This window comes from Urocitellus parryii, chromosome 1, assembly GCF_045843805.1.
Source record: "Urocitellus parryii isolate mUroPar1 chromosome 1, mUroPar1.hap1, whole genome shotgun sequence".
NCBI classification, from domain to species: domain Eukaryota; kingdom Metazoa; phylum Chordata; class Mammalia; order Rodentia; family Sciuridae; genus Urocitellus; species Urocitellus parryii.
This window is the reverse complement of record NC_135531.1, coordinates 70598967-70671055: the sequence shown is the minus strand read 5'-3', so window position 1 is coordinate 70671055 and position 72089 is coordinate 70598967. Positions and strand designations below refer to the sequence as shown.

Genomic DNA, 72089 nt, shown 5'->3' with positions numbered 1-72089 from the left:
AAAAAGTACTTAATGTCATCATATTGATCTTGCAGGCAAGAAATATAAACCAATTTTCGGTTTGTCTGAATCAGGAGCTTTTTCTCTAAGATCGTTGCATATGTGTTACATGTTGTATAGCTGTAGACTATATCATATCCCAAACTGTTTATAGCTGAAGTTTCTGGATTTTCTCTACTCCATCAATTCTAAATTCATTGCACCTGTGATGTCACAAACCTAATTGAAGAAGCATTACCAACTCTCTCCTCAAATTAAGGGTGATTTTTTTTTCATTTCTCCTCTTATGACATAGCCTCCCAGGGCAGGGACAGCATTGTATGAGTACAAAGAGGGTAAAAGAAAGTTCAGTCAGGTCTCTGAACTCTGGGAAGGCACTGTTTCAGGTCTTAGAAGTATCTCTGGGGATTCTTCATCCTCAGATTGCATTAAGTCAAAGATTTCCATTTAAATTTTATATCTCAATGGATAAACTCCATTTTAATCACCTCTGTGGGTCATGTTCTTCATGGCATTTCTCTTATTCTCAGTCATTTGACATTTCTTCCTCAGGGTAGCATGACATACATGAACCATCTCAGAATTTCTTGAATAAATATTCACTATAATCATTTCAAGGAAGGCGATGGTAAGTCATTGGCACAAAGGGTAATCTGTATTTTCTTGAGTTTAAGGAAATTTTTTTCATCATGGCTCAGCAGCTAACTGGGAGCTAGACATTTATTTCCTTCCTGCTCTATTTTGCCACTGGGGAAATATGCATTGTTTTACCTCAATGATTTCATATGCAAAATGGGAATAATTATACTTTTTCCTTGGCTCACTGGAGGCTTAGGAAGATTAATGCATTTTTGAAAATTTAGACAATATACATACTTCATGAATGAAATATGTTTTAGGTAGGAATTATTATTAGGATTATTATCATCAATAAGGATTTAAATATGTTCCTTGTCAAATAGAATCCTAAAAGTTAGAATTCAAGCTAATAAATTAAAACAGGCTTGAGGGGATATGAACTTGAATGTCTGTCAATGACAATTGGATGCAGTGAGTAATCCAATTTACTTCAGGAAATATGTAGCTGTGGCAGGGGTGAGGAGTAGGTATAAGGATGGAAGACTAACAAAGGGAGTATATAGATATTCATTAATTCCTTCAGGAAATAGTGGAAGGAAAGGAGGGGTTGGAAGGCATATTTACCAAGAGAGGAGAGAAAGGAATTGTAAAAGGATAAAATAAGGAGAATGCCTTGAAAGTAAGAATGACTCTGAGGAATTAGCAAATTTCACAGGTCCTACACTTGGATGTTCAGGAAATGTCAAATGACAGACACAAACGAGATTCAAGGGAAAATCAAGGAGTTGGGGAGAAAATAAGAGTTACTGAAATTACTTCACAATTAGGACCAAAGATTTACTTAGGAGGAAAAAGAATGGTGAAAGAAGCATAGAGCTTGACAAAAACTGCTCAAATTGTCTCTGCATTCTATACCCTCAATTAGGTGTCCAGAGATGAGAACTAAGGTGCTCAAAAGACCACCATGTTGTATTTTGAGTGTAGGCTGAAAATCTTGGACTCTTCCTTCTGGCAAGAAGAGGCAGATCAGGGATGTACTGAAGTTGCTAATGTCATTGATGGTTCCTATTGAGAAAGTACAAACTATTCTGTGAATTCCATAGTTCTAGTGGAAGGGAACTTCCCTTGAAACTTGGAAGAGGAGGGAAGAATACATTTAGAGGCACAATAATACAACTGGTGACAATAACTGACATGTAAATACATTTTAAAATGTAAGTCAAATTCAGATGTGGATTATTGATTTTGATATTAGAGATTTCCCTTTATCAATATTTCTCCTAGGGCTTCTACCATAATCTGGAATATCACTTGTTGTAGATATCCAAATGTTTTTATGTCTCAGGTAGGAAATAAGCAAGTTTCTGTCTTACCACCTTTCCACATGAGGGAATGGAAAGGTTAATATTTCCCTTGCTAGTCAAACAACTTCCATTCACACATAACTCAGATCAGGAAAGGTAGGAGACACACCAGTCTGCTTTCCCCTGGGATTGCTGAAGTGTTGGTTAGAGGATTCTAGGTGATATTCTGACACTGCTGTCCACTGCAGAATGGCAGTTTAAACCTAAAGAGGAAAACTTGAACTAATGTCATACTTTCATCAACTTCTGTCTCATTAGAAATAACACTCCCCCAATTGTCCAGGCCAATTGTCCAAGGTTGACTTCAAATATGGAAGAATTCTGATATTCCTGTGTAGACTTTGTTTAATAAAGCTGTGTGTTGCACATGACAAGAGTGATATTCATTTATTTGCATGAGTTTTTGAGTACTATTGTTTTCCAGGCATTTTTATACAGAAATAGTCCTGTTCATGAATCTAATGGTGGTTTTTATGTTCAACTGCTCAGTAAAATGGCATGAAATTTAAAAACAAAACAAACAAACAAAAAATACAACAACACAATAATATGATCCCCCTACCCCTTATCCCAACATTCATGCTAACACATGGAGATTCAGTGTTACTGGCTTGGATATCAGAGGGGTTATTTTTTTTGTTTTGGTACTAGGGATTGAACCCAGGGGCACTTAACCTCCGAGCTCACCCTCACTGAGCCTCAGCCCTTTTTAAAATTTCTTATTTTAAGACAGGGTCTCAATAAGTTTTTTAGGGCCTTGCTAAGTTGCTGAGGCTGGCTTTTAACTTGTGATCATCTTGCCTTAGTCTCCCTTGGATTACAGGCATGTGCTACTGTGTCTGGCTGGACATTAGTGTTTTTAAAAAGCATTCAGAGGGGCTGGGGTAGTGGCTCAGTGGTAGAGTGTTTGCCTAGCACGTTCGAGACCCTGGGTTCAATTCTCAGCACCACATAAGAATAATAAATAAATAAAATAAAGGTATTGTGTCCAATTACAACTAATATATATATATATATATATATATATATATATATATATATACACACACACACATATATATATATATATATATATATATGGCATTCAGAGATTTTTGATGTTTATCCACAGTTGAGAACCACTGAATAGAGAAAAGACTAATGCTGATTACACATAATTATAAGATGATGACTGTTAAGATAAAGAAGTACACAAAGTACAAGGGAAGTTTGAAATATCAACGACAAACATATATCAAGCGTAGATTAAAATATTGTAGGGTTTGTAGCAGGTCTGAAGGTTATTTATTGGGTATTTTGCTTTAGGGTTACATTTATTTATAAAACTCACCTTATAATACCCTTGTCTAAAAAGAGCATTATTAAGACAATCAGTAGGTGATAATGTACAGTTTTTCTTTGACAATTATCTGGGTCAGGACATATATGCACTTGATTTACTCAGATATATTATGGCAGAGAAAAATTTAATAGGATATTCTCTACCAGAGTAAGGGAAGAAAGTTTCTCTCCATATGCTTTAGTTTGAAAACAAAATCACAAGATTGGTGCACAGAAAATTAGGCTAACTTGAATCCTGTGATGTTGCTATAGAAATAGATAATAATCAGTCATCAAAGTAATTGTATGTCAAGAATGCAACACCTGGATTGAGGCTTAGCATCAGATTTAACATATTCTGGTCTGTTGTAGGTTGTATGAGAGGTCCAGGTTTTAGATAATGTCATTATGAAGCAATGCCTAAAGTGTAACCTTGGTGGAGTTACTTCTAATAACAAAAGTACTGTAATTTCTCTGTAATCGTGCTAGTGGGGGCCATGGAACTACTCCTTAAATCACATAGACCCTTATTTCTACTGAATTTGTGGCCTGGATACTATATGAATGACAACTCAATTTGAGATCACAGATCATCAACAGCTTCCTAATTGTACACACATTCAATTTTCTCCCTAAAAATCACTTCTCTCTTTTGATGGCACATTTTAGAGTTGTTTTCAGCCGCAGAATTCTTTACTCATTAATAAATAATTGATTTTATCTCTAGCATCTAAAAACATAACCAGTGTACTACAGGAAACATGGGAGTTAGCAGTACTTTTAGAGCAGAAAGACCTATTTGTTGTTGTTTTTTTTTTTTAATTCAAATCAATGTAAAGCAACAACCCAAAACAAAATTTTAAAACAGGGATTCTTGGGACTCTGGTTCATTTTTCACAATTATTTTCTGATGCAAAAACATCAAAATGAAAAAACAAAGTTACAATTTAACTTCCTCTGACTAGATCATCAGTGTGAATGAGGTGCCTGTGTGTTTTATTCATTAAAAACAACCAGAAGCTGGGTGCATTAGTGCACACCTGTAATCCCAGTGACCAGGTAGGCTGAGGCAGAAGGATTACAAGTTTGAGACCAATGTTGGCAACTTATCAAGACCTTATCTCAAAATTAAAAGAGGGCTGGGGATATAGTTCAGTGTACAGCACCTCTAAGTTCCATCTCTCTTACTGGGGGAAAACCTGCAAAAAGCAAAACCCAAACCAAAACCATTCAGAGCTCTTCACTGGGGTGGGAGGGAGCTCTAGAAATGGATATGATTTGTATTGGAAGAAAAAAACCTACGATGGAAAACATTGCAAAATTAACCCAGAAGCAACCATTAGCAAGCACGTGTTCTATGGTTCTGTGCCCCTTTGTGTATAAAAGGAGACCCACACTGATGCCAACTGTGAGGGCAGAGCACTCAGCACCTAAGTCTTCTAGAAGGTACAACAGACCCAAGGTTCCTTAGGGAGGAAACCAGGGATCACTTCCTTCCTTCCTTATGCCTAAACTACTTCTTCTGATCTTCTGAAACTCAAGGGGACCCAAATGATGCCAACATAGAGATGTCCAATATTTTGGCTTTGTTAAAAAAAAAAATCCCTTGTTGGTAACTCAGTGAAGTGTTCTAAGCAAGCACTAAGCACTTGTGTCTGTTGCCACTAGATACACACAGCCTCATGCCTGTATTTTAATCAGAGATTTACATACAACTAAAGATTGCAGATGGTCTTAGGTTCTTATCACAGTCTCTCAAGAAATGCTAGGAGGCTTTAAACATCTGGGATTTGTATTCTTTTCCAAATCAGAGATAAATGTTTTTCCTTTTGGTTAACTATGTATAGTTTTATCTCAGGGAGGCGCTCTTCCTTTGTGACATCTCAGCAAGAAGCTGACAGTGTCTACTTTTCTTATGAGTAGAATGCTTTGCATTGTTACAAGGTTTATAATTACATGTTTGTGACTTCATCCCCAACAGCCTCACACCATGAATACAGATAACATCTTACAAAAGGGGAGGTTGGGAAAGACTCAGACAGACAGGGTGGGCGGAGAGGGAGGCTGATGTGCTCAGTGACCATCTCCTAGGGAGGCTCTGGGACAACCAGTGGGGGGAACTCGGCTCTCCAGGATCCCGGAGTGGCCTATGGTCTAAAACACTGGCCTTCTGTTTCATGGGCTGTGAAGCACCCTTGGGAAGAAGAAGAAATACTCAACCTATAGGTTGACATTTTATTTATATCACATCTCTTGTTGAATCATTCTGAAGAACCCGAGGTGGCCGTGGCATTCCTTCTCTTTATTCACTTGGTTACAGTTTAAAATTTGAATAGCTGTTTATGCTGGAAGGCTGAACACCCAATCAGCAGTCTTTGAATTGAAGCTGTATTGTTCACTCATGGAAATGCCCGTTTCATCTGTCAGCGCTCTTGTATAGTGAGCCTAATAATTTATGCTTGCTAAAGATGTTTTCTGACCTGTGATTCCATTGCCAGTTAGGAAAGGGCTTTGGCAGCATTCATACTTCCTTTCGTAATAGGGGCCCAGTAAGGTACAATTTAGTGAAATTACTGCTCCAGTGCACTAATGGTACCCAGACCCAGACTGGGGGAGGGCACGAGGCTAGGGGTGAGGGACCCTATCCTTTAGAGAGGGCCACTAGACTCCAAAGAAAGATATCTTGGAAAAGAGGCCTCTTTGGGAGCTGCCTCCTTCCCAGGAGGTCTGCGTGATCCTGTGGTGCCCTGATGGCTGAGTTAACGCACCTGCTGAAATGTTACAGAGCAATATGGGGACTTCACACAGTGTCCACTAACACAAAGAGAACTAGATCATTCACACAGAAATTTTGTATCATTTTGTCAAATTTACATCATTCTACTTTTTTAAAAAAAATATTATGATTCTATTAGAGTGACCAATTTAACACACACCCCAATGGAAAGAATCCTTTGTGCCCTTCAAAAGAGAGAATCCATATACACTTGCAGTATATATTCTTTACCTTATTGCTATTGAAATCACATTATATTAAGTGGGTCTTATTTAAATGGGCCATGCCGCATTATAATTATAATCTTTTCAGGTCTTTAATTTGCAAGGTATTGCAGAACTGTCCTGAAGAAAACTTTTCTAATTGCAAATGGAATTATTCTCCAGGCAAAGTGTATTTTTTTTCCTTTTTGATTCTTTCATAAAACTTTGCTTTTATTTCTCACACAGCATCAATCTTATCTTCTGTAAAAGAAATTTGTTTACCTGTTTTATACCTTACCACTTCTGTCCATTTCTCGAGGTTGCTTGCTTAATTATACACATTTTGTATACATTACAGCTTCATCTCAATGCTTTTCTTTTGGAAGGGGCTTCATGATTATTGGTGAATTGATTTCAAGAATATTTTGAACAAAACACCTCACATTGAAATAGAATCTCTCCCTAAATGTTCTTGAGAAACATATCTGAATATGAAATATTGATGAGTACTCTCAGAAAGCAGACTGACCTGTCATAAAGTTTATAAAATGAATAAATAAAAATCATAGATGAACTCTTCAAAAAAGAAATTTCAAGAGATTTTGGGTGGATTTTTAAATTGAAGTATGTCTTTTGAATACAGTCTTTAAAAAAGTTGATTATTGACTTTCAGCTTTAATTATCCTAGAAACAAAACACTGGAAAACCTCAGTCAAATCTGAAAAGCTGTGGATATGATATTGAAGTACAAATAAAGGTTCCAAAGTATTCTATGAGGTTGATAATTGATGATGTTAGAACACTTTGACATTCACAAGGGCTTTCATATTGAGGTAAGCATTAATGATCACTGACTTGCTTGGGATCCTTAAATAATCAAGGAACAGTGCTGGAGCTGAGCATGCAGATTATAAGAACCTCCTCCCTCCTGTTACCCTTGATACCTGGCTTTTATCTTTCAAGCTGTGTGTCTTTTTATAAACAAATAAGCAAAATATGGTGCTTACCATCTTATGTAATTATATACTTCATCTTTATAGAAACATAGGATTTCAAAGGTAAAAGAAACTATAGAACACAAAACTTTTTATTTGCCATTGTGGAAAGGGGAAACTTCATTTTATTATTTTTGTTGTTAATAATAGCAGGTTATATTCTGGTTTCTGAAATAAGAACTCTGTGACATGGATATTATTTCTGTTGTATCAATGAGGAAACAGGATGCAGAAAGGATTGTTGATTTTCTAAACACCACACTTAGAAAACGACAAAAACTTATCTACTGTACTCCAAACCTGGTCTCTTAAGATTTATGCTATGACATGTTTTAACTACAATTACACAAGAGTTAACAGGAAAAGTAGGCATCATGATGGATCACAGCCCACTGCCCTGTTGCTTTTGCTAAGTAGTTGATAAGAACTGTGTGGAGCGTCTTGTCCCATCCTCAAATTCTTTTCCCTAATTTCAACCTTTCTTGAGCTGTTCTATAGGAGCAATGGACATTCAGAATTGATTTATGTGTAACTATAATACACTAATGAAAACATTAAAAAGTTTAAATTATGTATTTATTTTTAATTTCAAAGTTTTGGTCTACATTGCTCACTTGAGACTTGAACCTGACTTTTCTATCCTGTTTTTACATACCAAATTCAAAAGTCCATTTATACTTAAGAATGCTTTGTGGAAAGTGAGAAGCTAGGCATGAAATGGAGAATGTTCAAAGAAGAGTCACTAAAGGTAAAAAGGGTTAAAAGGGTTCTTTCTGAAGACAGATGAGCTAAAAGACAAGATTCATCTTCAGTTTAGAAAAATGAAGGCTCTCAGATTGGGTCACATCTTATAAGAGTTCAAAAATTATTATTATTATGAAATATTTCTAGAGCAAAAATTGATTTATTCCCCAAATTCCAGCACTCTCCCTAGTGGATAGACTTTCATATTTAACTAATACATTGTTTTTCACAACATAGCTCTTGTTCTCTGCTCACTGCAGATAGTTCTATGGGCTATTTGTCCAATTTTTGTGTTCCTAGTAGTTCTTGCATATTTCCATCCATTAGGAAAATTCTTAGTAAATATTTCTTCAACTGAACTGAACTTCAATTTTCTGATAAATATGAAGCATGGCTTTGTGAAGTGGCTAATGTGTTTATGAATCTTGTAACTCCAATAAGTGATGATAGGCTTAAATTCTCAGCAAATTCAAGAAATCCTTAGATTAAATTCTGGTACACCAATAGTTGATTAAGGAACTTAGGCATATTTGCAGGAATAAATTACTTTTGGAGGTGTGAACTTGAATGACAATATGTCCTTTCACAGAACACCTCTGGCATATTGGACTAGATGATCCTTGGTCTGACTTAATATGACATTGTCTTTACTGATATTTTTACAAGTAATACTAAATGTGTGTGGAAACTTCATCTATCAATTTCTTTCAAACGTCCTGCCAGGTTGTACTCATTATGAAATACTATCATGATTGTCATTCTATCTGCTATTACTTTGATTAACCTCAGTGGTCGGTTCGTTTTTCTTGGTCAGATGAGGACTTTGAGAAAACTAATGTGTTGACACAATTTTAACTCAGCGTTAACAATGGGAACTTGGTACTCTGAATTTTCTTCTTAACTACTATCACACTGTTCCTCAACTAAATTCCTTGGCTATGATGTAAGACCTTCTAAGGGAACCCTTCCTAGGCTGCTGACATACATAGATCAGAAATAGTTTTTAAAGAACAGCTTGTAGACAGCTTCAGATTATGACTTGTGATGGCTAAAAGCTCCTGTTTCCTTTCTACACCTCCCCGCCCCCCTTTCCTCTCACCTTCTCAGTCTCCTATAGAGATGTAAGCACCACAGCTACTAATAAAACAATTTAGCTTTTTGTAGCAGATGGGGACCTCCATCTGGTGTAAACATGTAGAGAGATGCCCTTGGTGCTAGTTAATGGGAAATGTGGGATGCAGAGATGAACTCCTCTTCATAAACAATGTGCCCTCTGATGAATTTCTCATTCTTTATAGCTTATGGCAACTATGTGGACCTCAAACTCAAGCATGACCTTGGAATAGATTGTGGCTGCTTGGGTACTAAAACTCTTCTATTGAAAAGTAACTACTGGTGCAAACATGCATTGTGGCAACAATTACACTAACTTTAAAGAAATAACATACTCCTAGTTCAACTATTTGCATACAAGAAAGCTACAGCTCAGTATCAAGCACATTCTAGGCTCTCGTTGATGATGAGTACAAGAAATATGACGGGCACATAACTCAATTGTATCTCAGTGAGCTGGTGAATGGTAGAGGATACCAAGTTATGCTTTTCCTCCACATCTAAAAGATGAAGGTGGAGGTTGGGGATGGAGGTGAGGAGGCATAACTGATCTTCAAGGATGAGAAGCTCATCAACTTTTCCCACTCTTACCCACAACTATGTTAGTTAAGTCAGAAGAAGTTAAATTTGGGATAACTTTTATGAAGCTTCTATAATCTGGGAGGCTCTGAAGAGAGTATGTGGGGCTGTCCTAGTTAAAAAGGTATTTTGCAAATTCTAATCATTAATTTTTATTACCAGACTACTTCTATTCTTGTTTCTGCAGGCTAGGCAGCATGCCATGCTTTTCTGTGGAACAGATATCACTTCTCCATAAACAGGGTCCTTTGGCTATCCCTCTTTGGTTAGCTATTTGATGAAAAGATTAAAGAATAAAGCTGGATCTGAGACCTATTCTGTAGTCTACATATATTTACATAAATTCCTTGAAAGTAAATAAAAAGACCTACATGAATAAGATGGCGAAGACAAGTGAAATCCAAAGCAGCTACTTACTTGAAGGGTGGAAAAAGACAGTCTTGTGTCGTTTCAATTAAACTGAGCACGCTGGTTCATTTACTATTTTTAGTGAATTTTAATTGAGTGGTGTCTCATTTTTATAAATGTTGTCAATCTTCATTTTCTCTGTCTCCCATGTACCAACTTAAACATACACGTATTCTGATCCACATACCAACATGTGTTGGGAGAGTCCTATCTGTAGATAGACCCTGAACACCAACTTCTACACAGTGACATGTACTGCTGTAAATATTAAAGCATCGAACCCTGATAGAACACCCATAAGGCTGAAAAAAAAATTCTTTTAACGCATTTATTTTATAGACACAAAAGCTCAGCTAGTCATCAGTTTTGATAACTTTAGATGTCTGTTTCCCTGATGTAATGACTAGACTGAGGCAATAACAATACTTCATTATGCTATTCAAAGTGTATGGCAGGATTCAGTCAGAGCTAGACTCAAAACCTGGCCCACAGCTGAAAGCAGAGATGATGCATTAATCCACAGCAACACCCTCTCCCCCACTGCTCCCCTCAGCATTCAGCCACTAATAATGGATATCATTTTTCTTCATAAAACTGGTGGTACTTGAATCAAGCACATGACAGTTAAGGTTTGTTTAGTCTTTCAAGCAGGTGATTACAGAATTGAACTTCCCAAGTGAGAAGCCAATGGAATACAAATAGTTAAGAACACGTTTGAAGGGGGAAAAAATTGTCCAGCCCCATCTGTCAAACTGTGCGTATGACATCATCAGATATTCTGCACTTGTTTGCAGCTATTCAGGCCGGCCCGCCCTGCAGTCTATGCTTTGTGTTCCAGTTTCCTTTACAGGGCCAGCGGGCTGGAAAATTACCACATGCTGTCACAGTTAGCTCAGCCAGGTCTTGTTATCATTGTTTCCAAGGAATCCATTCATTCTGTTATTTTACATATTGGGCAGACGTCCTGCCACTGAGGCTTGGGCTGCAGTAACTTGAAGGGCCAAACGTTAATGGGCCTCTATTGTTGGTAGAATGGCAGTGCAATACGTGGGAAAAAATACCCAGACAGCTCCCTGACACTGGTTTAGGACCTCTAGACTTAGGGGGTAGCCTGTGAAGATCTTTTATGTAAACAAGCCTTCAATAAACAATGAATATCTCCTGTGTCAATATTCATAACCCATCAATAAAAAAATATATAAATCTTCAACTAGAAAGAAGCCCAAATGTATTATGGATGACGGAGCCTTTCCTCAAAATAATCTATAGAATTTGGGCAAGTCTCCTTCTAAACACAGCTAATTTATGGGGGGGGAGGGCAGCATTGTTGAGGCTTTGAGAAAAGAAAGGCATTTGATTTGGGGCTGGCTGTATTCTCAGTGTAGTAGGTAATACAGTGGGCAAGTTTTGTGGCTTCCACTACTTACAGGCTGAAATAATGACAAGGGCCCTGGTGACACATTACATCTTCACCATTCTGGCAATTTAAAGAAAGTTCATGAAAACATTAGAAAAGTTGCCCAGGATAAAGCTTAACTTTATAAAGGTTTATGTTATCTTGATTAATTAAAACAGATAAAAATAAAGTTCACAGAATTAAAGAATAATCTTGAGCAATACAGAAATAGGAACATCTATCTATTCCTTATATAAGATATACAGTGGGACTGCAGTTATTGCCTCTTTCTCTTTTTTTTTTTTTTTTAAATTGGGAGATATTTAGTTTCCTGTTTCAAGGTAAATCTGATCTTTTGACTGGTATTGGAAATGGATTGCAAGGTGGTATAGATGTTATAGTTCTTCTTACCAGCCCCAGGAGTTTCTTCCATCAGATTTCCTTTCTTGGACAAGACAAGATTTGGTAACTAGACCTGGCTGCTCAAAGGGGGAAACCATATGGTAATTAGTTAAGTCCATGGGCACTTACAACAACTTTAATTCAAATCACATCATTTCAAACATTCTCATGATTAGCTCAGCTGTTACTTCTGCCAATTTGTTTTATTGATTCTGCACAGAGCTCCAAATGACCATGTAGTTCACATTAGAATGGTTCTTACCTTAGAACAGGAGGACTGAATGATAAAGAGGAGATAGGGATAGTCTGATTCTGACAAGCACAATCTCTACCATATTTAAGAAAAAATTTACTGTACTTAAAAAGTTTTCTAAAGCTAACCTCAGCAAAAGTGAAGTGATAAACAACTCAGTGAGACCCTGTCTCTAAATGAAATACAAAATAGGGCTGGGGCTGTGACTCAGTGTCCTAGTGCCCCTGAGTTCAATCCCCAGTACCAGAAAAAAAAATCATTCTATACCAAATTCAGGTTTGTCACTTCGTCTTCTTTACAAAACATAATTATAACAATTTCATTTTTGTGTCTGGAAGCTAATAAAATTTTAAATGGTTTCCCTTTACAGCTGACATTAAGAGACAATTAAGATGAGTTTATTTTTTCCATAAAAGTAATATATGTCAGGACTAGATTTCCTAAGCTAAGTTCTTCAAGCAATAATAATAATTTTGTAAACCATTTGTAACATTATCTTTGAGAAAAAGGTTTCTTCTTCAGTGTTTAAAATGCTACATTAATGTAAATATTAAAATATGACAGTCTTCATTCAAATATCATAGTTTAGGGGATCTTACAGAATTCTTGAAGTCAATATTTTTCAAAAGAGAAAAAACATCCTTCACAATCATATTATTTGTCCAACAATTCTTTCAGCTTTCAAATTGATTCTTATGCAAGGTTTCTGTAAGATAAGATACAAGTTTGACATAGACATACACCTTGACTTTAAATTACATTAGGCACTCTACATCTGACAGCCCAAAGTAACATCCTTATCCACAGATTGAAAGTGACCTTTTGGTCTAACCCCAAACTATTTAATAAATAAAATTACTGGATGATACATTATCACATTTAAAAATACATTTAATTGAAAAAGTTTTTCACTAAGCAATAAATAACTGTTCCCTTAACTTAAGCAACATCCAATATTTATCACCATAAAGTATATATCAAACTGTATTGTTTAGCAACAAATTCAAAGCAAAACCAAGTTATGCTTTCAAGTTCTTTAGAGCCTCTTATTAAAAGTAACTTTCACATGAAAGCAACTTAAGAAGAGAAATACTACTAATAGTGGCTCTTAAAAAAATACGCAAAACAAATAAACAAAAATAATTCTAAGCCGTAAACAACTACAACTACCTCCTTGATTAACAACAATAACAACAAAACTCAACTCTACTAATCAAAACTCATAATTATTTAGCATGGACAAAAACTTCTTGCAGTGTTTATCACCTACCTGTTAGAAATATTCTCCATTTATGCAGCCAGTGTAGCAGCTCTGTTCTCAAGCCCAATTCCTCCTTCTTTGTCACCACCTGGTTCCTATAAAGAAAATGTTTCCAAGAAATCACACCAAAATAACTTAAACTTTTCTTCACAGATGGGCCTTCACATCACATTAGAAACTTTTTATAATATTAACAATATTCTTTCATTTTATATTAGAATTGTATAATGTAAGAATTTGAGTTGCCTAACAAGATATGACCATGCAATCATTTCAGCAATTTTCATATCATATTAGTGAAAACAAATACTAATACAATAGGATGCTAACATGAAAACCCTTAATAGAACATGACAAAACTTTTCATATTTTATTTATGCATTCTGACTATTCTTCTTCAATTCAACATTTTCCACTTCAGTTTATGGGAAAGTAGCATGGGTTTGCATGTTTTTGAATATCAATTAAGTGATACTGTGATACAACAATAATGCAAAAGTTAACTGATATCATTTTGCTATAGGACCAATGCACTTCTCTGGGTCATCAAATCTTTATTTGAATGATAATTCTCTCATTAGTTTTGGTATTTATTTCAATTTAGTTTAGAAACTGAACTATTTACAAAGAGAAAATAAGAAATTCTTTGCAGTTGAAGATGGAGATGCAGTGAGTTAAAGAAATAATGCAATTATCTTAGTAATCTACTGCATCTTTCCTACTCCAACTATCCAAATAATTGACATAAAGGTAGCTTTTGCCTTGAATTATGCAGACAATTGCTTTCATTTTATACTCAGATTCTTTCATTATATATAGGGCACATTCATTCAAGACTCTTTCCTTTAACCCAGTTCATTTGAGCAGAGTTGCTAACAAAATTCAGTGAGAAAACAAACTGGAAGGAAATTATCAAAATGTCTCGTCTTGAGAGTCTATCAATAGACATGAACAAGAAAGACACTGACAAAAGGTCCTCTTGGATCCTTCTCACTTGTATCAAGGCTTTCACCATGATTAAATACAAAATTCTCTCAGGCAAGAAAATATCTTGTCTTAATGGCAAAATACCTTGATCTTTTCAAAATTACCGGTACACTAAAGATGTCAACCATACTCAACAAGCATAGCTAAAAGAAAAAAGATTACTCTATAGTGTTTGAAAGAAAACACCATTCTCCCACACTCCCATTTCTGTATATGATAATCTGTGAAATTAAAGAAGAAAAATTTTGGCCTAAGTGCCTAGAACATTTCTTTCCTTACTTATATCACACTATCATGCAGTGGAGACAGAGCTTATACATTTCAGTAAACAAGACTTGCACATGGTCAAAATTACTCCTGAAAAGCACTATTAGGAAGTTGCCATATTCTGGGATAGTTTGTTTATCCTGTCTTAAATAAATCCAACACAACCTGTTTGTCTTCCAGACTGCTATTAATTCAGCTGAAGATAAGATGAAGACAGTGGTTTGTATTTAGTTGTCATACCTTTAAAACACTCAATCATTCAGTGGTGAGATGTTCACATTATGAGTGGCAGGTCGTAACTGAGATTTCATATTTCCTGGATTGTGTTTTCCTCAGGATGTGTTATCAATGAAAAGAATGGCAGGAAGAATTTAAATTTTTTTATGCTTTTTTTTTCTATTCCCTTCCACCAACTTGCTTTTTTTTCTCTAGTCTGAATGAATATAGATGACAATAGATGAGTATGTCTAGAATCGGCTCCATTTAAATTGCTTGGCTAACTTTTTGCCTCCCTGGATAATATAGGTTCCCTGAGCACCAGGAGACGATTTATCTTTCTCAGAGTTGTATTCTCGGCATCTGGTTTGGTACCAGGCATATAGCAAGCACTCAGGAAACAGTTCTCTAATAACCGAATGAACCACTTGTTCAATTTCATGCTAGCAGATTCATGTGCACTTGACTGAAATAAGATGTTTTACACCTGAGATGCAAGCAACATGGCATACCCTTTGAACCACTGATAAGGGAGGTACATTGGGTATAGGGCAGCCATATTTCAATCCTGGCATTGAAAGTTGTTAGGATAAGACACAAATTAGCCAGACTCTTCACTGGAGTGAGTTTTAGAACCTGTAGGAATTACTGGAGTTATGATGAGAGACAGGAACCTAACTTGTGGCAAAGAGTACCCTTACCAGACTTCCTGCTATGTTCATGTACTCTAAGGTTCTACTTTATTAGAGTCACCTCTCTCTATATAACTACATAGTTGCAGTGTGGCGGTAAGAGAATTACAGGACCTAGATTTTTAACGGATTGTTAGAGTTTATGCCAAATTTCTTCTTATCAGTTTTCACAGGAATATGTTTGGATACAGTACTCTATAGGATAATAAAGCATCACTGATAGGTTCCTATCATTTTAACACACTTGGGCTAGCAGACTCATCCCCAGGTGTATGCTGTCTATCACAGGATATGGCCTGGCATAGGAGACATGCCTTGTCCATGTTTCGAGTTGCTGGAGAAATTGCCAAATGATCTTTTTTTGTGATGGGCTTCAAGCCATGGCCAGAAAAAACAATGGAGAGATAGAAGGGAAATGAGAAATCTTAGGCTCATCAATATGCAAATCTTTTAAATGGCATATAAATGATTTACATGTAATGTACTCATTTTCCTAGTGAGAATAGATTTCTTTTCTTTCAGTGATGGCAATACATCTCAGGGAACCAGCAACACAGTGGCAGGCTTAATGTTTCCCCTTTTGCATTCAGAGAGCCATTACTATGACTCTGTCTCCCACCTGCCCTTGCCCTCACTTTGTCCCCAGGTGTGGAGTCCTGAAGCAATCATTCTACCCACATGTTGACAATGGCAGCTCTGGGAAACTCCACTTGATGCACAAGTGCTCTGTGCTTCCTGAGATTATTGTGGTGAATTGAATTGGGGTAAGAGGTTGGAGATACGTGAAGCCAGAGAGACTTGTGTCAGAATATCTTCATTTGCCTGGAAGATTATGAAAAACAAAATACCTAATGTGAGTGACCATAGGCAGAGAATTGTAGAAATTCTGTACATGTGAGGAGGACATGAAGTAAAAGGAAGACAGAAATATGAAATTAGAAAAGTATATGTGGATTAAAGTGTATTATAGCTTAGCTATCTCATTTTGTACTTGTTTGACTTTGGGCAAGGGGCTTACCTCCCTAATTTTTAGTTTCCTTATCTGTAAAATAGGGATAAAAGTGGTACTTGTCTTTTAGGGTTGTTCAGAAGATGAAACAAGACGGTTCATCATCTAAAGGACTGAGATAATAAATATTGGTCTTTAAGATGCAGGAGGACAGCTGGGTATGATGGCCCACGCCTGTAATCCCAGCAGCTTGGGAGGCTGAGGTAGGAGGATTGCAAATTAAAAGCCAGTTTCAGCTACATAGTGAGTCCCTAAGCAACTTAGTAAGACTGTATGACAAAATAAAAAAAATTAAAAAAGGGGCTGAGGCTCAGGATGTGGCTCAGTTGTTAAGTGCCCCTGGATTCAATCTCTGATACCAAAAAAAAAAAAAAAAAAAAAAAAATGCAGGAGGGCAGGGCTAGGGATATGGCTCAGTGGTAGAGTATTTATCTAGAATGTGCGAGGCCCTGGATTCAATCCCTAGCAATAAAAAAAGAAGAAGGGGGGAAAAAAAGGCAAGAAGCCTTACATCTGTCATTATTTTTGAGTTGGAGAAAAAACAGCTTTATATGTGATACTGCACATATGAAACACAAAATTTCTTAATTAGTTCTAGGGAATATATTTGGGTATTTAGCTATCTTAAGAATTGGAAATTTTATATTTTTTTCTGTACTATCTTTTAAGATAATTTCTTTTTTTAAAGATAATTTCTCAAAAATTTTGCACATTTCATATTTTCTTAACTTTTTGTCATTTATTGTTCAATTGTCTTTCAAGCTATATTTTAAAATATATATAACCAATCACTTAGCTAATTCAAATAATTTCTAGAATAAAGTAGGGTATAAATGAATACATAAATTATTTAAAATAAAATCAGCTTACTGCATCTTTACCAATATTTTATTTTATAATTTGAGGAAAATTAATGTGTGTTACTTACATTTTATATCCTTAGCAATGCATTTTGGTCATTCATTTATTTGTTAAACCCTGTCCCCATAATATTACTCAGTTTTTAAATATATTTTAAACACTTTAAAGGTCTTTCATACTTTCGAAAAAAATCATCTTCCATTTTAATTTTCCTGTATATTTTTCCTTAAAGATTTTAATGTGATTGATGCAGGCTTCCTACTCAGATCGTTGAGGGTTAAAGAAATCAAGCAAATTACATTATGCTCTGAGTTGTTCTATGTATGTTTTCATATTATCGGTATCTCAATGAATTCATTGATATGTGAAAAGGAACCTAGTTTGTGCCTGGCAGAGTAGGAGTCAAAAGTAGGACTCAGGTGCCCACCTTTTCCCCTATAGATTATAGTATTCACCATTCCCCCATAAGAGTCAGAATTCCTGTAAGACCTACCACACATGACACAGTCAATGCAAGCCATTTCAGATATTTTTGAAGCCACCTGTGTCCAGTAGGCTGTATGAGTTGACCTGAAAATTGGCACCATCTCTTCAGCTTACAACAGAGCTCTTGTCCTTTCTTTTTATAAGCCAATTTTTCCTGCTGGGGATCAAACCCAGGGCCTTGTACATGTCAGTAAACACTTTATTATACTACTGATCCTATAGCAAAGTCCTTAATAGCTCAAGAAAGTTAGATTCTATAAAGCTCAGAATTTATTTGAAATGTTTGTATTCTAATATAAATTTTACTTTAAATGTTATATTTCAATTTTTTAATATTATATTCATTACAATATACATGGGAAAATTACTCGAGTATCACAGAAGCTCCTGATTTTGTTCATTTGGAAAATTCCAAAGAACTCACACTATATTTGAAATTCTTAACTAGGAGGCAAAGTGATTGCTTTTTATTTGGGTATTTGTTCATCTGTTTAGTTAGGTGCTATTATGATTTTGTATTTGTAGTTCATTAAGTGTAGGACTTTGGTGATAGGGAAACATGATGACATTATAAAGCCTCGTATGATTTGCTGCTTTAATTTTGAGGTTAGAAAATTTTGAAATAGTTTTAATTTGAAGAGAACTGGAAAGTCATGTGAGCATTCATTCCATTTTTCAGCAGCAGCTCACCACTGGAGCATGCCTTCAGACAAAACTATTTGAAAAGTTTAGGGATCTGGATCTGGGACAATTTCAGGATATTGTTATAGTTGCCCATTTGGGATTAACCATTTGGGATTCAAATGTCACTTCTGGATAAGCAGGGTTTTTGTTTTTGTTGTTTTGTTTTAACTTCAGAATCCCCAAAGTATTTGTTAAAAATGCACTTGCCTGTGATGCCCATTGCAATGTTAATGGTAAATCTAAATTGGATCCTGGGGGTATATACCTTAAACAAATCCTCTATGTGATTTTAGCAAATGCAGACTCCAGTGGATTACCATAATCCAGCATTGGCCTTGTGGCTGGTCCACAGATTAGATCAAATCAAAGATAAATTTCACATAATTTGCCACTCTGGATACAAAATAGAAGGCTTCTCTTCTCTGGAGGGATTCTGTGTTTCCTTTTGGGGTGGAGATGGGAGGTACTGAGGAAGAGACGGGCAATGCCTTGTAAGTGGAGTGGAAATCCATCAAACCTCAGTTTGGTTCAACTTCAGATGGAACTATTTGCTTCTTTTTTGGACTGTGACCAGTAATTGAACTTCCCTAGCTGAATCTAAAGCTCATCTCTAGAATAGTATGGTGTCTTTGTTTACGACAGTAGAGATGTCAAATAGGTAGTGAGCATTTATTTTCAGTTTTTGCTTTCTATTGGAAATGTAATACTGTAATACTAATATTCTTCTGTCCAAGAGAGACCAAAAGTAGTGAAATAGCCCCTGACTTCATGACTTTCTAATGCCCAGGAAGTGCTAATGCTCCAGCACAACTGCATCAGTATCTGATCATTTTCTTCATCTATATTCCATGGTGTGACCATAACTACTCCTTATATGTAAGAAAACTGCTATAATAAATTAGGAGCTACTTCTTTTTAACCTTCCTATAAAACGTTGTCTTTTCTGTAGGTAAACATTGCAATGTCTCATGGTGTGAAACTCATTGCAATGTGGATTTTATTATGGTGAAGATAGTAGCCAGACTAATCTTTTGGCAGGGTAATCTGTTGTCTGGGTACTTCTCTGTCTTGTTCACAATGATATGTGCTTCAAAAATAAAACTTAGCAGAAATACTAAGAAAAAATATTTACTTACTTGAATCTCTTTTGTTGGCAAATATTTGATTTCATGACATTATGAGAAATGATATATTTTTCATTTTTGCTGCTTAAACTCTTAATTTGGATATCTATAGAGGTATTACGTGTTTGAACAATGATGTTCAAGCCCTAATACCACATATATACATTGTGGATTTTTTTTTGTATATTCAATTATCTCAGATGACTTTTTATGCTGTCTGACTACACTGTAATTATGCAATTCTGTTGCTTGTGGAGAAGTTGTCTCTGGTAATACTGGCTCCCCACAGGAAAATAATTTCCAATTCATTTTTCAAAGATCTACTTTGATGATTCAGTGCAGAATATGTAGAACATACTCAATGCATGTGGTTGCATTTCACTTAAATGAAGCAAAAGATGTCATTTCTATATATCATACCTGTTAGCTTTGTTGTGATACTTTCTCATATTGACAGTGCAGTTTCTGTCTGTATTATCAGCAGGGTAGAAAACAGCATATATGTTCTTCTCACATTGAGATAAATATTGTAGACAACTGTCAATCTGATGGGGTACGGTATGGTGTTAACTCAGAGTAACAAACACAACTCTGTGTTTTTCCTTAAAATCATTCTAAAGTGTCAATTTTATTATAGATTTGGGTACTTATTACTTTTATTTTAAAACAAATGTGTAAAGTTTTATATATAGAAAACTCTAAAGCTGTCACTAAAAACTAAAGCTAGTGAAGTTTTATGATACAAAATCAACATGAAAAATCAATAGCATTTCTGTATGATGATAGTAAACTATCTGAAAAAGAAATCAATTCCATTTACATTAGCTACAAAAAGCTTCCTAGTAAGAAATTTAACTAAGGAGGTAAAAGATCTCTACTGAAAATAATAAAATATTGGTAAAAGTAATTAAGAGGGCAAAAATAAATGGAAAGATATATTCTATATTTACAGATTGGAAAGATTAATATTGTTTAAAATGTCCATATTACTCAATGAAATCTCTATTAAAATACAGATGACATTCTTTGCAGAAATAGGGGGAAAAATCCTTAAAAGTAAGACTTCAAATAGCCAAAGCAACTTTAGAAAAAAAAAAAAAAGAACAAAGCTGAAGATATCACACTACTGGACTTCAAAATATACTACAAAGCTATAGTAACCAAGTCTGCATGGTACCTAGATAAAAACATATTCACAGGCCAATGTAACAGAATGGAAAGCACAGAAATTAGTCTGTGCATTTATAGCCAACTGATATTTGACAGAATTGTCAAGAATGTGCAATGGAGAAATGACAATCTTTTTAATAACTGGTGCTGGGAAAATTGGATATCCACTTGAGGAAGAATGAAGTTGGATCCCTATGTCTCACTAGTAACAAAAATCAACTGTAAGTAGATTAACATTTAAATTTAAAACCTATGAAAATATTAAATTTTCATATGAAAATATTAAAAGAAGAAACAAGAGAAATACTATATGACTCTGGACTGATAAATGACTTTATGAATATGACTTCAAGAGCACCGGCAACAGAAGCAAAAATAGATAAATGGTATTACACCGAACTAAAAACCTCCTGCATAATGAAGGAAACAGTCAATAAGGAGATAACCTACAGAATGGGGGAAAATATTTGCAAATTATACATCTGACAAGGAGTTAATACCCAGATTATTTGAGGAACTCCAAAAACACAACAATAAAAAATAAAAATTCTGATTAAAAAAAAATGGGCAACAGACCTTAATAGACATTTGTCGAAAGAAGGCACACAAATGGCTAAAGGATAGATCAAAAAAAAAAAAAAAAGTTTAATGTTACTAATTATCAGGGAAATGCAAATAAAAACTACAGTTCAAAATCACCTCACTCTAGTCAGAATGGCTATTATCAAAAAGACAAAAGATAACAAGTGCTGGGGAGGATGTGTAGAAAAGGGACCCCTTGTGCACTGTTGGTGGGAATGTAAATTAGTACAGCCATTGTGGAACACAGCATGACAATTCCTCAAAAACTAAAAACAGTCCTAACATGATCTAGCAATCCCACTATTGGGTATTTATCCAAGGAAATTAAATCAGTATCAAAGAGACACCTGCACTCCCATGTTTACTGCAGCACTATTCACAATAGTCAAGATATGGAATCAACCTAAGTGTCCATCAGCTAATGAATGGATAAAGAAAGTGTGTTACATACAGAAAATGAGTACTGTTCAGCTATAAAAAGAATGAGATCATCATTTGTGACAACATGGATGGAACTAGAGGACATTACGTTAATTGAAATAAGTCAAGCACAGGAAAATAAATACTCATGTATAATTTTATTCCTATGTGGAATCTGAAAAAAAGCTGTGCTCATTGAAGTAGAGAGAACAGAAGTTACTGTAGCTGGGAAGAGAAAGGAGCGAGGGAGATGAGAAGTAAATCAATGGGTGCAAGTGACAATTAGGAGGAGTAAGTGTCTGATGTTAATTTTACAGTGGGGTGACTATAATTTACAATAATGTAATACATACTTTAAATTAACCAAAAAGAGGGATATTGAGTGGTCTCACTACAAAGAAATGATGAGTATTTGAGGTAATGTGTAAGCTCATTGCCCTAACTCACCTGATATATACATGTATTGAAGTAGCATAATATAACCCCCAAATATGTGTGATTATCATGTCAATTTTTTAAAAAATGTGTTGTATAGAGTGGGATCCTAAATTCATATGAGAATTTGTGACAAAGACTGATACATTAAGAAAATGTTAAATCAATGGTGGATCACTTTGGGATAAGTTCAAAGGCCAGCAGGAGTTTGGTTCATTTTCCCTCAGAGGGGCAAATGCAAGACACATATGTTCATGAATGAATTCAAGGATTCTTGGGTAGCCCATTCTCTTCTGCCCCACATCTTCTCTCACCCACTAGATTTGCATAACATTTTGATTGCTCTTAAAATACCAATACCTCTGGGAAAGGTAATTATTCAATCTATCAGTTATCACTTTTTGTGATTGAAAGATATGAAGGCGGGAGAAACTGGCTGTTTTCCTTTCACAATTTTTACCAAAATTAACCCTAGAAACCATTTTTTTCCCCCAAAACCTAAAAAAGAACATTAAAGTTATTTTTTTAACCTCATGTTGTGGCATGTAATTTACTTTTTGGTATATTTAGCTATATTAAGATGTTGCTTTGTTTTGAAATTCTATTAATCATAGTGTGCTACAGTAAAAGATGCTACTAATTCTGTTACTCAGGTCCTTATTGTGTGGAATTTGTAGACAATTATCCAAACCTCAGAGCTCCAAACACTTAACAGTCTATAAAATATGTATCTTTTTATTTCTTACTTTTTATAGATTTAAATTTTATAGTTTAATTATGAAGTCTTTTATATTATGGTTTCTTATTTCTTTTCTGATAAATTCCACCATCATATATCTTATTTAATACTAGGAAATTAAAATTATTTTTGTCTTTTCCTTAGTTTCCTACATACTTATTAATTAAATTAATTAATTCAAAAATGAAACTATTTCTACCTGTATATATAATTCAGATAGTTGAAATCATACATGTTCTGGCGTAATGTAGTCATTTTACATTTTAGTTTAATATCTTTCATCTATTTTCATTCCTTTACTGCCTGCTATTCTACATGTACCATAGAAACGTACTACCCATGGCTGCAGTGAAGGCAGTGTTGTTCTTTGGGAGGTAAATTACCAATAGTCTGTCATCTAGTGGCTGGAGAGACATCTCATCATTCATCTTTAAAATTGAGATAGAAATTGAGACTGGTTTCTCAAGCTAAAGTAACTAAAGAATGAAGATGAACACACATGTAAAGTTCATAGGATTGCAAAATTTTAAGATATATTATTAATTATGATTGTTTGATTATCTGCAAAGTTTCACTTTCTGATTTGGAGAATGAAGATCTTTGTTCTCACTTTAAAATAAGTGGAAGCTGTTTCTTCTGTAGCAGCCTGTAGTATTTTGTTGTTTGTTTGGTTTTTCACACTGTCTTGTGGAATGTTGAGGATTCTGGCTCATTTCCTTGAAGGGTAGCCCTAATATTAGAAGTTGAATTTAATTTTCTCAGCCTTTCTCTCTTTAACCTCTCTCTTTTTTTTTTTTTTTGGTCTCCTCTTCTTAATGCCTCTTATATCTCACTGAAGTACTAAAAATTAATTTAATATCATTGAAAATGTCATCAATATGCAACTTTCCTATATCCTCCCATAGACCCTTCACCATAGTAAGACAACACAGATTCCCCAAATTACTACACTGGGCACTTGATCCTGTTATTTGTTCTTCAGAAAATTTCTATAACTTGCATAAATGCTAACTAACTTTGCTACTTCGAATCACTTTTTTGGGAACACTAAACACATGTGACTAAAAAACTTAGTTTTAGTTGACTTGGTTGTCTGCACTAAGGTGATCTCTTTCTATAAACTGAAATATCTTTCTACTCATTGATTTTTTATTATCTTTTCTCCAGGCAATAAAAATAATGCAAGTGAAGATATTAGAATAAGGGTTTTCAAAATATCTTCATATATGTTATTTAATTTTTTACCACAAAAATGTACAAGATATACTAGATTGAAGTCATATTTCCATTTCACAGATTCATTTATTCAAGTATTTATGGATCTCCTTTTATGGATAAGCACCAAGACAGACATCACATGATTTTTGGTTATGGAATTGCTAGCTGTTGTGATGAACATACTTCAAAACTGAGTTAATTAGCAAAGAAAAGTTTATTTTCTTTTTACACATATAATTCTACAATATAGGTGCTCCTGGCATAGTAGGCTGGGAAGATGTGAAGGAATTCCCACTACTACTCAGAAACCCAGACAGTTAGAGGCTCTGACTTCTCAACATGTACCTTTAATATGGTTAAAGAGAGATTAGAAAACAACTATTTCTTTACCATTTAAGTCAGAAAATAAAATACATTACTTGTGCTCAGATTGGTAAGATAGGCACCTACATTTGAGGGATGCTGTAGAATGTGGTTTATGGCTGGGGAGCCTCTCCCAGTAACAACCCTCCCTCCTCTGTGGAAGAGGATCATGCCCTAGGTGAACAGTCAGTCACTTCTGTCCTAGGTTACATATCCAGTTAGTGCATATCAAGGACTACCTAGCTTAGAGGGCTCTTCTATCACAAACCAGTTTCCTGGGTAAGACTCTTTCCTCTTTTGTTTTCAGAGATTAGAGCTCCAGTTTCAGATACTTTGGTATCTAACATTTTTTTTTTCTGTTCTCAATCCTTAATATTAAAGAATTCTTATATTTACTTTCCTTTTTACATATGATTAAATAAATAGGGATTTGTTTAAAGAATGGGAGAACATAATCCTGCTATTTTTTTTTACACCTCTTTGATGAAAAATGCATCTTCTGGATTTGGGGGTCATCTCATGGTCCCTTGCAATGTTGTGAATTCTTACTGCTAATGGCTGCCCTTGGACATGTCCCATGTGGGTTTATGAAGATCTGATTTTTGTTCTATTTTCTGATTATTCAATAATTCTATGGTTTGGGGGAATCAGAGAATATTTTAAACTTTTATATTAGTGGGGTTCTCCAGAGAGACACTACCAATAGGATGAATGGATGGACAGATGAACAAATGAATGGATGGATGGATAGACAGATAAATAGGCATTTCCTGCTTGACTTATGATGGAACTACCTTCTGATAAGGCCATTATAAGTAAAAAAAATAGCAATAAATAAAAATATATTTAAAACCTGATAAAAACTCATTATAAAGAAAAACAAAAATCATAAGTTGAATAATCACAGGTTGGGAAATATACACATACACAGATTCATAGATGATAGATAGATAGATAGATAGATAGATAGATAGATAGATAGATAGAGATACATGACAGATTTATTAGGGGAATTGGCTCAATTATAGAGGCTGAGAGGACCCACAATGGATCATCTACAAGCTGAAAACCCTGGGATGCCAAAGGTATGGCTATTGCTATATAATATAATTCTCAGTCTGAGGCTGAAGGCCTGAAAGCCCCAAGAGGCTGCTGGTATGAGTTCCTGAGCCTTCAAAGCCAATGAACCCGTGTTCAAGGGCAGAGAAAAAGGGTGCCCTACTCTCTGCAAGGCATGGGATGGAGGTAGGATTTCCCTGTCTTCCACTTGTTTATTCTTTCTGTGCCTCCAGCTGCTTGAATGGTACTTGCTTTCACTTAGATTGGATCTTCCTCAGTCAGTCCATCAATTCACATGCCAGTCTCCTCTGGAAACACCCTCATAGACACACCCAGAAATGATGCTTCATTATCCCTCCAGGCCTCCCTCAATTCATTCAGCATGACACCTAATATTAAATATTATAAAACTAAAAGCCATTGCTGTCATCTTTCTACAAGTTGTTGATATCATTCCTTTATGGAAGTTATTGTTATGTTCACAAACATGTACATATTATAGGATCACTTTTAAGGGTTTTCTTTAAAATTACACAAAATTTGACTAATAAAAAGCTTATTTTTCTAGATCTCCACACTCTCCTTAAAGCTTTCAAATCCCTTAGATTTTAGCTCTTTTATGTCATATGTTGAAAGAGATTGTTTTATTACCAGCCTTAGTAGGTACCCTAGACATGGAAGACAACTGGTTTCATTATTTTATATATATCTAGAAGTAGGATTGCTGGATCATACTATAGTTCTATTTTTAATTTCTTTTGGAGGAAATTTCATACTGTTTTCCATAATGGCTGTTCAAATGTTCTCTTTTCTTCACATCCTTGACAACTCTTGCTTTTTGATAAAAATAGTAATTCTAACAGATGAGAGATGATATCTCAGTATAATTTTAATTTGCATTTCCCTAATGGTTAACAATGCTGAGTATTTTTTAACATACTCATTGGCTATTTAAATTTTTTTTCTTCTAAGAAATCTCTATTCAGAGCCTTCATTGATTTTTAAAATCTGGTTATTTGTTTTCCTGGTATTGAGTTTTTTGAATTCCTTGTGTATTGTGGGTGTTAACCCCTTATCAGATGGATGGTTGACTCATATTTTTTCCCCTATGCTATAGGTTGTCTTTGCATTATTATTTCCTTTCCTATTTCTTTGGTAAAGTGTTTAGAATTTTCTCTATATAAGATTATGTCATATGCAAATAAAGAATTTTACCTTCCTTTCTGATTTGCATGTCTTTTATTTCTTTGTCTTGCCTAATTGCTCTAGCTAGGATTTCCAGTACCATATTGAATAGAGATGGAAAGATGAGACATCCCTGTTATATTCCTGATCTTAAAGGAAAAGGTTTTAGCTTTTCACTGTTGAGTATAATGTTGACTGTAGATTTGGCATATATGGCCTTAATTAGATATATTGGTGCCTTATAATTATACATAATCATGGGGTTCACCATATTCTTATATGAGCATAACATAGCTTGATCAATCTCATTCTCCAGTAACTTTCCTTTCCCTCCCTTCTTTCCTCCCTCTGATTCCCTTGTTTTACTTTACTGCTATCACTATTATTATTATTATTTTTAAATTAGTAAATTATAATTATATATAAAAGCAGGATGCATTACGGTGAATCTGTACATGGACATAATATTTGGTAATAAAACCAAAATTTGGTAGATTTGGTCCCTAGTACGTCTTTGTACCTTCCCTTCCTCCCTCTCTTTATCCCCTTCCTCTACTGTGTTGATCCCCCTTCTATTTCTGTGAGGTCCCTTTTTTATTCCTTTTCTTTTATCTCTAGCTTCCATATCTGAGAGAAAATATTCAACTGTTGGTTTTCTCTGTCTGGCTTATTTCACTTAGTATATACTATGTTCTCAAGTTCTGTTCATTTACCAGCAAATAACATAATTTCATTTTTTTTTATGGCTGAGTAAAACTCCATTGTGTATATATACCACATTTTTTAAAATCAGTTCATCTGTGGAAGGGCATCTGGGCTGGTTTCACAACTTGATTATTGTGAATTTCATTGTTATAATCATTGATGTGCCTTTATCACTCTGGTATACTGATTTTAGTTCTTTTGGATGAATTTCAAGGAGTGGGATAGATGATTCACATGGTGGTTTCATTCCTAGTCTTTTGAAGAAACCTTCATACTGTTTTCGTAAGTGGTTGCACTAATTTTCAGTCCCACTAATAATATATTAGTGTACTTCCTCCCACATTTTCACCAGAAATTATATTTGTATTCTTATTTAAAATATTTTTTTTAGTTGTAGATGGACACAATGCCTTTATTTTATTTTTATGTGCTGCTGAGGATTGAAACCAGTGCTGTCCACATGTGAGATGAGTACTCTACCACTGAGCTACAACTCCAGCCCCTATCTTTGTATTCTTGATGATTGCTATTCTAAACCAAGTGAGATGAAATCTCAGTGTGGTTTTGATTGTGTTTCCCTGCTTGCTAATGATGTTAGCCTTTTTTTTTTTTTTCATATACTTTTTGGTCATTTGTATTTCTTTTTTTGAGAAATATCTGTTCAGATCATTTGACCATTTAGGGAAATAACACAAAAATAGGTTAGGGAGTGGGTTATTCATTTTTCTGATGTTGGTTGGTCTTCATTACATTAATGAAGAGGGTTTGTAAAGAGGGTTTTGTTGTGTGTGTGTGTGGTGGGGAGGTACCAGGGATTGAACTCGGGGGGCACATCCTCAGCCCTATTTTGTATTTATTTAAAATTTAGAGAGAGGATATCACTAGTGGCGTAGGGCCTTTCTTTTGCTGAGGCTGGTTTTGAACTCACAATCCTCCTGTCTCAGCCTTCACATCCATTGTTGAGAGATTTTATCATGAAAAAGTATTTTGTCAAATGCTTTTCTACATCTATTGAGATTATCGTAATTTTATTCTTCATTCAGTTGATGTGATGTATCCCATTTGTTAATTTTCAAATATTGAATAATTATTGTATCCCAGGGATAAATACTGTTTTAATCATACTTTATCAAGGTGTGTGACATTTTTTTTGGAGGGGGGTGAGGGAAGGTAACTTGGGTTTAAACCCAGGTGTGCCCTATCCCTGAGATATATCCCTAGCCCTTTTAATTTTTATTTCAAGACAGAATCTCGATAGGTTTCTCAGGCTGGCCTTGAACTTACAATCCTCTTGGCTCACCCTCCCAAGTAGCTGGAATTAAGGAGTATGTCACTGCACCTCGGTAAGTTGTATGAGCCTTATAATGTGTTGCTGGATTTGATTTGCTGCTATTTTGCTGAGAATTTTTAAATCTAAGTTCATTGAAGATACAATTTTTATTTTTGTGTTCTCTATCTTTGGTATCAGAGTACTAATGTAAGACTTTCAAAACAAATTTGGAAGTTCCATCCTCTCCAAGTTTTTGGAAGAGTTTGACAAAGATTGGCATTAATTTAAACTTTGGTGGAATTTAAGAGTGAAGCTATCAGGTCCTAGTTTTTTCTTTATTGGAAGTTTTATCATCATTATTATTACCAATTCAATTTCCTTAGTCTTTACTGGCATATTAAAGTTTCTATTTCTTTATGATTTTATTTCTTTAGGAACTTATTCATTTCTTTAAGGTGATCTAATTAATTAGAATATAGTTGTTTAGAGTAGTCTCTTATAAACTTTTATACTTCTGTGATATCAGTTATAATGCTTTCTTTCATTTATAATTTTATTGATTAAAGTCTTTGCTCTTTGTGTGTGTGTGTAGTTAATGGTTTGCCAATTTTGATTCTCTTCTTAAAAAGCCAATTCTGGCTTCATTGATCTTTTCTATTGTTGTATAGACTTAATTTCAGTTATTTCTGATTTCTGACCTTTTACTCACTAATTTGTTGTTTCTTGAGATGTAAAATTGTTTGAGACTCTTGCTCTTACTGTAGGAGTTTTTCATTATAAACTTCTCTCTTAGAATCACTTTTGCTGTATCCTATAAGCTTTGGCAATGTTGTATTTTAATTTTAATTTATCTCAAGATTTTTTTCAATCTCTTTTGACTTTGTCTTACTGGTGGTTCAAGAATGAGTTGTTTATTTTTACATATTAGTGAATTTTCCAATTTTCCTCCTTATATTGATTTCAAGTTTCATACCATTATGATGGAAAACAATGCTTGATATAATTTTAATCATCTTAAATTCAATCAGACTTATTTTATGGCCCAATGTATGATCTATAATGGAGAATGTTTCATTAGAGCTTAAGAAAAATGTGCATTTTCCTGCTGTTGATGGAATTTTCTCTATATGTCTGTTGGGTCCATTTGGTCTGTGTTTTTGTTCATGTCCTCTGTTTCTTACTGGTTTTCTGCCTAGATAATCTTGTTGAAGACGGTATATTGAAGTCTCCTACTGTTATAGGATTGAAGTACATTTCTCCCTTCTCTCTTGTTAATATTTCCTTTATTTATTTTGGTGCTCCAATGTTGGATGCATATCTATAACTGTTATAAATAAATATTCTTTAAAAAAATTTTTTTTAGTTGTAGATAGGCACAATATCTTTATTTATTTATTTTTGTGTGTGCTGAGGATTGAACCCAGTGCCTCACACATGTGAGGCAGAGGCTGTACCACCGAGCTACAGTCCCAGCCCCTAAATAAATATTCTTGATGAATGAACATTTTATCACTATATAATAATTTGGGAGGTTGAGATAGGAGGATCACAAAAAAACATATAAAAAACATATCTTATCTCAGTTTTTTACTTGAAGTCTGAAAGAAGTGTGACACTTCTGCTGTCTTTGGTTCTCATTTGCATGGAGCAACATTTTCTACTCTTTGACTTTAAGATATGTTTGTCTTTAAAGCTTAAGGAAGTCTTTTGTAGGCAGTAGGTATTTGGATATTGTTTTTAATTTTTAAAAATCTATGTGACCACTCTATGTCTTTTGATTAGAGTTTTTAATACATTTACAATTAAAGTAATTTTGATAAGTAAGGTTTTATTATAGACTTTTTAAAATTAAAAAATCATTTCTATTGTTCCTTTCTTCTTTTGTCTTTATTTTGTTTTCATTTTATCTGACTATATTTTTGTTGTGATATGATTTGATTCTTTTTTCTTTATGTATCTACTACAGGTTTTTTCTCTGAGGTTACTATGAGACATACATAAACCATCTTTTATAACAGCCTATTTCAAGTTCATATCAACTTAACTTTGACTGCATACAAAAGCTCTATACTTTATCTTTTTTCATTCCACATTTTATTATTGATTTCACACTTTGCATCTCTTAATTTTGTTTATTCATTAACAAATTATCATAGCTGTAGTTATTTCTATTACTTTTGTCTTTTAAGCTAAAGTTTTATATGTGTTAGTTATTAGCTTTTTTTCCTCATTATTTCTCCTTTTGTTCTGTTGGGTAATTTTAAATGTCTCATCTGCAAGCTCAGTAGTTCTGTATTCTGCTTAATCAAGTCTGCCACTGAAGCTCTCTGTAGAATTTTCAGTTTAGTCATTGAGTTCTTCATCTCTGAAATTTCCATTTAGTTCTTTTATGTTGTTGTTGAACTTCTAATTTTGTTCATTTGTTGTTTTTCTGATATCATGTAATTGTTTATCTGTGGTCCCCTGTAGCTCTCTGAACTTCTTTAAGATGGTTACTTTTATTGTTTAGTTTCTGTTAATTCATGGGATTTCTATTTCTTTAGGCTTACTGGTGGTTACTTTTTTTCTTCTTCTATGGTATTGTTTCCCTTATTATTTCTGATTCTTGTGGCCTTGTATTTGTGTCTGTGCATTTGCAGAATAACTTTGGCAGTGAAAGCCCTTTCAGAGTTACTGTGCAGGCCTTATTGCTGTTGTCTACAGGCTGGCTGGCCTAGTGCCTGAGTCAGTGAAAAAGTAAGCCTGACTCTTGGGTCCACAGGGGACATCCCAGTGCTTGAGTCCATGGGGCAGCCCTGGAACCTGGGTCCACAGTGGTGAGTATAGAGCATGGGTCTTTGAGGGTGGGTTTTACTCTTGAGTCCATGGTGACAGGCTTGGTTCTTGGATCCAGATATAAGCATAAATTTTGGGTTCATACTTGGCATTAGGGTTCATTGGTACAAGCTTGGAATGTGGATCTTCAGGGGCCGACCTGGTAGGTAGGCAGGTTGAACTTGAGTCTGTTAGGTCTGACTTAGCACTGGGGTGGATGTGGATCCTGACTGAGTGCATGAAGATCAACCTAGGTCCTGGAGCTGCAGGGCTCTGGATGCTGAGGCAGGGGAATCACAAGTTCAAAGTCAGCCTGTTGCTTTTTAGCAAGGTCCTATCTCAAAGAAAAGAAGGGGTTGAGAGCTGGGTGTGGTGGCACATGCCTGTAATTCCAGTAATTTGGGAGGTTGAGATAGGAGGATCATCACAAATTCAAAGTCAGTCTCAGCAATTTAGGGAGACACTGTCTCAAAATAAAAAAAATAAAATAAAAAGGGCTGGGGATTTGACTTAGTGACTAAGCATCCCTGGTTCAATTCTCAATACAAAAAAAATAAAGTTCTAAAAATTGTTTGATGAGACCTGTCAAAGACAAAGCTATGAATTGGACAATTTTTTATTTGGCAACGTTCTATGACTCCTGAAATATTTATTTTTTTTCTTGGCAATATGTTTCTTTTCCATTTACCTTTCAGGCAAATTTATGCCAAAGTTTTCCTTTCTAATCTACCATCTTCCTTTCAAAGTTTACCTTTGAAATATTTTTTTTCTTTCCAGGCAGTTAAAATATATGATAAAATTTACTAACAGATAATAATTTAATATGCATTATTATTGATTAAGTGTACACTTTTATGAGGACTTTTGGAGCTAAAAATTTTTAAATTTATTTCAGATAAATTAAAAGTAGGTAGAAGAATCACAGGTATCAATAAAGTACACTTTTGTACAGACAGAATTTTTGTAAGCATTCCTCAAATAGCAACTTTTTAAAATAACTATTCTGTGAGTATTAAACACATTGAATTCATATAATAGAAATGCTTCACTTGTTGTTTGAAAATGGAATTCATTAATTATTATGGTGGTTTATATTTCTAAAGTTAACTTCATATGCATTTTCTCATGTTATTATCTCAATAACCATGTGAGGAAGAGTACACAGTTTCACCTTTTTACAAATGGAAGAACTGAGCCTCAGCGAGGTTAACAGATTTGTTCAGGGTGGCCAATCAGTGTGTGGTAAAAATAGAAAAAGAAACAATATCTCTGGATTTCTGGTCAGGTAATTGTTCCATCATTGTTAGTTAAAATATATAAATGACTTAAATTCAATCCAATAGTATTTGCTTTATTTGTTTATTCAGAGCTAGGGATTGAACCTAGGACCTTGTGCATGATAGGCAAGTTCTCCACCACTGATCCATACCCTCCCATTCTCTCTATATATTGAATACCTACAGTATATTTTGATTCATTGGGAATACAGAGAATCACAAATGAGACTGCTCAGAAGTAGATACCAGATGGGAAGTCTAAGACATCTTAACAGATTCCTGTAGTAGAAGGTAGTAAGTGAAATGTGCCACCATTGACGAAGAGATAAAGTACTGAGGGAATCCAGGGCAGGTGGGGGGCATGATTCTCTTGCTGGGAAGAGGACATGGTAGCCTTCATATTAGACCATGCACCTGGGCATGGTTTGTAGGATGTCTAGGGTGTGGACATAGAGAGATGAAAGAAGGTATGTACAAAAGCAGAGGCAAGATTAAGCAAAAGGGCAAAAGCATAGATTACATTGAACATATTCTCATTTTGTTGCTCCACCTCAAATACCTTCTTCTCTACTAACAATATCCAAATATTTCTTTGAGTAGTCACTTCTGTCCAAATGTAAATTTATATATTTTAGAGGCGAATGAGCTGAACGCTGTGTTCCAAACAATACCATAGTACCCAACCTTGATAAATCAAATTTTCAGTGTTTCAGAGTTATCCAAGACTTATGAAAGAAAGCACATTTTTTCTGTGTTGAAATTACTCAAAAGGTAGGATGTAGCTAATGGTCTTCATTGCTATCTCATGAAGAAAGTCTTCAACTGGGAGATAATTCTTGATGGGTCTCTCACATTTCTGCACATCTCATAAAGCATTGTTTGCCCTTTGTTCCAGACTATATTTTCCAATGGCAAACAATAAACAGTCTTAAGAGGAGAAAGAGAGATCCAGAACAAAGGGAAAGAATGCCAATTATAAAAGATTCAGGTTCCATTAGATCAGAGTTCCTGTACTGCCTAGGTAGGCATAAATCTGAGCTTGTCTGTGTCACCCCCCTGGGATTTATGGATAAGGGAGATTCACAGAATTATAATGATGTTCATGCTAGTGACTGTGCCATGAATAATAAAGTATCTAGTTCAGCAGTTTCATGTCTTCTGTCAACATCCATGTAACTGAGGCAGGTTCACTTGTTAGCTTATAAGGAGGGTAAAATCTCAGACCCTTCACATTTTCTGACACTTTCTAGATAAATAAATCAGCATAGATTTCTCTATGATAAAGTATATATAGAGAGGTTTATGACAATAATTTTTTTAACATTCACATCAAGTTGTATCTGAATCCTAATATCTCTGTCTTAATTACATAAGCCATTACCTTCTCTTTTTTTTATATATAACCAAAATCACGTTTATTTTTTAGTCTTAAAAGAAACTAATTTGAGGCTGGGGTTGTGGCTCAGTGGCAGAGCACTTGCCTCGCACATGTGAGGCACTGGGTTCATAAAAATGTATAAACGAAATAAAGATATTGCATCCATCTATAACTAAAAAATGTTTCAAAAAATAATTTCTTCTTTTTCCAAAACAATCATGATTAACTTAGAAAAATGGTCGTATAACACATCTTCAAAGAATTTCCCTTTAATAGGAAAATTAGCTTTAGAGAATCTAAACATTAGAAGATTTTTTAAAAATCTATTTTGTTGCCATTATAAAACAAAATGAATCTAGCATAAATCAAGGAAATTCGGTCATACTTCAGGTCCTTTTCCTCTAGAAACCAGCATTGTTATTTTATTTCCACTTAGCAAAATATGATTTAATTTAGTAATCCTTCTACCTTCTGGTGTGATTTTAAACTCAGTGACATCTTCCAGCACCATATTGACAAAGTCATCAAATCCTAGATGTGTTCCAACAATTTCCTTATCACTCTTCATCACAATGTGAATTTTTGATCCTATGCACTGTCCACAAGTTCTAGCAGCAGCATCTTTGATGGGCTGGTTATAGAGTTAGCTGTCATGGCTAAACCGGAAGTAGCCAGCCTGCCTTTCCTTTCTCAAATTAAGTAAAGTTTCTCTTACCTTGCAACCAGAAAATCTAGATTAAACGCAATATGGGATTAATCTAAGTATTTATTTTAATTGGTAGTGTAAAATTCAAGAATAGTACTACTTAAAGATTAAATTATATATCTGTAGAATAACTGTGGGTTTGACTTCAATGAACTAAAAGAGTGGATCCTCCCATTAGCAATCTTTTACACACATTTAATTCTTGAATACAAATATGAAATATAATGCATTCTATGCCCATAGTAAAGTAGTGAAAAATATTAGTAGGTCTTTAAATATAATAGGTTTGAGAAGAAAAAACCCAGATATGATTTACCATAAATAAATTAAAATCAAGGGACCTACTTGAAACTCCACCATGATCTGAAATTGAACCATAGTGTATGTGATCATCTTTAGGGCCTCTCTGTTTTCTTTTCTGAAATATTTTACTTCAAAATATCTCATCAGAATAAAAATATAAAAAAAATGCACAACTAATTATATAAAATGCAATTTTTGCTACATTCATTGTAAATAAAATAATATTCTATAAATGGAAATGTTTCATTTTTTAAGTAAGGTATATGGTATTATAAAAGGAGCATTAAACCTGGAATTATTTCATTTATACTTTTACTAGAATCCTGTGTGACACAACAACTTCTTCAAATCTTAGTTTTCTTTTGTAAATTAAGATAATTAATCCTGTCATCATAGGCAGACTAACGGTCAAGGGAGCTATGTTGTATGTGAAGGTATTTAGCAAAAACACAAAAAATGCAGGAGATTCTTTATAATATTTATTATTCTTCCCATTCTCGCAGGTTTAAATATAAGAAATGCTTTCTGATAATGCTCAAAAGTAGCAAAAGTTTATTTTTTTAAAAGTGGTTATCTCTTTGGAATAAATTTTGATTTTCTTCAGATAAGTTCATCAGAAATGTTAAATCATAACAAATCATATAACATAAAAGAAATAGGCCTGTATGCCTTCTCAGATACTGGAGCAGGAAAGAATAATCATGATTCAAGGAGTGCATGTGTATGCAATAATCATCAGGCACAATGATTATGTAATAATCATTGGAACAGAAGATGATCTTGAAGTAAATGCTAAAATGTAAACTAATTTAGTATAATATGAAACAAATAAGAAAGAGGTATAATTTAACAAAAGCTAGAAAATTGTCTCAGGACAAAAACCAAGTCATATCACTTATGAACATATTTTCATGTGGATCTAGAAGTTAAAAGTAAATATCTTAAAATGTTGAGGAAGATTTTAAACATAAAATACTGGGAAAAATTTCACAAAGATAAATATTTAGTAAGTAAGTCAAGTCAAACAAAGGTAGATATACAAACATAATACAAACATAATACTTCTGCATACCAAAATATGGATAAAATGCAAATGATGAATTGGGAAAATATTTGAAACAAATACAACAAAAGCAAACAGTTCTCCCAAGTGATTAAAAAATAACAACTTAGTAGGAAAAAAAAAAGGCCATGTAGGCAATCTAATTAAGAAAGAAATAAAAGGACCTAGGAATATTAAAAAAAAACTTCATTAACAGCCAGAGAAATATTAATGAGATTGTTTTAATTAATGTTAAAATTTAGAGTAATATTGGTTGCAGATGTATGTACAAACTGAATATTGTAAAAATATTAGACAAATATTTTGTGAAAAAATTGTTAATATGAATTAAAAAACTTAAAAGTTCATGTTTATTATTTCCCTAATCCTTATCCTAAATCTAATTCTAATTCTATCCATAACCATACCACAGTTTTCTAATCTACTTCTAGCAATCTATTTGAATAAAATAATCAGTAATTCTCATTACAACTTAATATAAATGTTAATTATAGCATGATTTATGTGTAAAAGTGGTCAGTGGGAGGAGTATAAAAAATGAAATAGTTAAATATTACTTACATACGTAAAAATCTTAAGCCAACATAAAAATTCAGTTTTTAAGAATTATCCGGGGAAATGTTTATGATATATTAAATGAAATACAAAAGCAAACATGATACAGTCATGAATAGCCCAATATCTGTTATAACAATAAAATACTGTAAAAAAAAAAGAAGGAAAGAAATTGTACCAAAAATGAGATTGTACTCATTTTAAATTTGTAATGTTATAGGTAGTTTTTATATATTTTATAGTCTTTCCTTTTGTGTATTTTCCAAATCATTTTGTATAATATGATATATTTCAGTAATGAGAAAAATGAATGTTTTAAAAGTTTTCAAATAATATATATGCATTCTTTTCTTTGGATGAAACCAGCTCATCTGTAAAATTATGTACTAATCAAATATCAGAATACCCAATAAGGTAAGAAAAATTAATTTGATTTTATGGTACAAAGATTCAAAAATGAAACACATACTTTGTACTTGTGACATGAATATTTCTAATATTGGCACCACCAACAGAAAGTACACCATTTTGCATATTTTATCTCTTTTTCTTAGCATTACATGACCTTATGCTGGATTTGCATAATTTAAATGATTCTTTTGAGTGGCATGTAGTTGCATAATTATTCTTTTAATTACTGTTATTAACCTGTTTGTGTAATAGCAGATAATTTGAATGGATCATTTTCACCTTTCAAATTTTGTAGTTTCATATGCAGTACAGATAGCCTATATCAAATGGTAAAATTATGCTAGCAGATATAAAGAGAACTGTTGAAAGATCTTTAGAATCATAGGCTTGGCTTTCTTCTAAATAAGCACAAAAAATCCATATTATTTAAGTCTTAAAAATCAAAAGTTAAGTAGTTAACTGTTAGGCTTTGTGTAATTGTGGAAAATCACAACAACAAAAAAATGGAACATGTTGAATTGTTTGACTTTGGTGAATAATGTATATCTTCTTATATTTTTAAAGAACTCTTATATAATGAAGTTGAAAACAAATTCATGTATCAGTAAAGCATGTATGCTCAAATCTAGGTAAATATATAAAAATGATAATCCAAGTCAGATGGATGCTGATGCTATTTTCCCTTCTACAGTTCTCTATAAACAGATACTTCTCTACTTGTAAGAATTCTTAAAATTCACAGTCAATATTTATTAACAAAAGTAATAATTCTTTTAAAATTTTAGGGTGTACCAGACTAATTTTCCTTCTCCAAATAGACTAGGTACAAGGACTATTGAGGTGAGACAGACATCTGGTACTCCATGAGGCACAGAGCATGGTTCTGTTACTTGGCATCAGTAGAGACTGGACAGCCAAGGATGGGATGTTACAGCTGTCACCTCTCCCTATAATTAGCTAATTTTTTTAAGTCTGCAATTTTCCATGAGGAAACATTTGATCTGTAGCCATAATTGAAGTCAATTTTACTTTTTTTACATCAATGTCAGGTATTATAAGGACAATCGAGAAGTAGAAAGCAGGGTCCTGTCCTGTTTATAAAAAACTTGCACTTCCACTGGGGGAGGTTGGCTTTGGGTGTTCCCTTTGCCTCCAAATAAATACATGACAAAGTCAGGTGTTTTTGAGGAATAAAAAGTGTGGTATAGAATTGAATCCTGTAGGATAAGTCAATGAGAGAATGCACTAGTGTATTCAGAGGATAAATGCAGATGGAGGGATTTAGTTCAGGTACAAGTGTTGGGGCTTGCCAAGAACAATGAGTCTTCTCAGTTAAAATACAGAAGTGAGAGCAAATAAGCAATTATATGGGATAACATAACTAACTACCTGAGCAAAAAAATCTTTCTAGAGGTATTTCTTTCTCTATCATATTCAAATTTTAATAAGTTATTAAGCCTGTTAAATCTGCATCTTTCACAGCTCTCCTACTTATACCTGTATACCATGTCATCCTTGTTTCTCTTGCCTTAATTAGGAATCCCATTAGCTCTCAACTCAACTATTGAAATATTTTCCAATTAATTTTCTTTCTGACCATCTTAGATGCCCTCCCTCACCAATCCCTCCTGAACTCTGTGGTCAATATGATCATTCTAACATGAAAATATGGCCATGTTAATTCCTTGCTTAAAGCCCTGGTCTCTCCACATTAACTCTTATATTGGAGCACAATCTTTGAGGGCATGAACATGTTTGATCCATCACCATATTTGCAGAGCACTGCACAGTGCCAAGCACATAGTGTTCACTAAATATTGTGGATTAAGACAATAGAGAAATGGCTAGATGGATGAACAAATACTTGACTACCCAAGATGAGGTCAGATCTTATTCCATAATTGTAAGGTGCGATACAAATGTCCTCGTTCCTTTTCCACACTGTGGGTTGTAGATTGGAGATTTTCAGCACAACATAGTTCTTTCTAAGATCACTCCCAATGAATAAGTAATACTTGAATTTGTTGCCAAAACAGCTACCTTCTTTGTTTTCAGGTCTGAAAGGGCAAGTAAAAATTAATACTGACATCATGATGTAATTGGGTTACTTTCCATTCAGAGGCCATCAATGCAAATTTGTAACCCTCAAAAAACATATTACCACGAGTCTGTAGTTTTCTTGTTCTAAAGTCTCCTTATCTGGTTTTGACAGGGTGACACAGGCTTTATAATTGAGTTTGAAAGTGTATATTTCCTTTTAATTCCATGGAATAATTTGAGGAGTATTGGAATTAGATCTTCTTTTAGACAGTTGGTAGAATTCAGGTATGAATCTGTCAACTGTTAAAAAAAAAAAAAACCAAAACATATTACCTTGCTCCTATCCCATGTAAGTCCTGTAATCATGCATATTTATACGTATTCCATTAAATAATTCTGTTTAAAATGAACTTGGAATTTTTGATGCTAAGGTTTAGGGAAACATTACTAGTACTAGAATATTGCTAGCTAATATTCTCTGCAAGTTTTGTTAATAAAAAAGTCAAAATAAGCTTATCCCCAAACTTGCAAATATTGTATGTTAGGTGATTGACTATCACTACATCTCAAATTTTGTATTGAAAGTATTATGTACTATATGATAGAGTAAAAAATGATGAACTGGATTCTGAGAGCATAGATTATCAAATGAAATAATCTTATAGACTATCATTTTATATAGTGCATCGGCTTTCCATAAACTGCTTACCAGTATATACCAATTGATCTGTTGCTCCTTCAGGTTAATGGAATAACATTTTTGTCAAAATCCAGGTTCTTTGTAGAGTTCTAAGCATTATTTTAAAAAATCTATACATTACCAAGAGGTTTTGCTGAAGTTCTCATAGTTTGTACTCAAAAGAAACCCCAAATGAGGTCAGATTTTATTCCATAGTTTGTACTCAAGAGAAAATTTATTATATGCAATTCTGAATAGAATTGATTCCTAAACTAGATCACCATTTTAACATTCAGAGAAGTACAATGGAGTCAGAGGTGTCTGGCCTTACTTATCTATTCCCTCTCTCCAACTCCTTCTTCAAACTTCATACATTTTTTCCCAGTTGAGAATCTTGCAGAGGTGAATACTGAAAATAATATAACCACTTTTCTGTTATATAAATGAATACACAGTTAGAGATTTTATGTGGGCTACAAAAAAAAAAAAAACCCCAGTAAATCTCAGAGTGCAGAAAGTTAGCACTAAGATGAACAGTATATTCCAAGGTGACATTATAAAAAGGAAGGTTGTCTGTGTGCATGTGTGTACACGTGCTCTCAGAAGCAAAGGCACCCACTTGCAGCTTCACTAGAAAAGATAGTCTAACAATTAAGAAATCAATTTCCATTTATTACTGATGATTTTATTTCAGAAACTTTAGGCAGATTCAAAACCGTGTAATGTATGGCAAACTGGAAGAACTGCTCTGTTGTTGGGGGAAGTTACTACTGCTGAGGTGATTCAGTAACTCAAGATTCACAACTATTTACTTGTATTATACAAATTAGCAATTCCAAAAATAAGCTTATTGCCAAGAATCTCTGAACACTCTTTCCCATACTATTGAGATCAGAAATCAGAAGAAACAAGGTTAAGCCAGAACAAGGAAGGACTAGATTCAGAATCTGTCCTGAATTCAGTCATGAGGAGATGGGGATGACAGGGCAGTCAGGTGAAGGACACAGGGGTATGTCATGCATCTTACGATATATGAGCATAGAAGGTAGCAAATGGTCATGAGAGGCATCCAGGAGCAAATATGAAGTCTATACAGGTATAGAAGGGCTGACTATAGGCAGCAGCAGCAGGTAATAAAACTCTTCCATGGAGAGCCTAAAAGTTAAGGTCGGAATCAATTGGTTGCAGCATGTTGCTAATGGGGAGTGATCTTGACAGCTAGGCTTCCTTTTTTTCTAATATCTTGCCAAATTTAGTTCCAGTGAGTCCTCCTGTTGAGCCTACAGTTAGGTGAATCAGAGGAATGCAGAGTATGTCTATATATATATATATATATATATATATATATATATATATATATATACTGTAAAGTACTGAGGCACTGTGAGTGCACTGACTGCCAGGTGGCAACATCACCTCACCTCCAGCTTTCCATACCTGCCCATCAGAATCTGGTTGCTGAACTCCTTCACAACCTCCCTTACACACTCTTTCTCCCTGCAACTCTATGAAAGTGCTCCTAGAATTTTCATGAGGGGATTAGCATTCCTTTCTCTCTTGAACAAGGGCATGTTAACATTATTCCTCAAACAGCAGCCTGTCTATCTACATCTCACTTCCAAATGACTCTTAACCTTATTTTTGCAGCTGTATACCATAAGATTGTTGAGCCCACGAATAAGTCCATTGTGCTATTCGACTCCCACACCTCTTGCTTTCCAGGTAGTCTTTATTTATATTCTTCTTCTTCTACTTTTTTTTTTTCCTCAACCAGGGATTGAATCCAGGGGCCTTTACCACTGAGTCACATTCATAGCCTTTTTCATTTTAGAGACAGGGTCTCACTGTTTTGCTTAGGGACTTGCCAAGTTGCTGAGGCTGGCTTTGAACTTGTGATCCTCCTGATTCAGCCTCCCAAGCTGCTGGGATTACAGGCATGTGCCACCGTGCCTGGATCTCCATATGTTCTTAATGTGAGGTCTGTGAATACATAAGATTCAAATGGTCTACTAATCTCTTGGAGTTAAAAATGTAAGCATTTCCTAACTGTGAACTTTTTTGAAGTTAGAGTTTATGGCTTTCTTTGGATTTCAGTGAGGGTGTTGACATAAAATGGGCAACCATTAATATGACAACTGTGTTATTCATTGGCTTCCTGACATTATTTTTCTACTGTAAGAATAGTATCACTACCATAATCACTAATGGAATTTGTACAGCATTTTACAACTTATGGTATTCTTTAAAATACTCTTTTGTGTTATAGTCCCATTTGATGTTCATGGCTTTCCTGAGGGAGGGCAGATTTTATTACAACTTTTACAGTTGAGGAAAGTCAGACTGGTGAGGTGGAGAACCATCTAGCCAAGTATATGGTGGAGCTGGGACCAGAAGCCACATATCTTGGCCCTCAGTCTTAAAGTAAAGAGATGGCTGTTCACATGGCCAAGACATTTAATACCTAAATGGGACTTTTCCTTCTTTGAGATGCTTTTTTTCCTCTTTAGTACTGTCTTCCCCTACTTCAGTACTGTCTTTGATATCGTGGAAAAGGTCAGTGTGCTTTTTATCCCGATTTCTCCTATTTCCAAATGGGCAACTATTACACAATGTGATTTTTCTTTAGGGCCTTGAGTTTCCTCTAGTATATTTTGAAACAAAATGATTCACTGATTCAAAACATACAGGAAATCAGTAATTCAGGGAACAAAATGTGTCACTGGTTTAGATGTGCTGAATGACCTTAGACAAAATAGTTAACCTTTCATTCTCAACTAATCTGTGAAATGGAGTTAAAATATTATCTTATACCAGTAAAGTAACAATTAATAATTCATAGAATACTTAGAAATTTACACATGCTATGTGCATAAGAATGTTTCTGGTGCTAGTTTGAGCAGGTCAATATTTCCTGGGTTAAATTAATAATAATAAAAAAAATCTTGTGGATACTAGATTGAATGTGTAATTCATTTCCTGATTAGACTTTGTAAAAACAGAAGTCCACATTTTTCCCCCCACATTTCTGGTTGATTATTTCTACCACTAAATTTACTGTCTCATCAAAGCAGTGTTTGTTCATTTGTAGAATCATTTAGCATCTATTGGACTATGGGGACCTGAGATGGAACTTTTCCCATTTAAGAAAATAGCCACTCTGTATTTAGATTCCTGTAGGGGACACTTTAGGAGAGTGATGTTGCTATATCATGCCTACAAATACCTCATCTGGGTCTGGAATCTCTGATATATCTGCTCATTCAAGATAGCAGCACTTAGCAATTCAACAAGATGTAAGTTGGCTAATAAACAAAGCCAGTTTTCTCTGGGGGTTTGAGCAACACTTCCTGTGTTTGACTCCAGTTGCCCTGAAGTTGTTTTAAGTCCAGCACTGCGGGTAAAGTTTTCCCTTGTGCACTGAACAGCTCATGCCATGTCAAAGGGCGTTGACCTTTTCACTCATAGAACAAAGAAACGGGAAACAAATTATGCTCAGAGAACTGGTCAAAGGATAACAACAACAACAACAAAAAAAGTGCCTGACATTCTCCCACCCCAACCCCACACAAGTGAGGAACACAAATTCTAAACTTCAGAGCATTATCTTTAGAGTATTGTCTCTTTAACCAACTTTTATTGAAAGTATAATATTAGCATTTGCTTCAATATACTCTGAACACCCCCCCACCCCCTACTGTGCGTTGGCTCCCTTTGCAGAACACAATGAGCTAACTATTGATGTCTCTACTCCCTCTATCCAACTGGATCTGTTCCAATTTATGAGCTGTCCACCACCAGAGAGAATGACTCATCTGCAAGTTTTGCTCATGGTTTCTGAGAGTATATTTAGTGTGAAGAACTGGAAGAATGCAGCATATCCAAACACATGCTAGGGTACAGAATTTGAGTGGGAAGAAGAGGACATGGCTAAAATAGAACTGTAATAAGCCACAGAATTGGAGGCCTAGCTTAGCTTTTTCAACTATGTAGCTGCAGCAACACCTACAGTTCCCCGCCAAGAATGGCACGCCACATCAATGTAATTGAAAAGGAGGCCTTTCTGGTGACTTCCTTTGGAAGGAACAAAAGTATATTCATTGTAAAAATATATGTAATGTGAAAAGTAAAAAAATAAAGTGAATCTGTGTTTCACTATTTTTCCCAGCTGAGGGGGAAAAATTTCTCCTTGTATTAGTGAAATTCAGCAACAACACTTGCCCAGGAGCTACTTGTATAGAGAACTATGTTAGGTAGACTGATCCTGTTTTTCAGAATTGTCTAGGTTGCATCTTTATTAGGAAGCCCAAACTGGATTTGATACAATTGCAGGGACCCGTCTCTCATCTCTCAGTCACTCCCCTGGACAGAAAGCTTTTGCTTTAGTGAATCAGGATGTTCTTTAAATGTTCTCTTCCAACACAGTTATGGAAACCTAGCTGAGCTCTCCTGTGTACATTGTCCAGCAGTGCGTTGTCAGTGTTCTGACGCTGAGTCGGCTTTAGAAAACAGTGATCACAAAAGCTAGCAGTTAAGGGTCCAAGCCCAGCACTCTCCACAGTGTGACCAAAGCAGATTTCTGTGACTTCAGATTCTTTAACCATACTCTCTCTTCCTTTTTGGCTCTGTTTTTGTGTTTCCTTTCTGTGATTAACACTGTGTTCTTCTCATCTGCTTGTTCCTTGTTTCATTTCTACCTTCATTGTCTTTCCTCTCTCCTGAGCCTCCTCCCTCTTTCATCTATTTTCCTTAACTGACCATGTTGTTGAACTTAAGATTATATGTCAAACACTGGTGTAAATCTGTAGAAAAGTTCATTTGTTCTTTTCTCTAATAACCTCATGACACCAAAATTTTATATTGCTCTCTTAAGAAAACCACTTGAGTCATTGTTTTAACTTGTATGAAGCCTTAATTTCTATTTTTTATTACCTTAATAGCAAAAGGGAAAAAATCCTGAATATTAATATAAAATCAAAATGGATTTCAGGAGCAAAGCAGTTCAAATGGCCCAAATAACCAGGAAAAACTTGCTTCTAGCCAGTTGCTTTGAAAATGATTTATTTTTATTACCCCCAGACTGAAGCATGCACAGAAACAGTCTTTGATTTACTTTATGAATAAGAATAGCTGGTTTTAGTAATTTTAATGCAATTTAAATCATATTTTATAAAAATTATTTTGATTTTAATATATTTTCTTCTTTTTGAAATGTATAATTCATTATAGTTAAGTTAAATTGTTATTGTAGTCTATAAATATGTGATAACAAAATTTATCAGATAATCAAATAAATGTAAATTAAAAGAAGAATGAGATATTTCCCATATTTTTGCCAATCAAATAAATAAGAGGAAAAAATGTAACAACCCCAAATGCTTACTGTGGTTGTATGAAATTCAGAATTCAATTTATATATTTCTGGCAATAAGGCAAATTGGTTCTCTCTCTCTCTCTCTCTCTGATATATTAAATACATACATATGTATATTCAGCATACATGCTGTAAAATATACCTTCTCTGTAATAACATATACATATATGTATATGAAGCTATATAAACACACACACACACACACACACACACACACATATATATATATATCTTTTGAGCCAATAATTCCACTTTTAGAAAGTTGTCTTAAAGCAACAATTCTACATATGGAGGTAGGTCCATAAGGCTTGATATTTTCCAGAGCATGATATTTTATAAATGGACAAAGCAAACAAATACTTGATTAGAAGGGAATGGTTAGGTAAACTTTCAGTGTTTACTTAATGTGTTTAACAATATTTCAGTCAGCCACTGAAATAACAGCTTTGAAAAAGATATAATAACATGGGGAAATGCTTATGCTATGCTGACACAATTATGAAATAAAGAAAAATACACGTATATGAAAAAACTTTGAAGAAACAGGCAAAATTGTCAAATATATATGTATGAATATTAGAACCTTTTTCAGAAAAAAAATTTATTGTCAAATTTTATTAATGCATATATATAATTTTTTAAAGTGCATGTACACATCCACACACTTCACCACACTCATGTCCTCCATAAAACTTGATTGTAGTAATTTTCAGAGATCTTAATATTCTTATATGTGCTACTAATTTGGAGCAACATTGTACCAAAGTCTTGCAAACCTTAAAAATGTTGAAAGGTTTTATCACTAAATTTCTTCTTCTTCTTCTTTTTTTTTTGTAATGCTAGGAATTGAACCCAGGACCTTGTGCATGTGAGACAAGCAAAGCACTCTACCAACTGGGCTATATCCCCAGCCCTAAATTTCTTTATTTCTAAGGGAAAAGTTGTATTTGAACATGTGTCACCTTTTTATAACAATTTGCATTGTTATAAAAAGTTGCTCCCCAATTCTACAAGTAACAAAATATTGTTATCTAAACATACTGTTTTTGAGAAAAATACATTTCTTGTAGCCTTAGTCATACAAAAAAAAAAGGAAATAGAGAGAGAAGATGTTTTACTGAGTTTGATACCACCATAACCATAAGGAAAAGAAAAAGAAAGATAAATGAGAACAAAATTCTTATAACTATTACAAAATATAATTTTATTTCTAAAAATTTCACTTGATTTTTCTATTTAGGCCACATTTAATACCTGAGTCTTATATATATCACACAGACAAATATATACCTGAACAATTGTGATCATGAGTGTTGTGTTAACAACTACTGCTGTTCTATCAAAACTGTGAACAGAGAATGGCTATTAATTAATGGGAGACATTACCAGGCGGGAAAAGTTGAGAGAGTATTCAATAAGCTGTCAAAACAGGAGCTGAATTCTATAGAACGGGTGTTCACATAACTGACAAAAATCGATTCTGAAACTTTGCTTTTCCATTTTTGCTTAGAAGCAGCACTACCCAGACTCTCACCTACTAATCTTTCAATAACTCAGAATAATGGTGTTTACACCATGAAAATCAAATTTATTTTAGTGCCTTTGAGATCAACAAAGCCATTGTGAATTGTGGCACAAAAGGGATGTACAGGTGTATATTTAGATCCATACTTGAAACTGTCTTATTTTATCTTGTAGGATTAAAGACCTCAGGAAGAGAGAGTGTGGTTGGGGAAATAAATTGCATCAACTATGCCAGCTAAATAAAGGTCACAGAAGTCTTCAGAAAATAAACTCATTTTAAAATTATAATCTCAAATATGTAAATTCTATTGGAATATAGGCATTTAAGATGCCTATGGCAAAAACATATTTCGTAGTGACATGTAAACCATAAATAAATGTCTAAGGTCAGTAAAGTAAACATTGTGAGGTGCTATTTTGAAAAAAAGACAAAACATTTAATTGACATATACATTAATTTTCCCAACTACTTATCTCACAATGGAAATACAGCCAAAAGAAAAGCCCAATTTCTATGATTTAAACATATGACAGCCAGCTGTGGTAGCACTCACCTGTAATCCCAGTGACTCAGGAGGCTGAGACAGAAGGATTGCAAGTTTGAGGCCAGCCTCAGCAATGTTAAGCAATGCTTAAGGCCAAGCCTTAAGCAACTTGGCGAAACTCTGTCTCAAAAAATAAAAAGTGCTGGGGATTTTGCTCAGTGATAAAGTTCCCCAGGGTTCAGCCTCCAGTACAATAAGTAAACAAACAAACAAACAAACAAATAAATAACACTGTGCTATTATAGTTCCTAGCAAGAGCCCTTAGAGATTTATGAGTGTTGGGCACTTACAGGCACATTTACCAGAAAGGTCTTCTTTACTCTCTTGATTCCATATGTGAAGTCCCAACATTAGTTTCTTCTTAATGTTAAGAATGTTGGCAATTCTTTGTGAAGCCCATGTCAGAGCACCAGAAATTCAAGGATAATAGCATATTATAAAAAAAGGAAATACAAAGGAACAATAAATGTGAAATGATGCTCTCCCTCACTAATAATGGTAACATATACATTTGTTTCCAGTTTTGGGGGATAAAAACACCTAACCTAAAATTTGTTGTGTATTGTTAGCTATTTTTAAATATAGAATTCAATGTTATAAGATATATTAATAATATTCAGTTATTACCCTCATCCATATCTATATTCATCTCATCTTGTAAAATTGAAATTCTATGTCCATTCAACAATAACACCTCCTTCCCCACTCTGCCCAACCCCAATTCTGGCTACTCTAAATACCTCACTCAAGTGGAATTATAAAATGTTTTTCTTTTTGTGATTGGTTGATTTCACTTAGCATTGTGTGCTCATGGTTTATCCATGTTATAGCATGTCTTAGAATTTTAAAGCTGAATAGTGTCCTTTTGTATGTACAGACCACATTTTCCTTATCTATTTATCTGTTGATGCACACTTAGATTGCTTGCACATTTCAGCTATTGTGGGTAATGTTACTAGGAACATAGGTGTACAAGCATCTCTTTAAAATTCTCTGCTTCCAGTATTATTAGGTACACACCTAGAAGTGAAATTGCTGTGTCATGTGATAGTTCTCTTATTAATTGTTAGAGAAGCCACCATACTGTGTTCCATGATGGCTATGCCATTTTACATTACCAAGGTTTCAAAGTAAACATACATATTTGTAGCAAAAATTGCTGTGGCAATAATATTCACAACAATGAAAAATTGAATGCACCTAAATGTTTATCAATATGTTAAAGTATATTTTATCCATTCAATGAATGATTTTGCTGTCACTAGAATGAAACAGATTACTCATATTGAACCTGAGTACCTTTGTCAAAAAAATTGAGCTTAAAAATCAGATTACACAAAAGTTTATATAAAATGATGCCATTTATGAAGAATTATATATCAATGACTACAAATATATAAATATTATGTTTTTATGCTTAGCTATTTCTGGATAACTAGATAGCCTAGTAATTTGTTACTCACTTTTTGGTGTTTTCTATCTTTCTCAATTAAAAAAAAAGTCTCAATATTGTTGTAAAAATGGTAATGTAATTCCTTAATATTGATCTAGTTAACATTCCATAGATCACCTTAGTATTTATTGATGGCCTGCCATGCATCAGTACACTAGTAGGCTATTGGATACAAGAAAGACTAGGACATAGTCCACCCACTTTTCAGCTGCCCATGGTTTAGCAGATGACATATGCTTTGTAAAAAAAAATAATGTAAATATACTAGATGCACATAGTAATAGAAAAATGAAAAGATTAAAAATATCAGAGAGAATGATAATTCATGTCTGGGATAAAAGCTGGTGGGAAATTTAAACAGAAGAAGCGATTCACAGGTAAGGTTTAGAAAAAATAGAAAGTTGTTTGAAAGATGGGAGGCATTTGGAATTTCAGGAAAAAGGAAAAGAAGGGAGAAGAGAACATGAGACAGCATTAGGTTTAGGCAAAGCCCATAGAAGCAAGAACTTAGGAGGGCTCGGTGTGATTGAAAATGTGGCTGACTGGGCAGACTAGAGGGAGACACATAAAATATTTCCTAGGACTGGATTTTGATTTTGAATCCCTCTTAGGAGCTGTTCTAATTACTGGACAGTTGTAATTTTAATCAATCATTAGACATTAGGGAAATGTCTTCTCTTTGTTTTCTTGTTTATGAACAGACAGCTGATGTCTGAATCCACCTATTTTTAACTGTTTTCTCCATTGGTTCTGCTCCTGGTAGATTTTGATTGATAAACTTAAGTTAATAAAATAAACGGTAGCTGAGATCCATAATGTTGTTCTTGTAGATGCTCAGTTAGCTGTGCATGTGTAGTGGCTTCGCACGCTGGCAAACTGTCATTTAGTTGGAGCAGTTATCAGCCAAGTTGGGCAGAGTAGACTACTGCCTGAAAGCTGTCAATTTCTACATCAGTGGTCGCTAAGACAAGCATTGCTGTCTGTACCATAATTCTTCATTATAATGTAACAGATCCATGTTCTTCTTCTCGTGGAATATTATTGCAATACATATCAAAGTGAGGAGCTGCTTAGAATTTCTATTAAAATAGGAATTAGAAGGCTGGCCTACAGTGAAGATACTTGAAAATTACAAGTGGAAAGAAAATTAGGCTGATGTGCAACTAACTTCAGAAACTAATCAGTAGTAAAATGCTTTTAGGCACAATTTTTCTTTGCACATAGACATGATTCAGCAGCTTTATTCTCTAGCTCTATCAACATTTTTGAATTGGTGATGATTTCATTGGCCATGTTTCTTAGGTTTTGCCCTTGACAGGCATTGCTAATTGTACCACCTGGAAGAGTGGTCCTCAAACTTATATAGTTTCACTAGACTTATTAGAAATCATTTTCATCTATGACTTATTCAGAGATGGTTCTACATTAGGAAGCTCCTTGGAGTAACAGCTGATAGAACTGATTGCAAAACACTTGGCAACTTAAAGTGCTATATAAATGTTGTTTAATAATAATGACATTCTAAAGTCTTTAGAAGTGGAAGGCTAATATAATATTGTAGAAATTTGAAACAATACACAAAGTAGAAATTAAAATGATTTAAGGTAAACTGTGTTTTGTATTCCCCAAGATAATTGTCATATATATGTATATACACATCAGGAAATACAAGAAATGTACTTGTCATTGTAAAATATATAAATGAAGGGCACATAAACAGAACACTGCAATAATTAGCCGATTGTTCAACTCTAAATGTCTCTGGAAATTAATATGGAAAACAAACTTGTTTATCTTATTTAGTGACTCCCAGAAAGATAGAGATGATTAGTATTTATAAAAACCTAGATTTTTATCCCTAACTTGCTCTGACAGTGTGGTGTAGAGGTCTGACTCTTAGTTTCAGACCCAGGCAGCCTGGATTCAAGTCACTGTCCTGATATTAGGTTTGTTACTTTGAGCAAGTCACATGATCTTTAGAGCCATCTATTAAATGAAGGTGACAAATCCCCCCTTTGTGGGATTGGGATGATGGGAGACTACATTTAAAGCAGTTATGCATAGTAAGTGTCCTAGAGATGTTAGAAATTGTAATTTGATTCTTATTTACAAGTTATATCCCCTTGACAAATCTGAAAGCACATCATCTGCGAGCTCCAATTCTTTATAAAGTGTGGAGATTAGACAAGGGAAAAGAGCTCAATTCCCTGAGTTGTTTGGAAAGTATTTCAAGCTATAGACCTTTTCCAGTTTCACAATCCCCATCAACAGCACAGGGAAGGCTTTTAAAAGCTCTTCAGTAAAGAACCTTGTAATTTTTTTTAATTTAACATTTTAAACTTCTTAGACTTTGTTTTCATAATACCTATGACTGTCTCTTAGAACAGTTTGAGGTGTACTCGATTACATATTTCCTACAGTCTCATTTTGGTTTATGAACAGATCTTTTTTTAAAAATGAAACTTTGTATTTGGAAATGACTTTAAACTTTACAAAAATATGCAAGAAGCAAAATAATAATTCAAAGAACACTCATAAAACTTGCGCCCCAAATAACGCATGTGAACATGTTGCCCCATTTGTTTTATAATTTGCTCTACCTATCCATCTGTCTATCTGTAATATCATTTTCTAAACCATTTGTGGGAGGGTAAATTATATACCACATGGCTCTTTATCCCTAATTATTTCCTAATAGGGATATTCTGTCACATATCCACAGTACAATGATCAGCTTCAGTAAATTTAACATTAATACAGTACTTTAACTTATTGTTCATTTTCCAATTTTTAAAATCAATCCCATAATGTCTTTTACAACCTGCTCCTCTTTCAGTATAGAATTCAGGTCAGACAATGCACTTAATTGTCGTGTCTCTTTAGTCTTCTTTAATCTATAACATTTCCACAGATGTTCTTTATCTTAGATGACACAGATAGTTCTCATTTAAAAAAATAGAACATTTCTAATTTTGAGCTTACATTTATCTGGTTGTTTCTTCATGAAACTTCAGATTTGGTTTATTTATTCTTGATCAAAACACTAACCTGGGCAAAGTTGTGACCTTCTCAGGCATTTCATCTGGGATATGCATTATGCCCATTATTCCCTCACTGGTGATAAGACTTTTAATCATATAGTCAAAGTGTTTATTTTCTCCACTGTATAAACTGTATAATTGCTCTTTTCCCCCTTTCCTATCATTAAAAATTACTCTGGGCATAAAATTTAGGACATAAATAAATATCCTGCTCCTTGACAAAATTTTCCTCTAGATTTAACATATATAGATGGTTTTCATCTAATCCCATCTTTACTATGATGGTTGCAAAATGCTGACTTTCCAGCTTCACCAGTCTTTTCACATTTATCAGCTGCTACCTGGATTCAGTTTTAAAAAAGAGCTTTCCTTCTAATTAATTAATGATTGGAACAGGCTTATGAATTCCATTTTTTCAATATTTTAAAATTCATTAATGTTTTTAGTTGTTGTGGACAATGAATTGTCCTAGATTTAGTCAGTGAGAGCCCCTTCAAATAGGCTTCTCTGTTTTTGTGACATACTCCTTTAATTTTCTTTTTTTATAGAGTCCTAACAAAATGTTCCAGCTTTTCTTATAAATTCTTTGCATCAGCCTGGAACAAGCCACTTCTCTGAGGAGTTCTGAGACAGACTAGCCTTGCTGATTGTTTTTTGGGTGTCTGTGTTTCTAGGCCCTAGGAAAGATATTTTCAGTATTCATAACAGTGTGTTTGTGGGTACTTTTCTCAATTCAAAGTAAAATCTAATAATGGTATGGCTAACATTCAGTGGTCATCTTGTCTAACACAACTGATACAAGAATCTACTCTACATATATAATGAAACTCTGATACCTGGATTTAATTTCAACCAAATATTGCAAAAACTTTCATTCATATGTTAGTTCTTATAATAAATACATAAAAATTTCATATAGATTTCTTCTCCACTTATATATTCTGTTTCACTCAACTTCCTCAGGCTACTAAGATGTCTTAAACAGATTAGTGAGTATTAAAATCTTACTATATCTTTCAGGACTTTGTATATAACATAAATTAATTTCATATAGGACAGCAATAATACTAAATGGAATTTATTATAAAATATAGAAATATCTTGTGAAATAGGGAAGACTTTAACTTATGCATCATGAAAAGTGGTACAGGAACAATTAGGACCCTCTTATCTTGGCCTCATTTTGAATGTGTGCTTCATTTTATTCTCTTTATAGGCAGTATTTTTGCTTTAAAAATGTATCTCTTCTAAACTGTGAATTTATGTTATGGTTTTGTAATATGTATTTTTTTTTAGAAGTCTATCTCTCTGTTGAGGTGATCTTTTGCTTTTTGGATTTGTTTATGTAGTTCATTGTCAAAGTGATCTTTCACTGTTTGTATTTGTTCTCTTATGTCATCGTTGAGTTCACAGAACATTTTAACTATGTATATCCTGAAATCTTTCTCTGTAATTTTTTTTTTGTTGTAGCTGCCAATGATTCTAATGATGTGTTGTCTTGATTTGTTTGTGGTACTTTCTTGTTGCTCGTCTTGTCATTTCATGTTGCTTGTGTGTCTTCCTTTCCAGCTCTGTAGGTCTGGTGCATCATTGTCTTTACCCTATAGATTTGTTGTGCTCTTGTAGGGTTCCAAGATCTCTCCTGCTCAGATGGAGATCCAATCTGAGAGCCACGCCCACCAACTATGGTGAGAGAGTTTTTCCAAGATGGAGTCGGTCTGCTTCTAGCAACGGCGTGTCTGGTGAGGTGGAGGGAGCTGGGCCATGGCCTAGTGCTGTGGATAGGTAGCAGCCGAGTGACCTGTGTGGGAGCGGAGCACAGGAGTTCTGCAGAGGTGCTGATAGGTGATTCTGCTAAGCCACTTGGGAGCTGTTCGAGAGCTAGAACTGAGGGCTTTGGGTCTGGAGTCTGGAGTCCTACTCGAATGCAGAGGCTCTGATTTCTGTGCGGGTGGTCACAGTGCTGGTGATTTCTGAGAAAATCAGCTGTATAGGGGTCCTCTTACACTCTCTGAGACGTTGTATTTCCACTAGGTGAGACCTGGGTCATGGAATAACACAAGACACTGCCTCTTTTTGGCCCACCATCTTGAAGTCTGCCTTGATAAATGGTCCCTGTAGTGAAAGTAGAGTTTCCTGCTTGTACTGGTGGGTGGGTTCCTCATAAAGGGCCATCCTCTGCAGTCAAGCAGCTCTAGATAGTAGGCTCTGCCTGTCTATCAAACTGTGTTCCGGCAGTTTGCAGAAGCTCACCACCAATCTTCTTTGGCAGGTTGCTGGTGTTCCGAATTCTAAGGATGAAACCCATCCAGAGAATGCCACAGCAATTTGCCCTGGTTTTGTAATATGTAAAAATATAATAAGTAATATTTTCTAAATTTTAATTCCATAATTAGAGTAAGAGCATCCAATTTATGCTATGCCCTGGACCAGTCTGAAATGGTTATGAAATATGAACATAGCTACCACAGTAACTTATTTCTATGACTCGCAGCCAATCATATGAGATAAATCAGTCATTCTTATGAATTAAGCAGAGTGTGTTTAAAAAAAGGGGTGAGTTATCTTTACTCATTTTATAGTCAATAGAAAATCTTCCAGCAATATAAACCAAAGGGGCTGGGGCTGTAGCTCAGTGGCATAGGGCTTGCCTGGCATGCTCAAGTCATGGGTTTGATCCTTTGCGCCATCCTCCCAAAGGAAGGATGCCAAGGTGAGAACTTTTATTGGAAAGAGAAAACATAAATATCCTCAGGATACGGAGTATTATTCTTCCTTAAGAAGGGTAAAAGATAATAAATGTGATATGTAGTATATAAATAAGTTAAAACTTTCAGAATATGTATGTGGATTAACGATGGGAGGTCCTGTTAGAGGGGTAATGGATTTTGCTTTTTAAAAAAAAAATCAATTAAAAATAATAAACTGGTAAGTTAACCCATTTTATTAATTTTATAATGTTAAATGGATTATTATGATAACCATTAAAGGACATGGCATGTGGGCATCACTATCACTACTTACCAGTGAATATTTTGGGGTTGCATCAAAGATGACAGCAGTCTAAGGGTTTCTGTAGGATTGACCTTGTACACAGTGGAGATAAACAGACTTCAGAAACATGGTCACCACTCTCTACTGGAGATCTAGGGATTTAGATAGGAACAGGAGGCAATAAAACCATTAGTTTTTATGTGTGTAGAGAACATTTTCGTGTATATTGCTTTTTTACTGGAGTTTCATTTAAAAAAATTCTTGAAAATTGAAAACCTTGGTCTTAAGTGCTGCATTTTACAAATGTGAAAACATAGTCCTTAGTAAAATTGTGCCAAGAACACAGAATATTATATGAGCCATGATTCAAATATGAATTCATTGCCCCTTGTTCCATCATACAGTGCTTGATATGAGAAGCAAGACTTCAAATTTTGATCTCCTGTTTGGTTGAACCAGGCCTGATGATGCAGTAGGCTGCTGATTGACAATTATGGAAGACATGAATGAACAGGGGTATGCCAGATTTTTATTCTCAATGCCTGATTAAAAGGAGAGCTCCCAGATTCTCACACTGTATGTAGACTTGGCCTTGCATCTGCACAGTCAAAAATATTTGTTAGCCTAATAAGATCACATATTTGTTATCTTTCATTTATGCAAACTAGATTATTGATCTTTATCTCAATTTGCTTTGAAATTGAAAACAGGTTCAACTAAAGATATTATTAACATAGAATTTAGTGTAGACCTTCTAGGAATGCAGAAAGAGCTAAAAATTTTTGAGTAGATCTCAATAAGGAGCTTCTACTAATGAGGGAATTTCTAACTTAATCCTGCCTTAGAGAGAAGGTTAAAAAAAAAAAATGACCAGGAATTGTGCCACTTGCTGAATTTGTACTTTGGCTGTGTTACTGACTTACCTCTTGCTCAAGTACTCAGTTTCCCAGGAAGGGGAAGGCATCTCCTCTCCTTTGGATGCCCTTGGCACTCTGTTTTACACAAGTTGAGTTTGTAACAGGTACTTAGCAACATGTTTTCCACCCTGTTTTTCAACCACCACTCTATTTCACACACTGACTTTTGACTTTCATCTCTGAAGCCTACCAGTGCTGTCTGCTGTGTTTTAAATGCTGGTGTGGCTGGATGACAATCCCCAGAAAGATGTGCACTGCATTTCAGGCTCTTATACTACGGCTTTGACATGTCATTGGTTGTCAGACACAGACTGGTGTGACTTCCAACTCAAAGTCCTTCAACATTTCAAGGGGAAGAAAGCAGAAAAACGATACCTGGGGAATTGTAGTTTATGATTAAAATCCTGATATCAACTTTCTTCATATCAAAAGAGGGAGGAAAAGAGACAGGTGAAATCTTACAGAAACACACATTAAAAAAAATCCAAAGGAAAGTTATTTTAGCTGCCAAGATGTATAAACCACAATCTACAGAACTGGCCCAAACTCTCAAACATATTAAAAATAAAGAAGTCATTTCTCAATGTAATGCAATTTACTTCTTTCTAGTTTAAGTGTTGAGCTTGCCTGATTGCATCTACATTTTCTGATGTTAAGTGAGGCAAGAGACCTCTAGTAGTTTGGCAGTGGGTGGGGAAAAAAGTCTTTTTCAATATAATGGCCGTATTTTAGTTAACATGTTGTCAGTCTTTAATGACTAGTGGTGTAACAGCTGGTTTTGATGTAATTTCTTTTGAGACCACTAGATTACAAGCAGTTTATTGCATTCTTCCTCTCTGACTGCTCCCTGGATACAACCTAAAGTCAAAAGGTTAAAGGTCTAAAGCCATAATCTAAAGGATTTGTCATCATTTAACAGGTCACTTGTTGCTATGTACTAGGCAAACTGCAAATTTTTTTAGCCAGCTTGTCAGACTGGCTTAGTAATATTATTTTTTCCTATTTCAACAGGAAGGAATTGAGAATATTCAGCTGAAGACAAGTTCCCAGAAATCAAAGATTATATTTTAAATGAGTATATATGTGAAAGTCTTCATAAGGATGAAAGAGTATGTAAAAAAATAATTGAATTTTCACTGAGAGGATCTGAAATTGGGAATTTAACTTTTGCAGAAACATGTTAATATGATGTCGGGTCTTTGAAGGAGTTGTAGGTAACATATCCAAAGCTAAAAGTGAGAGGGAGACAAAGGAACGAGAAGGAATGGGGTCAGACAACTTGGGGAGGTGCTAAAGGTCATGAAGCTCTATTGTTGGTTCGTTGCAGATTTGTAGCTTTTCAGTCTGTCAGCGTTTGGCAGTCCAGCTATGCTGTACCAGCCAAGGACCTTCTTTGTTTAGGGAAGGAGCCATTTGTTGAAGACTGGGCTTGGTAAGAGAGGAAAATAGAAAATCCAAAAGGAAGTGCATAAAGCAGAGGCCATTTTTTTTCCAAACATCAGTGGCAGATTTGAGGGAGTTTGCACAGTATGTGCACCTGTGTAGAACAAATGAAAGAAATAAGGCTGATTTCCTTTGTGTTTAATTTCATGTTAGATTGGAATGTCTCCCTTTTAACACTAAAAAAATTCAACTTTTTACAGTATCACAATATGCTGCAAAGAAGATTTTAAAAAATAATGCTAGATAGTTTGGAGTCTTTTGAACTCATGTCTCATTCATAGCATGCATCATCATTTAGGACAGTGCTTCAAGATGGTGACACATGCTGTCAGTTCAGTCAAAGCTCATTTTCTGTGTGTCTGTTGCCCTCTAGGGACTCCAACATGAAAAGAAACATGTAATGTGGCTATTTGCAAGGAATCATTAAAAAACCATTGGCTTTTCTTCCCACCATCCATTCAGATTTAATCTTAGTTTTTATGCTTGTAATTTTGTATTTAGCATATCTGTGATTTGAGCAAAATTAATCATAAAAATCAACCAAATTCTTCCACACTCTGGACTATGTGGCAAATATTACAACTTAGGCATCCTGAAACATTCTGTTTGACTCTGTGAGTTTGAAAGAAATATAAAAATATTAGAACTTTTGAATCACTATCTATTTTGAAAGTTTGGATTCATCATTTTCATCGAAGGTAGCAATATGCTTTGAAAAGTCTTTCATAAAGATGAGATGATAATACAGATTATTTCCTGAGGAATAATTATAGGTTAGAAAAAAAGAATTGACTCCACTATTAATAATAGTATGAAAAGGTTTCTGCATTTCCTATCATATTTCAAATTCCCAGTAAACTTGTGTAAGTAAACGTTCTTTAGATAATCACACTCATGTTAAAGAGAAAAAGATTAACCCATGTTAACTGGACATGTTTCAGGCTATTCTAGCATGTCTTTTTTGGCTGTAGCTGACTATATGTGTATCTGACCTAAAGACAATAATCCATGGGCTGGACAGCTGTCTGTGAGGTCGCCTAGGATAAAAAGTACTCTGAAGTAGAAATTATGATTCTCACTTTTAGAGCTATCTGGGAGATATGGAGGGTGGCAGGATGCTGATAGCTAATCCTGAGACTCATGATAGGTCACACTCAAGCCAAAGTGTAATAGGAGCTTAAGTTATTATGAAAGAAAAGTTGTGATGTAGAGAGAAGATGAAGAGTAAATTCAGATGGTAAGAGAAGAGGAAGCAGAAAAGTAGCCCAAAACCAAAGAGATATATGTTGTGTTTCTGGTCAATGCCATTATCATTAATAGTAAAATTCCATCAAATTGGGCTTCCATGACCTACGGAGTTGCTACAAATCTGAAACAACCTCCTTCTAATGCAGTCCCCATTGAAAGCAGGATCTCACTTTCTGGCTAGTTCCATTCCTTCCATTACTTGTAGTAGCTTAACCATGCCTAAAATCACTATTATGAAAATGCACCAAAGAATTCTCAAGTGAAAGTTTTTCCTTAGTATGTTGCTCATGTAAAAACTGTCTGGATACTTAAAATGAAATTGTTTTCTGTCATTGTTTGTGAGCCTAGCTGATGTGTGAAAGGCTCTGGCACAATCATGGACATTTTTTCAAATTTTCATCTTTTTCTTACACATGTAAAGGAAACTACCTTGTGCCCTCAATATAAATTACTTCATTTTTTTGGAACCTGTTTATTCAGTGGTATTGAGGAAAGTCAGATTGGTAGAAATGCGCAAAACAAAATCACATTGTATAAAAAATATTTTTTAAATATAAGAAATCGTGCAAATATAAAAAATTGTTACTCTGTTTCTGGATTTACCACAATTTATAGTGTGACCCTAAGTCCTTTATGTCTACTCTTTGAACTTTAGTTGCCTTGCTTTACTCATTATTTGCTTTCTTGAACTCTTCATTTCTGAAAGAAGTTTCTTAATTCTCTTTGCTACTGCAATAAACTCATTAATGAGAATTCTCCTTTTTATTTATTTATTTATTTATTTATATGTATTTTGAGGCTATATTATAAAACACATGCAAGTTCAGGATTGTTAAATCTTAAGGTCAAATGTGTTTATTGTTATTTGATAATCCTCTATGGACCTAATGCTATTTTCTTAGGGACTGTTTTGTTCAATATGTATATTATGCTGCCATCCTTCTTAATATGTTCCTGGGATATAAACATTTCCAACACTTTTTCTTTCCTCTGCTCTCACACTTTCTGTGCCATAATTGTAGTTTGTACAGAATTGTGGTTAAGAGTATGGTCCCTAGAAAAAAGACTGAAATATTATTTCTAGCTGTATAACTCGGGTTAGTTATTTAAACTTTACTATGGTCTGAATGTCTGTGTTCCCTGAAAATTCATGTATTGAAAACTAATTGCCAATGTGTTAGTATTAAAAGGTGGGGACTTCACAAGAACATGAGAAGGTGGATTCCTTATGAATGTTATTAGTTTTCTTATTTTTTTTAAAAAAAGGTGCAATAGGATATGTTTGCCCCTTCTGTTATGTGAGAACCCAATAAAATGTCTTCTATGAACTATAAAACAAACCTCACCAGATATTGAACCTGAGGGAAGCTTCATATTCAACTTTTCAGCCTCCAGAGTTGTTGGAAATAAGTTCTGTTTTGTACAATGACAAGTTTATGTATTTTATTATAGTAGCCTGAATAGACTGACCCTCTCTATGCTTCATTGTTTTCATATAAAAATTATGATAATACTTACTTCATAGGTTCATTTTGAGTATTAAATTAATTAGTATAAGTAAGTCACATAAAACTTTTCTTGTCACATAATAAGTACTGAAAAAATGCTGGTTATTTTATTCTTATTATAACAGTAGCAGGGCTTTGTGGTTAAACACAGATTCTAGGGCCAGACCTATATTTATATTTGAGTTTTTGTTTGTTTGTTTGTTTGTTTTAACTACTGCTTCCTAGTTTTGTGAATTTGAGAGTTGCTGCTTATTCACTCTTAGGCTCAGTTTACTCATCTGTAGGATAAGAATAAAAAATACCTACCTTGGGAGATGTTGTAATGATAAATGAAGTATTAAATGTACAATGCTTAGAAGAAGTGCTGTGTTTTAATAATAAAACTTAGGATGGTGCTTAACTGCTTATGGTTACATTAATTTTTATCCACTATGAGAATATCTGATTTTTTACTTCTTCGTATTTACTATACTATTCAAAAAAATTTCCCTTTCCTTTCTGTTTTCTTTCTTCATTTTAAAATTCCCTTGCCTCTTCTAGTACATTGTGTTTGTTTGTATTCCATATATTTTTAAAATAATTTATATAGATGCTTTATCTAACAAAGTCTATAATGGTTTTTTATTGTTATCAACAGTATAAGAACCCTTTGAATGCTGAATGCTGATTACCCATTATCCTTTCATGTTATTATTGACCCTTATTATCCTTAATCCTATATAATAAAATGTATTAATTTTTTACAGTCAATACTTTTTCAGACATATATACATGTTTCTCAGTATTTTTTCTCATTTGGTTTTCTTATGATTTTGGTTTACCACTCAAAAATAGCTTAGAGTATCTAGAATTTAGAAATGGTTTGTAAAATAGGAAACATATTTATTTGAATGATACTTTAAGATTGGCAACTATTTTCTTGTGCTTCTTAAGTAAATTATTTCATTCTCTTCTAGACTGTGTCATAATTGATGACCAATATATTCTCAGTCAAAATGTCATTCATTTGAAGATAATCATTTTTCCTATAATTGTTCTAAAATGTTCTATTTGTGATGCTTTAAGTTTCAAATATGTATGAATTTATTTTTGTTTATTGTACCTGAGGTTACTTATATTTCTTTACTCAAATACTCATGGATTTTGTATATTTTTTATGTCTTCAGTCATGATGATTAAATGTTGCATATTCTATTCTTTCTATTCACTCCTTCTGGAATTCTTTAAGATGTATGTTTGGACAAGTTCATTAAGTGCTGTATACTCTTTTTTTTATATGTATATATTTCCAATCTCTTTGACTCTCTGTGTTGAATTTTGAGATATTTCCTCAGATCTATGTTCTAATTCATGGAGTATTCCTTTAGTTGTGTCTAATAAGTTTTTAATTTGTTTACTGATTTTAAAATTTAAGTGATTTTTTTTGAGTTTTTATAAGTTCAAATTGGGTCTTTTTCAATTCCAATTTGTTTTTCATAGTGTGTATTTTTGTACTATAATTTCTATTTTAGTTTTTCTATTTAATATTTTAGACCTAAACTTTTGTGGTATATTTCAAATTATTTTATTATCTCAGTCTTGGAATGCTGTTCTTCCCATTTTAACTCTGCCAAGTTTCTTTCTTGGTGAATTATATATCAAATCCTATATAATTTATAGTTTTAAACTTTTATTAACCTTTTCTGCCAATAATAAGTAGTTATAAAAAGGACACCAATTAATAGAGAATTACATTAAGTGGTAGATTGTGTGTGGCCTGTACTTTCTCACTTAATTCTTCTCATATTAAGGGACAAACATTTACATGTTTTTTTTTACCTCATCATTTATTTTCCTCTGGTATAAATATTTGTTCCTATGATCACTCTTTCAGATTATTTTCCATCTCATTTCTTCCACTCATTAGTATCCGTTCAATATTTGCTCATATTACACTTCACCCTCTTTAAAATTGGAGATACTACTATCTCTTGATTTTTAGAAATAGACAAGGACACATTAGTCCTATTGGCTTCATGAGATTAGTTAGGAGAGTCAGTTACTAAATGTGTATGGTCATCAAGCTTTTTTGCTACACTTGAAATATGCAACTTACCTGGTCAGAATTTTCACTAAGATTCCATGATTAGTCATTGCTGTAATGTTAGGCAGGAATCTCTCCAGGAGCTTCTTTGTCTTATTTTCTAGAAGAGATGACATGGACTATGCAGTGAGGGGAGGGCTTGATCTGACAATACAGAGCAGTTGACCATCTTTCACTTTAAGTGCAGGAACAGAGTATAAATATCATTCCCACTCTAGTTGCTGATTCTATAGATAAATGCCACCTAATTAGGGTTAGAAACCACCTAGTTAGGGTTAGAAAAAAGTCTTCATTTTGTTTTGTTTCCAGCTTCTGGAAAAAGTCACCAGGGTATCAAGTTTGCCATGTTTTTTCCTGGTCTGTCCAGAACCCTTCAATTGTTTTAGATCTCAAAGTGTGAAGGCAGTGTGAGAACAACTAATTGCTACCCTTTGTGTGGGTATTAAGATCAGGTAGTAATTAAATACATTAAATTTTAAAATATATGCCCCATTTCTTTCCATAGCTATATTTTTCTTATGTAGACAGATGGTCCCAAATGAGAAACCTTCACCTTCATAATATGAACATGTCATAAGTTTATTTGTGCTCTCCATAGTGGATACAAGTCAAAATTATTATTCAAAGTCCTATTTTTGATACATGTCTTCTATGTATACTTGGAGTTAAAATAAAGTCAGTGACCTCGAATTTAGAGTTATGAGAATATAAAAGACATTAAATCACTTATATATTGACATATTGATTTGCTTTTGTCTTTTAAAAGATCAATGAAATACTTTTAGTTAAATGTTGAAAATATTTTCTTTTCTGATTTTACTAAATAGTGTCTTCACCTTTCAAATATTTCTCTGATTAGATTTTTTTTCTAAACACAAAAGTAAGAAAATTATTTAAAAGATATTAATAAGATAAATATATCCTTACAAGATATCCTAACAAGATTTAATAAAATACATATTGGTTTTCCAAGTAACAAACCAGGAAAATCTGAAGACATTTTAAGAAAGAAAAATGGTTGAGTTGGGTGTATTCCTAAGTACTGTGGACTAAGGGTTTATGTTTTCCTGACATTTATATATTGAAGCCCTAAATTCCCAGTGTGATGATGGTGTTTGGAAGAAATTTAGGCTTAGATGAGGTCATAAGAGGGGCGCCTCCGTGGTGAGATTAGTGCCCTTATGAAAAGAGGAGGAGATCAGAGGGCGCACACTCCCTCTCTTGTCATGTGAGCCTGTGAAAACACAGTGAGAAAGCAACTGTCTGCAAACCAGAAAGAGAGCCTTCACCAGACCCTAAATAAATCTTCCAGCTGTAGATCCTGGACCTTCCATTCTCCAGAAATATGAGAAATAAATATTTGCTCTTTAAGATAGCCAATCCATAGTGTTTTGTTTTAGTAATCCAAATGAAGGCAATAAACAAAATCCAAGTAATGCAAACATATGTTCTTTCTCTTACTCAAGTAATTATGCAGTTCCTTCAAATGTATTCCATAAATGAACACCAAACTCGGACTTTCATGTCTTCTCTTATTGTTTTTAAATATGCCAGCTTTCTTTGCCCCACTGGATTTTTTTTAAAACAAATCATCAGACTCTCATGGTTTCCTCTACTGCATTCTACACAAATGAATTACTCAGACTACTGTTGCAAATGAATCAGAAGCAACTTCCTGTTTCTCTGTTCTTTTCTGAATAATTGTGTACAGAAGTACCAGGAAGAGGGGAGTGACACAAAGTACCCCATACATACTGATGCATTTCATTTCAAAGGCAGTAATAAAACAATTTTCCCTTTCTTTGAATTAAAATTTATTATCTGTATATCATCATAATTCATCATATTATAAGTACATATTGGACACCTGGAAAAATTGTAGTTATTAGGGCAAACCTATTCATCTGAACAGTAATACTCGAGAGAAAACTTCATGGATTGATAGGAAAAGAGAAAACAGATAAGTGAGGAAGTGAAGAGAGTTGAATTCTTTCTAGTGTTGTTTTCCAGCTGAGTATGAATCAAAAGAACTTTATAATGGGAAATTGTACCTGTCTTTTGTTTAGTAGTGTACTACCTGGCTTTTAGTTTCATCAGACTCAGATAAGACTAATGATGTGCTGATGCAAGTTTAAAAATTCTCATTTGTAGCATTAGCAATTTTTGTGGTACTCCCACAATGGCCTATTTCAAGCTACCAATTTAATGCCACTAAATGTGAAGTTTGGAATAGATGCGCAAAATCCTGAGCCAGTAAGAGCCCCAGGACACCACAGAGCAAAATGCAAACTTTAAGAGAAAAATAATTTTGTGTAATCTATTATATGTAATTGTACAAATGATAGTGTATGTGTGAAAAGACTGCTACATTGTCTTTAGTAAAAATTAGATGTTGAAAACCTTAAAATATCTATATCAAACAAATCAAGTCCCTAACAATTCATAGTGATAGAAGCAAAGGCTCTTATGAGATAAAATTAAATGCATAGATATTCCCAAACCTATTGGTGTCTTTCAGTTTCTGAGTATATAAAATCTTTAATAAAAATGTCAACTAACAAAAGAAAGTGTTTCTGCTTTTTCCTATTTTTCTTGTTCCTATCCTTATGCATAGCAATGTCTAAAAGTCACAGATCTCCACGGTCTGAAAATAAATATTTACAAAATTAATAGTCAACTCTGCAAAAAAGCTTGAAATAATATTATTAAATAATTCATCTCCATTCATAGAAAATTAGTATTTGTAGTTCTATTTTGTGCAGAGACCCAAATCTCCTCCTCCTCCTCCTCCTCCTCCTCCTCCTCCTTCTTCTTCTTATTCTCTCTCTCTCTCTCTCTCTCTCAGAGAGATAGATAGATGATTTTTTTTTTTTTGAGGCTGATCTTGAACTCCTGAGCTTAAGTGATCTTCCTGCCTCAGTCTTTCAAGTAGCTAAGACTATTGGTGCATACAACCACACCTGGTTCAATCAATATTTTTGAGAGCCTACTATGAATAAGTTGCTATTCAAGATACTGGGAGACACATGTGAAAAAAAAAAAACAGGCAAAAGTCTCTATCCACATGTGCCTTATGTTTGAGAGCAGAGAACAAAAAATAAAAAATAAATAAAAAAGAAAAAATAGATAAGCAAAATACATGTTATGATAAATGAGGAGATAAAGTAAGGAGGGAAAGATGGTGAACTTGGGAGTAACATTTTTGGTGAGTAGATAGAGAAACTGCAGTGACCATAAAGAGGAATCTCCCTGGGTCTTGACCTTTGCCTTGTCTTACTCTATGAAGAATTCTACTGACTAACCTATGTACCCAAAGCTAGTTCTGAAAAACAGAAAATTTCTAAAGCCCCTGAATAGGCATTTCTTTAGTGTGAGAGTACAGAAGAAAGAAAACACATCTAATGATGCATTTAAGAGATAGCGTCTGCAAGGGGACATTCTATAATGAGATGGAAAAAAGTTTTCTTTGTCTTCACTGAGAAAGGCCCCAGGAAGAGAAAGTCGGCAGCCACAAAGGGGAGAAGACAGCATGTATTTTCCCTTGGGCTGGGCTCTTATTTTTTGCTAATTTTAAAAATAAAAAGACTAAACATATTGAACATGTTATGAAAAGATTTCAGGATAACAAATTAAAAATTGTTTAAAAAAGTTAGAACATATTACTGTTGTGAGGTGTATTTCTATATTCTTATGAATACACATTCCAAAGGTTTCCAATATAATTACTGTGAGCAACTGAGAAGGATATGAGTACACACAAAATGGAAGTGTATGGAAATCCCTGAGTGGTGGTTTGGGGACATGTAAGGTTTATACCCTATCCAAGCCAGCTGCTTTTATTTAAAAAGTCATCAAATTAAAACTTACTGAGTTCACAAAGTTTTACTTAACTTCAACTATATACTATACACGAACAGATAAAATGAAACATATAAATTTCAATGACCATGAGTTTTGTCATTTAGTTAAGAGTGCAAGAACTTTGGTATTACCCCTGAAGTATGGCAAATACTGAGATGGGGGTTGAGGTAGAAATTTGGTAAGATTCAGGATAGGGCAAAGGATGGGTTTTATGTTGGTGATTTGGGGCCTGAGATTTCAAGTTGACTTCAGGGTGTGCATTTGGGTGAGCTATTGAAATAAGTAGAAAATTGTCACATGAAGATACAGAAGGACTTAAAGCTTGCTTCATATACTATTTATGGAGAGAGAAAAACCAATTTGATATTTGAGAGAGAAAATTTTACCAAAGTCACAAAGGGCCTTTCACTCCTTAAAAAAGAGTTCTTTTGGCAAAGTGCCTGCTTTCACATCAGACACTTGCTTATGTTGTTTTCATTATGCAATTCAGTTTCTGCTTTTTTCATTTCACAAGTTTAATTTAAAGCTGCTTCTACAGAATTATTTATATTTTATCTTATTCTCATTATAGAAGGTCCTAAAATAAAATATACAAATGTTTCTTGATTTTGCATTTTTTTTTAATGCTGTGGATCCCTGGATACTAAGGATGTGATAGCAGAGAGATGAAAAACTTCATGAGAGGAAAAAGTTGCAAACACATAGAATATTGGAAAGATACATTGAGGATACACTGATGATACCTGTGAATTATTAATTTTAGATTTCAGTGGTAAATTACATTATCTACAATTAAATTTTATACCTCTTTCTATCAGTTAGAATATCACCCAGCATATTTTACTTTAAAGAGGAAAAATGAGATAACTAGGATTCCACATTTTGTCCAACCAGAAACTTGTTGTAATTTCTCCTTGTGATATTAATCTGAGATATTTATTCCCAATAAAATAAATAAAGTGAAGAAATCAATAGCTCTCTAATTGGTAGAAAGTCTTGGGGTGCTTCTATAAAGTTCATTACTGTTCAGACATTTAATAAGCAAATGTTCTCTCAGCAACTCCAAATGGCTTCAGTTCCTATTGAACACAACTCTCTTTTCAAACCATTGATGTGAAATGATTCTATTGACACTAGCTATTGAAGAAAACCTTCAGTTGAAGGGAACTATGTCCAACATTTATCTCTATTGGTGGAATTTTTTTCATTTTATTTATTCTTCTTTTATTTTTTATGTGAGAAGGAAAAAACAAAGATCAAACACATCTATAGAACAAAGCACCAGGGTTTGTACCAATGTGCGGGGAATGGGAAGATTTTGCTCTAATTTGCTCTGAAAAGCCCTGATGAATTTTCCCATAGCCCATCCACAGGCCCAACAGTGGATGCCTCTGCCACTTTTGCACAATGTCTAAGAAATATGCTTCTCACTTAAATTACAATTTACATACTTTTCTGGACATACCGCTTATGCTTCTTTTTCTTTGTTTATTGTTTTTGATTTTTAAAAACAGAAGGTAAATTTAGAGATGAACATGAGTAGAATAACAAATTTGGAGTTTGAAAGTACTTTTTCATTCTTTTAAACAAGTATTTGAAAAAAAGTGTCTGCACCTAAATTGCTTGGGCTGTTTCTATCCCAAGCTATGTCATGATACCAGTTGAGTAGACACCCAGAAAAGCCCTCTGGGCATTGCAGGGTTTCTCTTTCCTTTGACATTTGAAGTCAATACTGACTACATATCTACTGTCTACTGGTCCTTTAATCAGTGTCCAGTCTGTCTGATAAGAATAGCCCCAGGATGGAGCCCCAGACCAGGCCATGGGCAGCACCCTTTGTCCCTCTCACATGGATGGGACATGATTCCACAGGATTAGCCAACAATTATATGCTCTGAACTGATCAATTCAGTCAATTTACTGTGCAAAGTAAATTGATCCTTCAGAACAAAGGGTTCTGTCAGCAGGGAGCTACCTGAGAAAGCAGCATGCCTGTGTAAACAGTTCTGTCCTTGTCCCAGTGTGGAGTGGCCCTGCGCCATATGGTGCCACTATGAACTTATTAGCTGACGGATTAACTGATCTCTGCATTTGGGATCCCCAGTTTCCAGCTGTGAGAATGATTGATGGGCTAACTACTGCTCCAGTCTTGGAAGTTATTTCCTCCATTTAACAGAGTCAAGAAGACAGAAAATTGCCCCCTTTGTAAATGCTAATCTCACCACTCCTTCGAACACCCAACATAGCAATTTATTCAAGGCAAAGTCTTAAAATTGGTATAGTGCACATCAAATGCATACTAATTAGCAATTTCTTTTGAAGGCTCCATCACTTATTAAGGGTCTCCTTTTCCATATGTTCATCATGCCCCACTTCACCCTTTAATTACAAAACAGCACTTTCAACTAATTGTGAGAAGGTATATTGTGCCCGGAATCTGTATTAAACACTATACCTTCTGATGCCTAATTTAGGGTCACATAGAAGGCAGACAGATAAGCAGGCAAAAAGCTCATGACTGTCATCTGCAATTTTAGGCATATTTGGGCATTGTTCTGAAGGAGCGTTTTATCTAAGATGGCAGCTATGACACTCTTCAGTGGGCATCACAACAAGCACTGGGCAGAAGGAATAGGATTAATCCTAGGTTAATAAATGGGATCTTTTCTAGTTTGAGAGGAAGCCACATGGATTCAACAGTTACATGATAATATTATTTGCAACTTGCAATTGCCTTACCCATTTCATACCACACAATCTTATAAGAATAATAATCTGTTGTTTATATATACTATAGTTACACCATAGAAAGGAAATTTTGCAAAATGCAATTGAATAATAATGAAAACAAATACTTCTCTCTTGTGAAATGTTGATGCTTCTCTTTATTAAAATCAGAACCTTTAAACTTGGTAAGTAACTCTAACCTTGATCCCAGTCACACATCTATCATGTACTGTTTGTTATAATTGACCTTGTTGTAATGTTGGATGATCACAAGCTGACCGGTTCCTTTCTTTCTTTGACCTGTGATTTTCACAAAATATTCTAGACAATTTAATGATGATTTTTTTCTTGTTGATGTTGATACCCAGACAGAATTGGTGGGAGTTTAGGGTTCAAATATACCTAAGATACCATATGAGGACTAAACCAAAGAAATCTTTGGGTTCAGGGTGGGGAAAGAGTAGGTAAGGAACCCACACTTAAGTTTATTTTTCACAAAATTCTGGTGAAACAGGTCTTATCAGATAACAGTAGAATACTATAAGTACTCCAAGGAACCAGTCAGATCCATCTAAGAAAGACAAATTGCATCTCTTTGTGATGGTTATTAATACTGTAATTTCCAAGCTCTCACATTCAAAATCACCTTAAAGTGAATTTTCAACCAAGATTTAAGTTGAATTCAGATTTGGCTTTTTAAAGGTATAATTTTGGGCAGATTTTTAACCTCAACTTCCTCATCTGAGACTCATGGGGGGAATTATGCCTGACCTCAAGGGTTTGGGACAGATTGGTGTACTAATATGCAAGTATATGGCATAACATGGCCAGAGTTGGAAGCTAAAACATTTTCTTCCTTTCAGTAACCACGTTGGCAACTTGAGTTCATCGATCAATTCTCAGTACCATATTTACTATTTAGGTTGCTTCTGTGGGAAAAGAACTTAGGTATTTTTTTTCCCATATTTTCCCAGAACTAGAAAAAATAATATTAAAATTCATATGGAAGTATAAAGATTCCAAATAGCCAACACAATCCTGAGCGAACAAGAATATAGCTGGAAGCATCACAATACCTAATCTCAAGATATATCACAGAAACCTGATAACTAAAACAGCATGGCATTTGGCATAAAAACAGACACAGAAATCAATGAAACAGCAGAAAGATCCCAGAAACAAACCCATGCTACTATAGTCAACTGATTGTTGACAAAGGCACCAAGAAAATACATTAGAAAAAGGATAGCCTCTTCAATGAATGGAGCTGGGAAAATGAAATATCCACATGCAGAAAATTGAAATTTGACCCTTCTCTCACCATGTACAAAGAGTCAGCTCAAAATGAACAAAGACCTAAATGTAGGACCTGAAACTTTGAAACTAGTAGAAGAAAAAAGGGCAAACACATCAAGACATTAATACAGGTAAGAAATTTTTGGTTGTGACATTAAAAGCAGAGGGAATTGATAAGTGGGATTGCTTCAAACTAAAAAGCATCTGTACATATAAGGAAAAATTAACAGAGTAAGAGACTACTAACAGAATGGGAGAAAGTATATATAAATCTGACAGGATTAATGATATATAAGAAACTCAAAAAATGTAAAAAAACAAAAAACCAAAGCAATTCAATTAAAAATGGGCAAAATAATCACAGAAATGCAAATGAAAACCACTCTAAGGTATCATCTCACCCCAATAAGAAAGGCAGCAATTATAAAGTCAAACAACAACAAGTGCTGGCGAGGATGTGGGGAAAAGGGTACACTTGTGCATTTCTAGTGGGACTGCAAACTGGTGCGACCAATTTGGAAATCAGTATGGAGATTCCTCGGAAAGCTGGGAATGGAACCACCATTCAACCCAGCTATTCCCCTTCTTGGACTATTCCCAAAAGACCTAAAAAGAGCATACTATAGTGATACAGCGTCATCAATGTTCATAGCAGCACAATTCACAATAGCTAGACTGTGGAACCAACCTAGATGCCCTTCAATAGATGAATAGATTTAAAAATGTGGCACATATACACAATGGAATATTACTCAGCAATAAAAAACAACAAAATCATGGCATTTGCAGGGAAATGGATGGCATTAGAGCAGATTATGCTAAGTGAAGTCTGCCAATCCCTTAAAAACAAATGCCGAATGTCTTCTTTGATATAAAGGGGGCGACTCAAAACAGAGCAGGGAGGAAGAGCATGAGAAGAAGATTACCATCAAATAGGGACGAGAGGTGGGAGGGAATGGGAGAGAGAGGGGGAATTGCATGGAAGAGGGAAGGAGACTCGCATTGTTATACAAAAGTACATTTAAGAGGATGTGAGGCAAAGGGGAAGAAAAAAATAAGAGTGAGAGAAATGAGTTATGGTAGAAGGGGTAGAGGGAGGGGAGGAGAGGGGAGGGGAGGGGAGGGGGGATAGGAAGGGGATAGGAGGGGCAGCAGAATAAAACAGACACTTGTTTGGCAGTATGTATAAATGTGGCTGTATAATCAATCTGTACATGGGGGAAAAATAAGAATTCATACCCCATTTGAAACAAATGTATAATATATGATATGTCAAGATCAATGTAATGTTTTGAGCAACCAATAAATTTCTGATGTTTAAAAAAATATAAATAAATAAATAAAAATGGGCAAAATATCTGAATAAACACTTCTTTAAAAAAGAAATACAAATGAACAGCAAATATATGAAAAAGATGCTCACTATCATAAGCCATCAGGGAAATTTGAATCAAAACTAAAATGAGATATCATTTACCCAAGTTAGGATGACTCTCTCTCTCTCTCTCTCTCTCTCTCTCTCTCTCTATATATATATATATATATATATATATATATATATATATAGCAAATGATGGCAAGGATGTGCATAATATTGGTGGAAATGAGAATTAGTACAACCATTATTCAGAACACTATGGAAGTTTCTCAAAAAACAAAAATAGAAACTACCATATGATTCAGTTATCCTACTTCTAACCAATATCCAAACAAAATGAAATTAGCATACCCAAGAGATACCTGTATATCCAATTGTTATTTTGGCACTATTCACAATCTCTAAGATATGGAATCAATCTAGTTGCCTATCAACAGAGGGATAAAAATTTATATATATGTACATATATAAATTATATTAATTTATTAACTATATATAATATATATAAATATAAATTATATTATATTAAGTGAAATAAACCAGACACAGAAGGACAAGTACCACACATACTCTCTCTTACAGTGGAAGTTAAAAAATGTTGACTTGAAT

At 34.3% G+C, this 72089-nt stretch overlaps 1 pseudogene; it reads right to left on the bottom strand.

The window, feature by feature from the left end:
• Positions 1-34713: 34713 nt before the first annotated feature.
• On the bottom strand, positions 34714-34988 carry LOC113196933 (U6 snRNA-associated Sm-like protein LSm5 pseudogene; annotated as a pseudogene).
• Between the last annotated feature and the right edge of the window lie 37101 nt (positions 34989-72089).